The 72,089-nt window shown below is 35.3% G+C and overlaps 1 long non-coding RNA gene and 1 pseudogene across 2 annotated transcripts in view; both read left to right on the plus strand.

Annotated features, from left to right (window-relative positions):
- Nucleotides 1–378, plus strand: part of LOC145166982 (7-ethoxycoumarin O-deethylase-like) — a 6,316-nt pseudogene extending 5,938 nt beyond the window's left edge. Inside the window, exon 2 of the transcript XR_013740834.1 lies at nt 1–378. This exon is cut by the window's left edge and continues 372 nt beyond it. The product of XR_013740834.1 is annotated as a 7-ethoxycoumarin O-deethylase-like (transcript).
- Nucleotides 379–6,022: 5,644 nt separating this feature from the next.
- Nucleotides 6,023–10,906, plus strand: LOC145166983 (uncharacterized). Its single transcript, XR_013740835.1, has 5 exons — nt 6,023–6,885; nt 7,119–9,980; nt 10,068–10,391; nt 10,465–10,526; nt 10,759–10,906. It is a non-coding gene; the product is annotated as an uncharacterized LOC145166983 (long non-coding RNA).
- Nucleotides 10,907–72,089: the final 61,183 nt, after the last annotated feature.

Consider the following 72,089-nt stretch of genomic DNA (forward strand, 5'->3'; position numbering starts at 1 on the left):
CTTGATGTTCGGGGTCATGATTTTGAACTAGTTTCCTTTGGTGCTGGAGAATTTGTCCTGGTTTGCCACTTGCAAATCGTGTGCTTCTTGTGATGTTGGGATCATTACTCAATAATTTTAATTGGAAGCTTGATGGTGGACTTGGACATAACGAATTGAATATGAATGAGAAATATGGGATCACCCTGCAAAAGGCAAACCCTCTTTGTGTATTTCCGATTCCCATAAATTAATTTCTATGTATTTATATCGTTTACTTTTATTTTTATGTTTTTATGAGCCATCATAGTCATTCTCATATCAAGTAAATAAGGCTTGTAATGTAATTACATTTTAATTTCTCCTAGATTTATAAGAAACTAAAAATTAAAGTTATAATGACCACAAATAGATGTTTTATGTGTTATGCATGTATAGCTAAGTAGTATAAATTTGATGACAAATGACACATGCCATTGTCTAGTTCTTTTATATAGTAAAGATTGGATAGAAAATCAAGAAAATGAACACTTATTTTGATGAAATTTAAAGATAAAATAACATCATATAATGAAATATGTGAGGTGGTGGGTTGAATTATTTTTTTCACATTTAATTTTACTTGATAAGTGTGACATCAACAACATAAAATTAAAAGTTTTGACATTTTTTCTATTGAATTGTTATTTATCCCACTATTAATATGGTAATTTTGAACATGTGTTAGGCCTCTGGGTCTACAAGCCCTACAACATAATCTAAGGTGGTGGCGCCATAGCAGTGTGGTGAATACAACAACGACCAATGTGCGGTGGTGCGATGGACCTCCCTATGCAACAACTATTTTCCCCCGCATTTTTTCCTCGTTTTTCCTCTCCAAAGGCTAGTTGACTTTTTCGTATTTTTTTCTTTTTTAATTTAGCACTACAAATACTACACTTTTTACTCCTTATTTCACATAACTTTCTATCATTTTCTACTATTATTCTAACCTCCATTTACCAAAAGTAATCCAAACAATCCTTCAAAAAATCTCACTCTAAGATCCGGTCGAAACAAATCGTGTGGAAGTAATTCAACAACATCGATTCAAAATGTTTTCGCTCTCAATCCGTCGGTTTACCGACCAAAACTTGATGCCCTTATTTTTCTCCCCCACCCCAACCTCAACAAATTCATAATCGACATATACGACAATATTACACTATGACACTCGTTAGCCCAATCATATTTCATAAATTTTCCCACTCCCAGAATATATTCGGAAGCCAATCCTTGACCAAGCCGGAAATCGGGTTTGTTTGGGAAATGCAACCTGAATCCCAATCTCGTACCGTTCGACCCCAAAGGAAGTGGAAATGGAAAACAACGATTAAAAAAATGGAGCCCCTCAACAATGGACACCAGAAGAAGAGAAAGTATTACCAGAATCATGGTTCGACATTTTCGAGAATCTCATGAATAAAAATGTGCAACCGAATGATCATTTTTTACTACGCATTACCGAGCTGTTTCTCAACAAAATAAGTCATGTCGAGTGCCATACAATGCACTAATGTACGACCTGGTTTCTTGAAATGAACAAGACGGTTACAAAGTTTAATGGGACGTACAACAACTTGATGAGTCAACGAAAAAGTGGGGAAAGAGATATAAACATTTTAGAAACGGTGCTTAAAATATTTAAAATCGACAATAAAGGAGGTCATTCAAATTTTTCGACACGGTGCTCCCTGTCACTACCCAATGGCGGAGATTAAGTCATTATCTTGGGAAGGTTTTGAGATTTTTGAGGCGTTGATTGAAGAGAGACCGGGGAACATATCAAAGCAGGATGATGAATCGAACATACATCAAGAGCTTGCTTTTGGTACATATTTATTTAACTTTATTGTATTTCAGACTTGGGGGCTGTTTGTTTTTTTTGTGAAGATCTGCGCAATCACTTTTGTCTGCGCCACGCAGACAACGCGCAGACATATGCCCTCGCAGAGTGTTTGTTTTTTGGAAGTGCGCAGATCAAAAAACGTCTGCACGAGGTCTTCCTGGCGCAGACATGGACCACTGTCTTCAAAGGTCTTCAGACCCCATTTTAACCTAAACCAAAAAAAAAACATGGGCCACCGTGCAATTTTTTTTCTTTCTTTTTTTTGCTGAAAATGCATTTTTAATGTTTATGATATGAAATTAAGTTTGAAAAATCAATTTATTTCAACAGCTGTAGACGTTAAAAACAAACAATCTTATTATTGCAGACTGCAGACATTTGGTCCACCTCTTTTGCCGCAGAGGGTTGCAGATGTGGTCCGCAGACTGCAGACATTTTGGCTTCAAAAAAACAAACAGCAACTTGGTTTCAACTTTCAACTATATGCTTAAGTACATTAAGTTTAATTGGTTTTTAACACATGTCTAAAACTATTATTGGGTTTTCCCCTAAAACATGATACTTTCTAATCATTTTCATATCCACTACAAAGTTTTTTCTTTCTTTTTATAATTATATTCACTAGAAATTGCCATTTTCCCGTTTCTGCGGGGACGCATGTATCTACTTATGTCCACTTTGAAGGTGGTCCCATCTATAAATTTTCTGTTAGGCAATGACTATTTTTATGTAAAAAAAATACACATGGACCTTTTATGTAAACTAGTAAGAATCCAAGGGCGTTGTTGCGGGTTTGTATGCATTTGCTAAATCAGACACATTTTACCGAGTTTAAACTTTAGGGGTGGCAAAAGTAGTAGGTGTAGTAGCAACAGGTAACAAAAGGAAATTGTTGTATTATTTGATTAGATTTCTTGTAACTTCTGTTTAAGCAACACATATAAAGTTTCAAAACACGAAAGACAAAAAGAAATGTAGGTTAATGAAACTATACTGAAGGGGATTTCAAGTTTAATGAGTTTTATCATATAAGTAATTAAATATATACCCTCCAATAATTTATACCTGTGCTGGTCTGAGCAGTAATAATATATATTTAAAAAAAATTATAAAGCTATAACCTTGAAACATTGTAAATTTACATATAATAGTACCATTCTTTCACATCTTTACAATTAATGGCAACGTACTTATTCTTTTTTGAAGTATGTTTCTATTATGGGTTATGAATTGCAAGTAGGTTGGTAAAATTTGTGAAGAAATATAAGTACCATACTATTGTTGGTTAGATATAGCTATTATAGATTAAAAAAATATAATTTTCTTATATTGTTAAAAAATGATAAAGTAGGTTGTTATTTTCCGGAATTAACCCAAAAGAATATTAAAAAAAATACCTAAATGGTATGGTCGAATTGTAGAATGGAAAGCTTTAGTTGCTGTTCAAATGCTTCAAATCCTTTTCTTGTTGTGTAACTTCTTCTATGTATGTTCAATTCGGTTGCAAAGTAATTTTCAACCTGTATTAATGCCTCTCCACTTTAAACTTCATTTTACTTATTACAATAAAGAAATGGCATAAATGTAATTTTACCAACAAAAAATATCAACTCCACAAGACATAGAATAAGGACATATGCATTCACAGTGAAATATTAGTCATACATTGCAGAAAAAATGGTTAACATGGTTAATATTTGTCATAAGTGACAAAGAGGTGAAAAAACTAACCATTCAAAAATTAAGGTGTATGTTATAAAAAAATCTTAAAAAATGATGCTTTTCGAAAAAAAAAAAAAAGATAGTATGAATGTTTTTCATTTTTTGAAAAAATTAGAAATATGAGTGGCAAAAGAGAAAATATAATAATAGTTTTGCGGATAATATTTAGTGCTGCTCTTTTAAAAAAATTATATTATTTTTAGATACCTAAATCTAGCAAAAAATGTGTAAAATTAATTATTTGTTGCAATGAATTCTCGTTGTCTTTTTAAAGTTAAAAGGAATTAATTAATCAAGGTAACTACATTTATTTGGCAAGCAAAACAAGGACGTATTCCAACTTCGGTGGCCCTAGTGAAAAGAGGTGTTAATATAACCTCAACAACATGTTGTCAATGTGGGGAGTTGGAAGAAACACGGGATCACGTGTTGGTCCAATGCTCACACGCAAAAACGGTAATGGAGTGGATTTTTAAATGGTGCAAAATTCAACCTGCAAACTTGTCCTTAGTCCAAGATGTACTCGATTATGCATCGAATTGGGGCAATTGCCCGAAAAAAAAGAGGCTGCTGGGAATCTGCTATGGTTCTATATGGAGCATTTGGAAATCAAGGAATGATAGACTGTTCAACAACAAAAGGTTCCATCCTACTAAAGTGGCAGATATCATCAAGTCTACAATGTTTACATGGGTGAAATACAGGGGGAAAACAGAGGCGATAAGATGGTTAGATTGGTGTTCAAATCCTTTCATTGGGTTGTAACTTTATTATTTTCAAGGCTCATGTTTTTTTCTCTTTTGTCGTACTCCGTCCTAACATCTTGCTGGGGTTTTTCTTATTATTAATATATCCTTCATTTGCCGGTTCAAAAAAAAATTAAACTATAAAAGGAATTAGTATAAAAATCAAGTACAAGAAATATACAAAAACTTGAAAACTATACTAGATTTTAAAAATGTCTAAACTGCCATTTGACTTTTAGTTATCAATAGGCTTAAGAATTACCACATTACACATTTTGATCAATACTAAAAAATTAAAATAAAAGATGTCATATCCAAGTTAAAAACAATTTTCAAAAGTTATTGAACTAAATTCTAAAATATTTGAAAAAAATATTTTAAAAAATTTTGAATTGTAAGTTTTAAATGTTTTTTTTTTGGTTTATTGCAATGTAGTATTTTGTAAGATCATAATATTTATAAATTATTATTTAAAATTTGTTTGAGATATCTAATTGATAAGCTTATTTTATGTCATTTTACATTTGACATATAAATTATTAGCTAGTTTTTGTCCAAAAAAAAATTACATAAACTGTTGGTTAATTCAAAATTTACTGTAAAGGTATTTTCAGAAAAGTTGCCTTTTATTAAGTTTGTTTCCTAGTTTTTGTATTTGATACAAAGTCTTTTAGTCTTAGAATAAATAAGGGAGCGTATGTTCTATTTAATGTTACCTTTGACAGCAAGCATTTTTTTTTCCTTTGTTTTCTTTGGGCGTTTGCTTGGCCAAAACCAATTTCTCCAGTTTACATAAATTTAATTCAATTAAAACTTATAGAAACCATAATTTGAGATTAAATATCAAATAAAATCACTCTTTCCCAGCAACTTCACGTTAAGACTTAAAGTATTGAAGCATGAATAGAAACAAAAGCTGAACCAATTAATGGCACATGGATCTTTACGAAACTATCAGCATTTAGACAAACATTCAAGTCCTCAGGAAAAACAACAATTAAAATTTTTAACTATACATTACATTTCATGATCAACCTCCTCAAGTAATGGACATGATGATCCAAGATAGCTAAAACGTTTTTCAGTCAGCAAAGAGCAAGACTCCAACTTTAGGCATAAAAGTTTCCTACATGAATATGGTATTAGCAGAATATATCTCCATATATATTTTCATTTATTGTATTTATTGTAAATTGATAGTGATTAGTTGTTTCCTAGTATAGCTCTATTCAAATCCCTGTAATCTCTCTTGTACCCTCTGTATATATATAGAGGACTCCTCATATCAATAAGATCATCAAAGATTCAGAGAATTACATGGTATCAGAGCCAAGTGCTCATCACCATCTCAAAACCACGACTGTATAGTCACTGCCCCTCACATCCCTTCTTCCCTGAAAATCACCAGCCTTCTCCATGGGAGACAAATCTGACCCTAACCCCACCAAATCCGTTCATCCAGTTTACACTGTTACAAACATTCAAAACAAGGTCAGAATTGTTGATGGGAAGACAATTACCTACTCATCTTGGGTTAAGCTCTTCAAACTCCATGCTCGTGGATATAAGGTTCTTTCCCACATTGATGGAACTGCGCCCCCGGCCAAAACAGGTCAAAACTACGAGACGTGGTCTGAAACCAATGCCATTGTTTTACAATGGATCTACGGGACGCTTTCTGATGATCTTCTGACCTGCATTCTTGAACCAGATTCGAATGAGGCCTGAACCAGAATTCAGAACATTTTTCTTAATAACAAAGGTTCTAGGGCTGCTGCTCTTGAACACGAATTCACACAACTTGACACTTCGAGCCATGCCTTCCCTGGAAGATTACTGTAAATGCCTCAAAGAACTCTCTGACCAACGCAATGATGTTGATTATCCAGAAACAGCATGTTCTTCAGCTTGTTCGAGGCCTTCCCACAGAATACGACCCGGTTGGTGCGTATATAAACCAAACATTACCCCCTGGGACACAACCTGTTCTATGTTCCAGCTTGAACATCAACGTCATCACGCTCGCGATTCCCTCTCTCCCGCTGATGTCGTTGTTGCCGCCACCCATGAGACTCCAAATCCGGCTCTTAATTTTCCAAATCGGCGTGACAATCCTACCCTAAATCGCCAACAATCTCAGCGGAGCTCTTCTACACGTGGACCTGGAACTCCTAGTTTCAACAATCGACCCGCTCCACCTTCTAATCGACGTGGACCTCAAAATAATCCACCTCGATCTCCATGACCTAATTTTCCAGCAATGTCGTTTTAGGCCTCTGCTTCTTGGTGGACTTCACCACCTCCATGTCCTTACCCAACTATGCCAGAATGGGCTTCACCTTGGACTAGCCCGCATAATCTCCAACCTAATAACATGTCCAGCAACACGCAACAAGCTAATAATGCACAACAGGCTCATCTCTCCGATGTCAATCCCCTCGAACCAACAAAACTCGGTGAAACTTTCAACGCCATGACATTGGAGACTAACGACTACCAGTGGTACATGGATGGATACAGGTGTCATCACTCATCTCACAGCCGATGCAGGTAAAATCTCTACCCCTTCTGCAACATCTATTAAGTATGTGTTTGTTGGAAATAGAAATCGGGTGCCAGTTTTAGGATCAGGTCGTTCGACCTTACCATACCCCTCCAAACCTATCCATCTTAAAAACATACTTTACACACTTGAAATTGTTAAAAACATCATCTCCGTATGAAAATTTACTCGTGATAATATTGTATCCGTTGAATTTGACCCTTACGGTTTATCTGTGAAGGATTACAAGTGTGGGAAACTCCTGACGAGACACAATAGCACTAGGGATCTTTACCCAATCAACGTTCATGCTCTCACTCCAAGTTTATCTTTCTTTGTTTCCACTAATTCATCGTTTTGGCATAATAGACTCGGACATCCGGGTCACCATGTAATGGGTTTTCTTAGTTCTAATAAATTATCTCTTACAATAAACTTTATCGTTCTTTTGTATCTTCTTAATGACAACTCGCTAAACACAAACGTCTCCCATTCACAGACTCTACATCTACCACTCTTACACCCTTTGACCTTGTCCATGCTGAGTTATGGACCTCTCCCTTGCCAAGCAAAAGTGGTTACAAATACTATCTTCTCATTATCGATGACCACACTCATGCTTCCCTCCCACCTACATTTTGGATTGATGCACTCCATTAAGCTACTTACCTTCATAATATCTTACCCACCAAACTACTTAACTTCCACGCTCCAACTTCCGCACTCTACCTCAAACACCCTACATATGACCACCTACGGGTCTTCAGTTGTGCGTGCTACCCCAACCTTTCCGCCACTCGACCACACAAACTCTCCCCACGATCCACCGTATGTGTCTTCCTCGGATACCCAGCCAACTATCGTGGTTACCGATGCCTTGACTTATCAACTGGTAAAATCATTCTTTCTCGTCATGTCACGTTTAACGAAACAACATTCCTTTATGCCACTATCACATCAAACTCGCCACCAAATTATTCCTTCTTAGACACCGACCCCTCACCCCTCTTATTTCAAAATCCTCAACCCTCTCTTCCACCTCAACATTCCCCCACATCCAAACCAACTCCCGAGACTCTGCCAAACACTCCCCCATCTGAAACACCCCCCTTGGATCCCACATCTCACATGAATCCATCACCACTGTTAACAAATACTCCATCCCTCATCACATATTCCAGAAGATCAACACCTCACCCACCAAACTCCATCCCCCACCACCAACCCACCCCATGACCACTCGCTCCCGAGCAGGCATCACTAAACCAAAAAACCCATTTAATCTTCACACCACCTCCAACAACCCAAGCATTTCACCCCTACCCAAATCCTATAAAATGGCAATTTTTAATCCTAACTGGCACTCAGCTAAGACCAATGAATACAAGGCCTTAATAGAAAATCACACATGGGATCTAGTGCCTTGACCACACGATACTCACGTTATATGATGTATGTGGTTGTTTCTGCTAAGAAAGTGGAGGAAGGGAAAAAGACTGAAAAGAGAAATCAAAAAGCGGGTTCTTCAGAAGCGTGGACTCATTTTAATAGAGATCCTGATGATCCTAATTACTCTGTTCGTAAGCATTGTACTAGATGATTGCATTGTCTTAGTAAGAATGGAACTAGTTATATGCGAAATGATGTTGTACATTGCACTAAGAACCCCCATAACATTGATAAAAAAAATCAAAAACTATTGATGGTTTAAAACCAATCTTCTATACAAGAAAGTGGATAAACTGTTTCTACATTTGTCCTTTGGAAATTTGACCAAACCAGGTGTAGATATTTGTGTGCTAGAATGATCATTATTGATGAATTACCTTTCAAGACTGTCGGGCATGAAGGGTTCCGTGACCTTGTGAACATGTTTCAACCATAATTTCAAATCCCTTCAAGAACCACTATTACTAATGATTGTTTGGAGATATATAAGTCAGAAACGGAAAAGTTGAAGAAGTATTTTGCTAAGAACAGAAAACGAGTTTGTTTAACATCCGATCTGTGGACTTCTAGGAAAAATATTAGTTACATGTGTTTGACAACTCGTTTTATCGATAAATATTGGACCATTCATAAAATGATAATCAACTTTTGTAACATTCTGGTGAGATAATTGGAAAATATGTGCAGAAGAACTTACTTGATTGGGGAATTGACAAGGTTTTCACGGTTACTATTGATAATGCTAGTTCAAATCACCTTTTGTATTTGATACTTAAATGCATGGAAGCATAGTGTGTTAGATAGTCAACATTTGCATATGAGATTTTGTGCCCACATCTTAAGTCTTGTTGTGAAAGAAGGTTTAAAAGATGTTGATACAAGTATTACCTGAATTCGATCAGCTGTGAAATATGTGAGGTCTTCTCCGGCTAGGCTTTAACGCTTTAAGGGAGGAGAAAATGAAAATCGAGAGTAAAAGCCTTGTTTTTCTTGATTTTGAAACAAGTTGGAATTCAACATACTTGATGCTAGAAAGTGCCATCAAGTTTCAAGATGCTTTTGATTTATTGGAGCAAGATAGTAAGTACAGGTCCGAGCTTTTATCATTGAAGGGGTTGCCCAAAGAAGAGGATTGGGAGCATGTTAGGTGTATGTGACCTTTCTTTAGAGGTTTTTATACATCTACTTTGTGTGTTTCTGGTTCTTTGTATGTAACTAGAAACAATTACTTTCATCAAGTCTTTGGCATTGGAGCCAGATAAAAAAACAATGATAACAAGTGATGAGTGTTTTAAAAGGATGCCTGCTAATATAAAGGAGAAATACGATAAGTATTAGAGTAATTCATCAAACATAAATGTGTTTTTATTTATTGATCAAACTCTTGATCCACGATACAAGTTAGGTTATGTTTCCTTCATTATTAGCCAAAGTTATGATGAAGAAAAAGCCAAAAATTGGTCTGATCAAGTAAAGAAAGTATTGCGAGATTGGTATGCTTATTACTCACATGAAGTTGGAGTTATTAATGAAAATCCGACAAGTAGTTCCGAAAATGTTGAAGAAGAGACTGTTATTGATGTTGATGATGATCCGACAACTTTCTGGAACAACGAATACAAATGATTATTGGAAGAGAAATCAAGTGGTACAGGTAATTTACAAGTTGTATATCTTTTAGTTTTGTCATTTATACTTACATAATTGATTTTTTTATTATAATATTTTGTGATAATTATAGTTGCAAAATGTGAGTTGGATTGGTATTTGGGTGAGCAATGCGAATCTTTGGACAACAAGTTCGATTTACTTAGTTGGTGGAAGAAAAATCAAGCAAGGTTTCCGATCATCGCGGCAATAACTAGGGATGTTTTGGCAATTCTCGCCTCAACTGTAGCCTCAGAATCTTCATTTAGTATCGGGGGACGCGTTCTTGATGCATTTCGTAGCTCATTGACCCCCAAAACAGTGGAAGCTTTGATATGTTGTCAAAATTGGGTTAGGTCCAAAAACGTTCCTAAGGATATCGAGGAAAGTTTTGAAGCTCTAGAAAATTATGAAGAAAGTATGACTTTGATTTTATAAGTTTTATAGTTTCATGTTTTATTAAATCTAATGTATAATTTTTGTTGTTTCAGAAGTAAAGGACTTTCCTTAAGCTATATCTGCCCTTAGTGTGCATGATTAAAGTTTTAAGATGGTAATATTTTTTTTTAACTATTTTTTTGTGCTTTAAAGTGTTGTTTATATGCAGTTTTTTTTACAAATTTTATTGTTGCTTTCAGTAGATTTTTGTGCTTTTGGGTGTGGTTTTTGAGCCGCTTTATGCAGTTTTTGGTGCTATTTTGCGCAGTTTTTTGTGATGTTTTTATATTGTTTTATTTGTGTTTTTTTTTTTGCTATTTGTACTAAATGATGTTTTTTTTGTGCAGGTTTGGTGCTGATTTTGAGATGATTTGTTGTTGTTTTTTGTTTTGTTGAAGGGATTATGGATGTTTTTTGTGTTATCAAACTAGTGTTAAACACTTTTAAAATATCTCTTGTTGAATTGTTTTGTTTTGGATGACTTTGTTTTGAATGACTATTTTACGATTGACTTGAATTTAGCTTGTATTTTTTTGGATTAATTTTGTTTTTTTATATTTAGTTATTTACTGGGTAACCATGAACCGAACCGTGGTTACCAGCCTTCACATGGTTCTGTTCGGTTCGGGTTTTTGTAGATCCGGTTCGGTTTCCGTTAGTGCATGTAAGGTACCCACCTTGTGATCACGGTTCACAATTTTATTACTGTCCGAGCCAAACCACCCCGTGAACACCTCTTTCGTCTTTGCTTGCGTATCCTTCTGGTAACCCCTTTCTCACGATCAATTGCGCCTTTCATTGTGCTTCGTTCCTCCCTTCTTCAAAATCGATCACCCCTTACAAGAATCGCAGGGTAACTAGAAACTGATAACAGGTTTCCCTCTTCTTTTCTATGCTCAAGGCGATTAACGATGGTGGAAAATGGGTGATGTTTGGTTTATGCGGTGAATGTAGCTAAGGGTTGGCGGTGGTATAAGGTTGGGTTGTTGTTATGGTGGGGTAATTTGAGGCTGTTGACGATTAGTTTAAGTGGAAATGGTGGAGTTATAGAGGCTGATAAGGGTGGTTTATGGTGGTGTTCAAGGTTGGAAGAATGGTGGCTGGCGGAGCTAGGTTAAAGCTGTCAATTGTTATCTATTTATTTATTTATTTATATTATTTTTTTAACAAGTGGCTGATGGTGCCACGGTGGTGGAGTCGATAAGGAGGGTTTTTTTTGGTGGAGGTATAAGGTGAGAAGATGATCGTAATGAGGTGGTTTCAGGTGTGTTTTTGGGGTGAAGATCGAGGCTGAAGATGGTAATGGGTGTGGGATAGATGTTGGAAAGTGGTGGTAATGGTGAATGTCGAGGGTATAAGGTCTAGGATCTGGTTGTTTGTGGTAGAGATAACGATAGTAAGAGGGTGGAAAAATAGTGGTGGAATGAGGGGTGTCGATGATGACTTCCAAAGGGAGTGGTGAAGAAAGGTTGTGGGGTTCTCCGTGAAGAAAACATGAAATAAGGCTTTTATGCAGCAAAATATCCCTTAATCTTCCTTGTTATTTGCAAATTTTTATCTTATTTTGATTTTGATGTATTGTCTTATGATTGCAAGGGTAGTCAACAAAAGATATAAGGCCATCCGATATCAATACTCGTGAAAACAATTACACATCATCATATGCCCTTTCACAACAAACCCACTATACCTTTAGGGATGTTGTTCACTAGTGAAGAACTATTGAAGAACCAATTAAGAAGATAGAGAGAGACAAAAGGAAGAGAGAGAGATATACATTTGGCTTTGGTGAATGTCCGTGATAGCCACCACTCCACAAGATAACCATTAGGTCTTGGGACGGTGTCTACTAGTGAATATCTCCTCCACATAGGATCTACACAAGATTTCTACGCGTGAAAATGCCTCCATACCAGATGGCCTAAGAAAGTTCTTCCAATTTTGATCACCGATTGTCTTTAATTTGTGAAAAAGACACTGTGTTTTCTTTTGTCTATTTCATTGCATCTTTGACTTTTGAATTTGTCTTACCAAGACATGGAATTAGGTAAATTATGGGCTTGAACTAGGCTCACCCAAATTGGACTCATTTTTGGTCATTTTAACTCTTCCATTTTATGTGCTCCACTAAACCTTTTTTCTTTTTGCAAATGAAAGTAGTTGCTAATTCTTTTTTATTTTAATTTTTTGAACAAACAAACTCGAAGATTTTCACAAAGAAGATGCATGACAAAACTTAGTAGCGAACCATAGCTGCCAATTCCTTAAATACATATTGGAGCTTCATAAACTGAAGACCATCACATCGTTAATTTCTTAAAAACCTTGGAATTTATAAAAAAAACAACAAACTCCCATCACCCTGTCGAATAAGAGACGAGGGACCCATCGAAGCAGGTCGCACTTGCTTTAACAAGTGAGATAAAAATCCGTCACTTCATTATAAAAATAATTTGGACTTCATGAAAAGAAGTTCAACTCCTACCAAAACCTGTGGAATAGGCAGTAGGGAACATATGAAGCAGAAGTTGTACTTTCAATAACTAAATTAAAAACCGTCAATTCAATTGCAAGCACAACATTTTATATTTTTATTTTCATAAAAAGAAAGCCAACTTCCACCAACTCATTGAATAAGCGAAGGGGAACCCGTGGTACTCGGGTTGCACTTGTGATGAGAAGTGGTGATGCAAGCCATCAATTCACATCAAGAAGCTTGTAAAAAGCTATATTTTGATTTTTTGAGATGAAAACCAACTCCCACCAATACCCATCAAATAGGTAATGGGGACCTATGAAACTTAGGGGAACTTGAAAAAAACAAGTTAATGAACCGTCAATTTGTTTAAGAGCTTTGAGATTCATAAAAGGAAGCCCAATTCCCACCAATCTATTGAATAGGCGATGAGGGACCCACCAAAGCAGGTCAATCTCAACTGAATGGGACAAAGAAACATCAATCAGGAGAATTGAAATGCATCATGAAATTTAACGTAAATTCACCTTTTTAAGCTCAAAAACCATGTAAAAAATTTTAAGTTGGGGGTAAAATTTGCTTTTTAAATCATTTAGTGATTATAAAACATGCACTAGACACATCCCCTTATTCGATGTGTGTTGATCTTATTTGTTTACCGTTATCATCTAGAACTATAGCATCCTCAGAACATGGAATCCTTTTGTGTGAGTCAGCCTATCCAAAATTTGTTGTCAGGATTATCAACGTCATATGTAAACCCGCTACTAAACAATTCAGGGCTATACCACATCCTACAATTGGATGTCATACCTTTAAATATGTTAGTGTGGTTGTTGATGGAAATCCATTACATTATAGGATATTTCTATTATCTTACCGAAAGAAAGAGTAAGTGACCATGTGAATATAACTTTTATTTATTAAAAGGTGTACATGAAGGATTTTTTTTGTTTTTATGTGTAGGGCACTTAAGAAATCTTGTGTTTATTATCAAGTATTTAATTTTGAAGTTTTTGACTTAAAAGATTTGGCAAGGCGTTTACTTGATCCAATATTGTTGTCGGTAATGACATCGATGATGAACTATGAACTAGTTATTAGCAGAGGTAATGTGTATATGTCATTGGAAAACGGTGATATATTGAAGACTAATGCATATTCGACTAAGTGGGAAACAATTTCATCGCCGATTCCAACATGTCATAATATAGTTTCACTAGTACAAAACTAGGCTACTCATTATAGACATTTAGGTCGGGATTTTTTCATGCAATGTGTGAGGAAAGTTCATGTCATTGAAGATAAGTTATTCTATTGTTCAATTGTGGTGAGTATAACCCATGAAAACCCGTTATTATAGGTCAAACCCGTCATTATATGGTAGGGTGTTTTTGGACATGTATTTATCTTATTTTGATAACCGTCATTAATAATACACTTATAGTGATGTGTTTTTTTCTTATACAATGATAAATTTTTTACTTATAGTCACCGTTTATAAATATTATCGTGGCCATTGTTGACTTTTGGAGACACAAATGTAATTAAGCTATCAGCATACGATATCTTTACTAATGTGTTTATTGCTTTCTCGTTACTATTGTTTACATACACCGACAAATAAAAATTTAAATCATCATAAAAAATGATCTATACTCACGTCTTATTTCTTTTATATGATTATTAATAACTGTTAGTGACATTATATCATGAATATTGTGTACATTTACTCAGTCATTCAACAATTAAAGGATGACCATAAAATACTTATAGTGACTTGTTTTTTCATATAAAGTGATAAATTTTTACTTATAGTCACCATTTCAAAATATTATCGCAATCATTGTTTACTTTTGGACACACAAATGTAACTAAGCTATCAACATAAGTTATCTTTACTAAGATGTTTAATGCTTTCTCATTAATATTGTTTATATACACCGACATATAAAAATTTAAGTCATCACCAAAAATAATCTATACTCACGTGTAATTACTTTTATTATGATTAATTTGAACTTTTAGTAACATGTCTAATATTATATCGTGCATATTGTGTGCATTTAGTCACTCACAAGCAATTAAAAGGTGACCATAAAATACTTATAATGATGCGTTATCTCATATAAAGTGTTAAATGTTTACTTATATTCAACGTTTATAAATATTATCGCGGCTATTGTTGACTTTTGGAGACACAATGTAATGAAGCTATAAACATAAGTTATCTTTACTAACATGTTTAATGGTTTCTCATTACTATTGTTTACATACATCGAAAATAAAAATTTAAGCTGTCACCAAAAACGATCTATACCCATTTGTTATTACTTTTATTTTGATTATTGACAACTTCTTGTGACATGTTTAATATTATATCGTGAATATTGTATGCATTTAGTCACTGATAAGCAATTAAACGGTGACCATAAAATACTTATAGTGATGTGTTTTTTCATATGGATTGATAAATGTTTAATTATAGCCACCGTTTATAAATATTATCGCGGCCATTGTTGACTTTTGGAGGCACAAATGTAATTTAGTTGTCAACATAAGTTATCTTTACTAACATGTTTAATGCTTTCTTATTACTATTGTTTACATACACCGACAAATAAAAATTTAAGGTGTCACAAAAAATAATCTATACTCAGGTGTTATTACTTTTTTTTATGATTAATGATAACTTTTAGTGGCATGTTTAATATTATATCATCCATATTATGAATATTTACTCACTTACAAACAATTAAACAGTGACCATAAAATACTTATAGTGATGTGTTTTTTTCGTTTGGGTAAATAAATGTAATTAAGTCGTCACCATAAGTTATCTTACATGCTTAATGGAAATATACACTATACTATAATGTAATCAAACACTATTTTTTACTAATAATAATTTCAAAGTTATTACATCAAAAGCAAAATGCATATATATATATATATATATATATATATATATATATATATATATATATATATATATAACAATATTTTCACAAACCCAATAAACTAAATTCTACTTTTTTAGTTCTACACCTTAGGTCTTTCGCTGTACAAAATACTTTCGATTGTTTTTTATTGAGCTTTTGTATTTTATTATTAGCTTCAAGTATATGTACTTTCGGATCTTATAACAACAACAAAAATATAAAATAGGTGTTAAACATGCATTGAAGCAAACATGCACAATGTATTTTATTAATTTATAAAATCATTTGAAAATATATTAGGTTTAATTAATGAATACAAATATTAATGACTTATACAACAAAAGTACCTTAGGATCCAAGGTTACAAGATTTTTTTGCCAAGCCACAAAAGAATGTAGCGCATCATTTACTGTTAATGGTACTTTGTCTCCATTTAATATGCATGCAGTATGCTTTATTGCTTCATCCACATAAACTCCATAGTAATCAATCGTCAGTGGACATTTATTTTCTACAGAGATATAGATGCACATATTAATAAATTTATAAGTATAATGTTTAACTAACACATGTATATCTATGTAAACTTGTCGAATATATGTACTTTGGTCAATTGTTGGAGTGTGTTGGGTTGAGGTGATGCTATCACATTTTCATGTGGCTAATCACACATGGATGCAACATTTTCTGCATCATTATTCAAACTTTCTTGAAAATAGTGTTCTGTGTTTAGTATATGAAAAACAGTTGAAAATGTTGGAAAATACAGTGTACAAAACTTATTATTATAATTAAGTTACATTATTTTCGAGCTCTTTGGGCGGTGTTTGTGATGTTGATTTACCCATAATTTTTTTTATCCTTTTCTGGGATGACTATATGTGACGAAAGCACTAATTAACAGTTCATTGTTAAAAAACTATCATCAAAAATTCACTTAATTACTTACTTTTCTATAGGAGACTCTTTTGAAGCTGGAGTAGTATTTTTTAGACACTTCATACGATTTCCCACAAAAGGAGTCGTACTCATTAGATAGTAAACTTTCGACCTTAGATCATCATTTGTTCTTTTTTGTTCCTCTAGAATTTGCTGAAGGAAAACTATTTTTTCTTTTGATGAGGATCTGCCTCGAGGCATATGCCAATATCTGGCTGGAGTGACTCCCGTGCTAACCCATCTAACAAATCCACCATGTTTTTTTTTGTTTATTTATTTATTTATTTTTTTGTCAAAGACCAATGAGAGGGCATATGTGGCTGGTTCAAGAATGGGTTTTCCTTCTTCTATTATAGTTTCATGATTAATCTAGAAAAAAAATGTATGTCAAATAAATATAATATTAGGTGTGTTCTTTATCAATTAGCATTAATAAACACCAAAATCACATAGAAGATTCTAGTTTTACACCACATACCTACTCTTTTGCAACAAGCTTTACTTCTTCTCAATCATATTTTTCCTCTTTATTTTCCCGTCATTTCCTCCATGTTAAAGACTGCAAGGGAAGTTCATCTGCACCAACTACTTTATCTTTCACATGTTAAAGGAATGATCAACTGATAAAGAAGAAATGAAAGAAGTTACAAGTATATATACTATATTAACTAAACAAGAAATTAATAAATACATGGTCAACAATTGAAATATCGATCAATGGATTAACTAATTTTTGTTTTTATTTAGCATACCCCCACGTCCCATGATATGTGGGTATTAGGACTTTGGTCGAGCGACTTTAGCCATATCAGGCTTAGCCTTCAAAACAGAGTAAATAAAATGATATCAAAGGATTTCTAAATTATTTAAAAATATAATGAAAATGCTTATCATGAATAGAATTAACATTTGGACCAATTTAATTTATAACATTGAATTCTTCTCATTGTATACTTTTAACGAATGCCTCCCAATCACTTTGTGTGTTAGACAAATAAAATTGAGGTGATATTACTTTTAGCTTCATTGTTCTACCCAAGTACGACTTTATGAAACAATCATTAACATATCTATGAATCATCACCGAAAAGTACGAAGATGGGATGAAACGTTTTTCCTTGCACGTTCATCGATAACAAAAAACCGCTGCATGGATAGTAAGTTGAATGTTAATAAAATAAAGTGTGATTGGGATTGGTTGTTCAAGGATAAAAATGTCTTTTACAAGGTGTTCTCCATAAATTTGGTTTTGTGCTATATAGTAAGCATGTCTTTTTTGGTCATTTTACATATATAAGATAATCTACATGTACACTTTGTAAAAAAAAGGACAAAAATTTAATTAATTAATTGCTCAGTTTTGTATTATATAGTAAGCATGTTCTTTTTGGTCTTTTTTTTTTTTTGCATATATAAGCTAATCTACACACTTTGTAAGGATAAGAATTCAACTTTTACATTAAAAAATGGAATGTCCATAAATCTGGTTTTATATAAAATTTTGGTTCACATAAGTTATTAATCCAAAATAATTTTAAAAAAAATGTTTTTTGTCATTGGATAGTATATGCATACTTTTATATACGGTTTAATTTATATGTATGCCATTATTTAATTTATATTTGGCCTCTATATTTGTAGTGTGGAGTACTTATTCAACACACTAAAATGATGTTTTTTAATGGTTAGTTGGGACAAATTAACATTGTAAAATAGGACCAAAATGATGTTTATTAGAGGACCATTGGAGTTGGTTTAACATATTATCAAATATTAGTGTTGTAAAAATCGGTCTACGCGGCCGATTAAAATCGACGCCTAGATGCTAGGCGGCCGATTAATCGGCGCCTAGACACTAAGCATCCTCAAACTGCCTATAAATACGTGTTAGAGGGTTAGGCTAGGCAGACTTGGTCAATATATGTCAAAACCGGCCCAACTCGGTCCAAATCAAACTAAATTAGTCCAACTCGGACCAAATCGGTCCAGCTGACTCTAAAGGACCCCCACTAGCTCAAAGGAGCCAGGTTTCCTAAAATATAGTTGCGTTTGTTTTCGTAAGGAGGATTCCCTTTTATAGAGTGTGTTTACCTTGATAGATGCTCCTAGCTACGATGTGGGATTCTCAAACTTTTACTCTTCCATATATCTTCTTTGTGTCTCGTTCTTCCCCACTTTTCTTCATCGTTTGTTTCCTTCTCAATCTCAATTTGGCTTTCTCCGATCCTTCAAATGTACCTATCGGAATCTACCCTCTAGGTTATCTATTTGTGCGTATTCTGTCTATTTAAATGTGTCACTGATTTTTATGTTAATTTTGACTCTATGTTTGACAGATGAGAAGTACTTTTCTTTGGAGGTCATCAATTGCAAAGTTGTATCTAATTTTTTGTGGAAGAGTAGAGGAATGGGAATTGGACGACGCCCTTGTTGACTACCATCTGAGTTCTTGAATCCTGACTTATCCCTTTGTGTATTTGGGATTTGGCTTGGGAAATTTTTCCTTCACTTTTGACCATTTTCCACATATGAGTGATGACAATTGACAAAACACAAATCACATTCAATGTTGAACTTTTTTAGTATTCAACCATGTATGGATGCTATTTCGTTTCTCTCTGTATCTCATTTTGTTGAAACCAAATTGTTTCGATTGAGATCATTCTACAACCATAAGAACTCACAAGGTAGAGCTTCATCTCGAAAAGTAAACCATTTTCTCTATGATATTTCTTACTTGAGTTATTATTATGTTTTCTATATTTCTCTCACGTTAAAATCCAATTGATGTATAATATATTTCTATGATAATTTTACATTTTCTGTAATACCAGAAGTTCATTGTATTATGATGTTCACAAATCAATGTAACTTGACAAATTAGAAGTTTTTTTTACCTTTATATTACCATATACGGAAAAAAATAGGAGAATAAAGTTAGATGACATGGTCGGAGTTATGATTTGTTTATAGAATGGAGATAGTTTTTTGGTTTCAAATAGATTATATAAAATCAAGTCTCAGAGGTTAATTTTTAGACATATTACCCATACATTATAATCATTTACTAATGTGTTTCTTAAAAAGAACTACACTATTTCTCCTTGTATCATTACAACTGATGTTTTACATTAGTACACTAGTATCAGGAGGTTGGAATTGGTTATATATTTAAGTCGGGTGTGTGTATGTGGGATTTAATTATATATTTAAGTCGAGTGTGTGTATATTTATGTCGGGGGTGTGTATGTGGGATTGCTAATAATCATTAGCATTTTAGTGAATTAAAGGGTGATCGGGAATTGGTTATATATTTAAGTCGGGCATGTGTATGTGGGATTGCTAATAATCCTTAGCATTTCTTTTAAAAGTGTTTTATATATATGGCTTATGTGGTGACAAAAGCCTTTTTTTTAAATATTTAATTGGATAAGGTTCTTTTATATATATATATATATATATATATATATATATATATATATATATATATATATATATATATATATATAATTTAAGCTAATAAGTTTATAATAATAAATTTTATTTGTATTACCTTTATATATATATATATATAATCACACTTTGTAAAAAATAAAGAGCTAAGCAACTTATACATTTTTGCTAGCACATAATTATTAATCCAAAATAATTTTTTAGACCACTCAATATATAATGAGTGGTGATCAATATAATATATTGGCTTTTGTTGGATCAGATGTCTAATCGCATAACTATATTGGTATTTACTTGAATTGTTTGTAGCACAGTCTTTTTGGGTTGCCCTCAGACCTAGCAATTGGACATGATGACTTTCAGGGAGAGATGTTAATTTATTATTTGATTAATAAATTGAAATAAGAAGTTTATTAATATATTATGAAAATAATATATTAATTAAAAAAGTTATTATTTAATTAATAATTAATCAGAGATTAATTTGAATTAATTCTGAGATTAATAGAATTAATTAAGAGTGCAGAGTCTAAAGTGCAATTGCTCAACAATTGAACAAAAGGCTCGAGAACCTTCCAATCCTATGGGTGGACGGTTTCTAGAGGATATTCTATGGTTTCTAGAATATCCCATGTGGATAAATAATGAGTTGGATAATTACCAATTTGAAATATTATTATTATATTCCAATTTGGGTTATCTAAGGTTTCCTTATACCACTATATAAAGGACCTACAACCCTTGGAATTCCGGCCACTCATCAATGACAAGGGATATCCGAATTCATACCTCCCTTTTCCTCCTTCAAGTCATCTTCTTGTTATCTTGGGTGTGATTCCATTAGAGGCACGACATTTGTGGTGCTAGCTTCCAAGAGATTTACAAGTGAAGGATCATTGTTATTTACTACAATAAAAATAAGTTATGTAATTATAAATCTTCTTTTGGTATTTTTGAAAATATCCTATACCATTGAGGGTTTCTTATTTGATGTTCATAGTGATGGGTTTTATACAAACAATCCTATGTGTGCATGCAACCCTAGTTTGGATCTATGTTTTCTCTATTAGACATACACTATTGAACATAAATTGTAAACCTAATATGCATCTAATAAATTGAAAATCAAGATATGAAAGATTAGATTACATACCTTTGTTTCTATGTAGTAATAACAACTAAAATTTGAAGATCCTTGCTTTTGAGAACAAGTACCACAAGCATAGTACCTCTAATGTCTCACAAACACACTAGGGGCAAGAGGATGGATATGAGAGAGAGGAGAGAGGAATGATTTGCTCTAAAAATCGGCTCTTCTAGGATTTCCCAAGGGGTGGCCGAATTCAAGAGCCAAGGGGCTCTATTTATACTTGAGGCTAACAAGGGTTTCAGGGTGGAAACGCTAATTCCTTAGCTTAGGGCCTAAGCAAGTCCATGGACCCTTTTCCTTAGGGCTTGGAAGAAAATATCTAGATCCTTCTAGGGATTTTCGGCCCTCCCTAATAAGGGTGATCCAATGGCCCAAAACCTCAACTATCAAATATTTACAAAACAGCCCCTGGACTTTCAGTTCGTTCCTTTAATCCCAAAATTAATTCCAAATTAATTTTTGATTCAACATTTATTAATAATATGATTTATAATTAATATATTATTCTTATAATATATATTAATAAATCATATTTATGCACCAATTTATTATTCTTAATAATAAAATCAGCCTCTTTCTCCAATAGTCATCATGTCGAGTTGCTAGTGTAAAGGCAACCCAAAAGGACCATGCTACTATCAAATCAAGTACATACCAATTATAGTTATGGGCTTAGACACCTAATCCAACAGTCTCCCACTTGCATAAGTTTAATAACTATAACTGCAAGTATGACTTCAGAATCTGATTAGCAATTGTAGCTCCCAAAAGCAGTTGTCGAACTCTGACCTAGTCAATGACGTGTCCTTTAGATAATAGATCATATAATCCTCCATTCTGCAAGATATCGTGTGGAAAAAGGCATGGAACATAATCAATCTCATTTTCCAATAATTTTTTTCCCGATTTCTGATTTGTTTGACAACGAACTTAATTGAACACATCAATTTAGTCCAGACCGGGCCCGACACATAAGTCAACACAAAATCATCGAGGGGCCCAAGATATCGCTTTTCCCATTAGGGCAAAAGGAACAGATAAACTTTGAATTATATGCTTGTACTATTTACTAATCAACTCGGCGAGTCATTTCATGCACTCGACGAGTTCATGGCCCTGGTTGCAGAATTTCGAGTTTTCTTGGTCTAGATTGGATTGGAATCACTACTACAAACTGTTTTACATCATAATTTTTTTTATGATATGGTAGTGATTATGATCATCCAATCACAAGATAATTGTCATAGTTTTAAGATAATTGTTGATTTATATGATAAACAAAGTTGCTTGTAAATTGTTGACTAGATATTATCGTGTTTATGAGTTTAGTTAGATCAATTTTTAATTATATGAATATTTTAGCTGTTAGAAATTGATCTAAATGATTTTTAATGACCTCCATAACTTGTCCTCAAGTTATGGAAAATGAAAGGTCTCATCTTTAAAATTGCATTAAACTCATAAGTTATGAATACTAAGAGTTTTGACAAGTTTCAAAACTTGCCCTCAAGTTTTGGAATTTGTAAAGTCTCACTAATGTAACTTTAATTCCAAACCCTAGAGTTTTAAAAGTTAAAATTCAACCCTTATACTTTATAATATTATAAGTTTAATAATATATATATGTATAAGACAAGTCAGTCTTATCGTTAGTAGGCCTCATTCACGAAGCCGGTCTATAAGGGGGGTATAAGGTTAGTGCCTATAAAATGGTGGTTTAATGGGTGTCCACTCTCACCCACCGCTTCCTTGACTGGTGATGGGTCGTTAGCCGAACGGGTAAGATAGGACATTAATTCTCGTTAAAAGTATAATGATAAATATAAAGTAACTAAACTTTTATTAAATTCCCAATCTTAGTTACTTTAGGAAAATGTGAAAAGGGTGCTAATCCATGAAATTACACTTTGCACATTGCTAAGTCATTAGTGGAGCGTGTGTGGTTAACTGGCACACTAATCTGGGACTGACAATGTGTGGCAAAGGGTAGCTTGATGTTAATCATAGATCAATGGAGCGTGTGTGGTTAACCGGCAAATTGACTAGGTGATTTGTCAAATTGAGTGTACCAAACTAATTTTCATGGTTATTCACACCTTGTTTGTGATCCTCGACATCCCAGTCACAAACTTGAAGGGCACAATCGAGATTTAAACATTCCATTGAAAAGTTCAATGAATCTCAAAGGATATAGGAATTTCAATCCAATTAAAACTTAATAATCTATTTTGTTTTTCATGGTGGAAATTGGTAAATCGTCATTTACCTACCTTCAAATATTTTACAATTGGATTACGGCACCCCTTTTCGCAATTGTAGAATATTATGTTGGGTCCTAGCCTTAATATTTCCTTTGGGTGTAATATTAAAGAATATCATCTAATCTAAACTTTGTTCTTCTTCTTTTTTCAGATGTCTATCCCAAACAATGCTTCAAACCCAATCCCTTCAGGCTCTTTCTCCCTCATGAACCTATGTGGGAGGGTCATTTTCGATGGCTCGAAATTCAATGACTGGATTCGAATCATCCGAATGGCTATTCGCTATGAGGACAAAGAATATGTCCTAGATAAAGAGCTTAAGGAGATTGATGTCACCACTTCTACTCCCGAACAGATCGCTGAACATACTACTCATGAGAGGGATTCGACAAAGGTGTCGTGTTTAATGATAGCTACCATGACTGCTGAGCTGCAGAAGTCCTATGAGGACTACTATCCTTTTGAAATGTATCAAGACTTGATGGGAAGATACCATCAAAGTGCTCGGCAGGAGAGGTATGAGATCATTGCCTCCATGATCACAACCAAAATGAAGGATGGTAAACCCATCACGGCCCACTTGCAAAAGATGCAGAGATTTGTGGACCGCTTGATTAAATTGAACAAGGAGGAGGTCACTCTTAGCAAGCTTCAAGACCTTCTAAGAACTACAGAACGCAACTTGAAAGGAAAGTCGGTTGTGTCTACTCCTACTCCTACTACTTCTGCCCCTGTTCTGGCAATTGGACATGGGAAGGAAAGAAGAGGAAGGCTCCCTACAAGAGCCGCAAAGGAATGTCTCTTGATGGATCCTCTTCAAGTGGGACCAAAGTTGGTTCTGTTAATCCCTCTTCCAATCCAAAGGATGCAGAGTGCTTCCACTGCCATGAAAAAGGGCACTGGAAACGAAGCTGCCCCAAGTACTTGCAGGACATAAAGGATGGCAAGATCAAGCCCTCGTTAGCAGGAATTTACACTATCCAATCTAATAACTCATCACATGCTAATTCTTGGGTCCTTGATACAGGTTGTGGTATTGACATTTGTTCTGATTTGCAGGGACTAAAAAGAAGTAGGGATGTGGAGCACGGGAAGATAAACTTAATCATGGGAAATAGGAAAGTGTCGCATGTGACCAAGATTGGAGTTTATTCTTTATTGCTTAGTAATGGTTTAAATTTAGATTAGAATAATTCTTGTTACTCGGCTGATATGGCGAGAAATATTATTTCCTTTGACAGTTTGTATAATCAAGGTTTTACCTTTTCTTTTAATAATGAAGTTGGTAGTATTAATGCTTATTATAATGGTGTATTTTATTTTGAAGCATTACCTTGTAATGGTATATATGAAACTGTGATGGTTGTAGATAACCTAGGAAATAATGTGTTGAATATTGATTCGTCCAATGTTTTGGACATGGCATGCTTGTGGCATTGTCATCTTGGACATGTCAACAAGAAGCGCATAGCCCAACTCCAAAAGGCTGGAGTCTTGGAGTCATTCGACTTGAAGTCGGATGACACTTGCGAGTCTTGTTTACTTGGAAAGATGACCAAATCACCCTTCACTGGTACTTGTGAAAGGGGTGAATGTTTGTTGGATCTCTTACACACCGATGTGTGTGGGCCTTTCAGAACCGCCACAAGGGATGCTAACCGCTTCTATATGACTTTTACTGATGATTACAGTAGATATGGGTATATTTACTTAATCAAGCATAAGTCGGAAACTTTGGAAACGTTGAAGGAGTTTAAGCAAGAAGTGGAGAATCAATTGGGTAGGAAGATAAAGATGTTGCGATCCGATCGATCAGGAGAGTATCTTAGTATCAGGTTCCTAGACTATCTTAAGGAATGTGGAATTGTTTCGCAACTGATGCCACCTAGGACACCACAGCTTAATGGTGTGGCCGAAAGGCGAAATCGAACCTTGCCAGACATGGTTCGTTCCATGATGAGTCGAGCTTCATTACCTATATCATTATGGGGGTATGCCTTAGAGACTGCCGCCCATATCTTTAATCTAGTCCCTACCAAAAAGGTTTCCAAAACACCTCACAAGATGTGGACAGGGAAGGTTCCCTCGTTAGACCACATCAAAGTTTGGGGCTGCAAGGCATTCGTGAGACACGAGACTCATGACAAGCTCAAACCTCGTAGTGAGCAATGTATTTTCATCGGCTACCCACAGAAATCCTTTGGATATCTCTTCTATAGACTGAGTGACAATGTTGTCTTCGTTGCAAGGGGAGGAGTCTTTCGAGAGAGAGAGAGAGAACTCATAGGCCAAGGGGACAGTGGGAGGCAAATTGATCTTGAAGAGCTTTAAGAGTTAAGTGATGAAGGAACCTCAAACATTGTAACTCAACCTGGGGAGGAAACTCATGTTGAACCTATTGACAAGTCATTACCTCTTCGACGTTCCTCTCGAGTTAGGATGGCACCTGAGTTTTATGGCTTTCATATTACTATTGAAGGTGATACGTTTATCAGTGATAGTACATTGGTAAATTTGGATTAACCATCTAACTACAAGGAAGACATGGAAGGCCCCGAGTATGCTAAATGGAAGTAGGCAATGGAAAGCGAGATTCAATCCATGTATGGCAATCAAGTTTGGAACTTGGTTGACAATGTACAGGGTCGTAAGACAGTCGGGTGCAAATGGATCTTCAAGAAGAAGACCGACATGGATGGGAAAGTACACACATATAAGGCACGACTAGTTGTGAAGGGCTTTACTCAAACTGAGGGAGTTGACTATGATGAGACCTTCTCACCAGTAGCAAAGATTAAATCTATAAGGGTTATGTTGGCCATAGTTGCATTTCATGACTATGAAATATGGCAAATGGATGTCAAAACCGCTTTCCTTATTGGAAAGTTGGCTGAAGATGTTTACATGTGTCAGCTAGAGGGTTTTGTCAATGCAAAATACCCTAATAGAGTGTGTAAGCTTGAGAAGTCCATTTATGGATTAAAACAAGCATCTCGTAGATGGAATCTTTGTTTTGATGAGAAAGTCAACGAGTTTGGATTTTTCGAGAAGCGAGGATGAGTCCTGTATATATGTCAAAGCTAGTGGGAGTATAGTAAGCTTTCTGGTATTATATGTAGATGACATACTACTCATAGGAAACAACATCCCAACCTTGCAGGAAGATAAGTCCTGGCTTGGGAAGTTTTTTGCTATGAAGGACCTTGGAGAAGCTGCTTACATCCTAGGGATAAGGATATTGAGAAACAGGAGTAAAAGACTAATAGGACTTAGTCAAAGTACAGACTTGGACAAGGTGTTGAAGCGTTTCAACATGGAGAACTCCAAGAAAGGTGACTTACCTATCCACTCCAATACCAAATTGAGTAAGACTTAGAGTCCGAGTACATAGGATGAGATAGCAGAGATGAATCACATACCATATGCTTCCGCAGTTGGTTCGATCATGTATGCTATGACTTGTACTCGTCCTGATGTGGCCTTTGCTTTGAGCATGGTCAACAGATATAAAGGGAATCCTGGTAAAGATCATTGGACTGTGGTTAAGAACATTCTTAAGAACTTATGGAGGACTAAGGACTGGGTCCTTACCCTCGGTGGGAGTGATGACTTGAGAGTGACAGGGTATAGTTACGCCAGCTTTCAAACCGACAGAGATAATTTCTGCTCTCAGTCGGGATGGGTGTTTACCTTGAATGGAGGAGCAGTAACATGGAAAAGTTCCAAGCAGGAGACTGTAGCTGATTCAACGTGCGAATCAGAGTACATAGCAGCAAGAGAAGCATCGAAGGAGGCGATATGGTAGAAAAACTTCATCGGAGACCTTGGAGTCATACCATCCATAAAGGAGCATGTGGAGATTTTCTGCAATAATGAAGGGGCGGTTGCCTTAACCAAGGAACCGAGAGATCATAGTAGATCCAGGCATCTCGACAGAAAGTACCACTTCATAAGACATCAAGTAGAAGAAGGCCACCTCGTGGTGAAGAGGATATCGTCAGAGGACAACCCGTCACATCCCCTTACAAAGGGGACTGAACAGGGTTAAGCACTTGCAACATGCAAGGGGCATTGGGCTAACGGACGATATTAGTTTTAGTGATTAGATAAATAGAAACTTGTAATAGCTAAATTGTAATTGACATTTGATGATTAAATAAAAGGAGTTTTATTTATAAGTAAAGTTACTGTCTTGTGTCAATTATTTACTATTGTTTCACTTTGCATGTTTTGACTTCCAGAATAATAAAATTATTCAAACTATCCATAGTCGATCACACATTGGAAGTAAGTATGAAAGAAGACTGTCATGAGTTGGCTTGTAGATTGGCTAAGGCGTTAAACATAGCAAAAGTGTTCTATACCATTCATGAGTGCTCCTGAAATAAGATTTGAGTATTGGATTCAACCCGCGCTCACTTGAATCACTTCATGGAATTTATCATGAGTGATTGTGAGACGATAATATCATATAATCTTCAAACCAAGATATATGAGTTGTTGACTATGAGTTGGTTGTGCATTGATGGCATGAAAACGCATAGTAACTTGATGTTATAAAACATGTCATTGTGCATGATTTGATGAGTAGTTAGTACAAGAATATAATGTCGAAGTTTATCTGTTCCTTTTATCCTAAGAAGATTAAAAGCGATATCTTGGGCCCCTCGATGATTCTGTTTTGACTATGTGTCGGGCCCGGTCAGAACTAAATTGATGTGTTCAGTTATGCTCTATATCAGACGAATCGGAAATCGGGAAACAAAATTGCAGGACAATAAGTATGACTATGTTCCATGTATTTTTCCGCATAGATATCTTGAGAACAGAGGAATGTATGATCCCTTATCTAAAGGACGAGTCACTGACTAGGTTAGAGTTCGAAAATGGCTTTTGAAAGCTTACGATTGCTAATGGAATCCTGAAGTTGCATTGGCAGTTATAGTTATTAGACTTATCCAAGTGGGAGACTGTTGGATTTGGTGTCTAAGCCCTAACTGTAACTGGGATGTACTTGACCCGATGGTAGCATGGTCCTTTTGGGTTGCCTTCACCAGTGCAATTTGATAGGATGTACTTTTGAGAATAATGTTATTTTTGATTTATTAATATATTATGAGTATAATATATTAATTGAGAAATCATATTATTTAATTAGTATTGATCAAGAATTAATTTGGAATTAATTTTGTGATCAAAAGAGACTAATTAAATATATGGGGATTGATTATGTAAATGAATGATTCTTAAAGTGTGGGCTAATGATCCATGATTTTTTAGATGGGCTAAACAAATGAGATAATCCATGGATAGTCCATGGAGGTTAACCCATGGAGCATAAGAATGCGAAAGGTCATGGAGCATTAGGGTTTGCATGAATGTAACCCTAGCTTAGTAACACTATAAAAGCATACCCCTATTCCCAAAATCGGCTACCCATTCATTCTAAGAGAGTGAAGTTGTTTTTGTGCTAAGTAACTTATTCTCTCAAGCCTCCTCTTGCATTTGGTGTTTGTGAACCATTTGAGGCATCACACTTGAGGTGCTCAAGTTTTTGAAGGCCAGGAACTACAAGTCCTACTAAGAGGTAAGTTATCTAACTAGTTGTATTATTTAATTGTATGCTAGTTAGGGAGAATACTTTGGAAAATTGAAAAATGCATGTATTGTTGGGTTTTGAGCATTCTAACACTCCTATGGTGTACATGCAACCCTAGAAACCATGGATCTATGTTTTCTCTAAAATACATGCAAATTTGATTTCCAAGGTTTACAACCTAACTAGCATGTTATGGGGTACTTGTAATATAAAACTTTAAGTAGAATAACATACCTTTCTTTTGTGGTTGATTGCTTGGAGTTTTAGAGCCTAGCACCAATAGTGTGGATGACTCAAGTGGTGTCAGAAATCACCCAAAACAACTTGGAAATACTTGAGAGAATATGATGCTTGCTAAAATCGGCCTACCCTTGTTTCTCACACACACTAGTGTCAATTCTAGAACCAAGGCCCTCTTTATATAGTATGGAGGATTAGGGTTACACCCTAATACCCATGACTCTTCATTTACCTAGGATCCATGGGCAAAGCTCCATGGACTATCCATGGACTTCCATATACTCTTAGCCCATCCTAAATAAATCTTAGCCCAATCCATATATATGTAAGAGCCCATATTTAATTAGCCTCTTTTGATCATTGAATTAATTCCAAAATCAATTCTTGATCAACACTAATTAAATAATATGATTCCATATTAATATATTATAACTTATAGTATATTAATAAATCATAAACATCTTATTCTCAAAAGTATATCCAAAATTTTTTTTAGGTGAAATGCAACCCAAATGGACCATGCCGGGTCGGGTCAAGTTCATACGAAATATAGTTACGGACTTAGACACCTTATCCAATAGTCTCACACTTGGATAAGTCTGATAGCTATAGTTGCAAGTATAACTTCAGGAACCAACCAGCAATCGTAGCTCTTTAAAACTCTGTTGAACTATGAAGCGACATTTTTGATAAGTGATCATATAATCCTCTGTTCTCAAGATATCAGCCGGACAAATACAAGGAACAATGACGTACTTATTTTCCAACAGTTGTTTCTCGATCTCTGATTTGTTTGACATAGAACTAAGTTGAACACATCAATTAGGTTCTGACCGAGCCTGGCACATAAGTCAAAACCAAATCATCAAGGGGCCCAGATAACGCTTCTATTGCTAGAAGGAACAGATAAACTTACTTCCAACGTATGACCGACTGTAGAGATTTTGAATAAAATAATTATTCTGGAAGTCAAAACATGCAAAGTTGAAACAATACTAAATGATTAACATAAGATAGTAACACTTCACTTATAAATAAACAACAACTTTTATTTAGTCATCAAATGTCAATTACATTTTACATGTTTCAGAAATAGCTATCTAATTATTAAAACTAATATCGTCTCTCAGCCCGATGCTTCTAGCATGCTGCAAATGCCTAACCATAGTCAGTCCCTTCATGAGGGGATCTGCTGGGTTCTCTTCTGACGATACCCTCTTTGCCACGAGGAGTCCTTCTTCTATCTTGTGTCTTATGAAGTGATATTTTCTATTAATGTGTCTGGATCTACCATGATCTCTTGGCTCCTTGGCTAAGGCAACCGCACTATTGTTGTAACAGAAAATTTCCATAGGCTCCTGTATAGCTGGTACAACTCCAAGGTCTCCAATGAAGTTCTTCATCCATATCGCCTCCTTTGCCGCTTCACTTGCTGCTATGTACTCTGATTCACAAGTAGAATCAGCTACTGTCTCCTGCTTGGAACTTTTCCAAGTAAATGATCCTCCATTCGGGGTAAAGACCCAGCCTGACTGAGAACGGAAATTATCCCTATGAGACTGAAAACTAGCATGCTATACCCTACTACTCTCAAGTCATCACTCCCACCGAGGGTAAGAACCCAGTCCTTATTCCTCCGTAGGTACTTGAGAATATTCTTTACCACAGTCCAGTGAGCTTTGCCAGGGTTTCCATGATATCTGTTGACCATGCTCAAAGCAAAGGCCACAGCAGGACGAGTACAAGTCATATCATACATGATCGAGCCAACAACGGAAGCATATGGTAATCGACTCATCTCAGCTATCTCAGCCTCTGTACTCGGACTCTGAGTTTTACTCAGTCTGGCATTATGTTGGATCGGTAACTCCCCTTTCTTGGAATTCTCCATGTTGAACCTCTTCTACACTTTATCCAAGTAGGCACTCTGACTAAGTCCAATTAGTCTTTTACTCCTGTCTCTCAGTATCCTTATCCCTAGGATATAGGCAGCTTCTCCAAGGTCCTTCATAGCGAAACACTAACCAAGCCAGGACTTAACCTCCTGCAAAGTTGGGATGTCATTTCCTATGAGTAGTATGTCATCCACATACAGTACCAAAAACTAACTATACTCCCACTAGCCCTAACATATACACAGGACTCATCCTCGCTCCTCGAAAAGCCAAACTCTTTGACTTTCTCATCGAAGCAATGATTCCATTTGCAAGGTGCTTGTTTCAATCCATAGATGGATTTATCAAGCTTACACACCTTATTAGGGTACTCTGTACTGACAAAACCCTCTGGCTGACTCATGTAAACATCCTCAGCCAACTTTCCATTAAGGAAAGTGGTTTTGACATCCATTTGCCATATTTCATAATCATGAAATGCAGCAATGGCTAGCATAACCCTAATAGACTTAATCTTTGCTATTGGTGAAAAGGTCTCATCATAATCAACTCCCGGAGTTTGAGAAAAGCCCTTTGCAACCAGTCGTGCCTTATATGTGTGTACATTACCATCCATGTCGGTCTTCTTCTTGAAAATCCATTTGCACCCGAATGTCTTACGACCTGGTACATTGTCAACCAAGTTCCAAACTTGATTGTCATACATGGACTGTATCTCACTGTCCATAGCCTCTTTCCATTTAGAAGCCTCAGGGCTTGCCATGGCTTCCGTGTAGCTGTTAGGTTCATCCAGACTTACCAGTGTACTATCACTGATAAGCGTATCACCTTCCGCAGTAATATGGAAACCATAGTAATGCTCAGGTGCATTCCTAACTCTCGTGGAACGCCTCAGAGGTATGGGCTCGTCAGTAGGATCAACAGGAGTTTCCTCCTCAGGTTGATTACTAGGGTTTGAGGTTCCTTCACCACTTGATTCTTGAATTTATTCAAGGTCAATTTGCCTCATACTGTTTCCTTGGCTTATGAACTCTCTCTCACGAAAGACTCCTCTTCTAGCTACAAAGACTACATTCTCACTGGGTCTGTAGAAGAGGTAACCAAATGATTTCTGTGGGTAGCTGATGAAAATACAGCTCTCACTTCGAGGCTTGAGCTTGTCGTAAGACTCGCGCCTCACGAAAGCCTCGCAATCCCAAATCTTTACGTGGTCTAAATTAGGAACTTTCCTAGTCCACATCTCATGAGGTGTTTTGGCAACCTTTTTGGTATGGACTAGAATAAGGATATGGGCGGCAGTTTCTAAGGCATACCCCCAGAATGAGATTGGTAACGAAGCTCGACTCATCATGGAACGAACCATGTCCAACAAGGTTCGATTGCGCCTCTCAGCCACACCATTCAGTTGTGGTGTCCTAGGAGGTGCCAATTGTGAGACAATCCCACATTCCTTAAGATAGTCAAGGAACTCAATACTAAGATACTCTGCTTCACGATCGGATAAGAGCATCTTGATGTTCCTGCCCAGTTGATTCTCCACTTCTTGCTTGAACTCTTTGAACTTTTCAAAGGTTTCTAACTTATGCTTGATTAAGTAGATATATCCATATCTACTATAATCATCAGTAAAAGTCACATAGTAGCGATTGGCATCCCTAGTGGTGGTTTTGAAGGGTCCACACACATCTGTGTGTATGAGGTCCAACAAACCTTCACCCCTCTCACAAGAACCAGTGAAGGGTGACTTTGTCATTTTTCCAACTAAACAAGACTCGCAACTATCATCTGATTTTAGGTCAAATGATTCCAAAACTCCAGCCTTTTGGAGTTGGCCTATGCGCTTCTTGTTGACATGTCCAAGACGACAATGCCACAAGGATGCTTTATCCAAAGTAATAGAAGAATCAATATGAAATACATTATTTCCTAAGTTGTCTACAATCGACATAGTTTCATATACACCATCACAAGGTAATGCTTTAAAATAAAACACATCATTATAAAAAGCATCAATAACATCAATTTTATTATCAAATGAAAATGTGAATCCTTGCTTGTACAAACTATGAAGGGAAATAATATTTCTCGCCATTTCTGACGAGTAACAACATTTATTCAAATCTAAAGTTAACCCATTATTAAGCAATAAAGAATAAACTCCAATCTTGGTCACATGTGATGCTTTCCTGTTGCCCATGATTAAGTTTATCTTCCCGTGCTCCACTTCTTCACTACTTCTTAGGCCCTGCAAATCAGTACAAATGTGAATACCATAACCTGTATCCAGCACCCAAGAGTTAGTATGCAATGAGTTATTAGACAATATGGTATAAATACCTGCATGGGTAGGTTTAACTTTCCCATCCTTTACATCCTGCAAGAACTTAGCGCAGCTTCGCTTCCAGTGCACCTTTTCGTGGCAGTAGAAGCATTGTGCTTCCTTTGGGTTTGAAGAAGGAGGAATGGGACCTTTCTTCTTCCCACTTGAAGAGGAGCCATCAAGAGACTTACCCTTCGAAGGGGTCTTCCTCTTCTTCCCTTTTCCCTGCCCAATTGCCAGAACAGAGGTTGTTGTAGGAGTAGGAGTAGAAGTAACAATCGATTTACCTTTAAGGCCACTTTCAGCGGTCCTTAAAAGTCCTTGAAGTTTGCTAAGTGTGACTTCCTCCTTGTTCATATGATAAGTCATACGAAACTGATCATAACTTGGAGGTAAGGAATGAAGAATGATATCAATCGCCATGTCCTCAGGGAAGTCCACATTAAGCTTCAAGAACCGGTCCATGAAACTTTGCATTTTCTGCAAGTGACCGGTGATGGGTTCACCATCCTTCATCCTGGCTGTTATCATGGAGGAGATGATTTCTTACCTCTCTTGACGCGTGCTCTGATGGTACCTTTCCATCAGATCCAAGTGTCTCTCATAGGATTTTTGGAGTTCGGGAGTCATAGTAGCCAACATAATGCAGGACACTTTAGTAGCATCCCTCTCATGTACAACATACTCCGCAATCTCCCTAGGAGTGGCAGTTGACTCATTGATAACCTTAAGCTCCTTGTCAAGAACATATTCCTTGTCCTCATAGCGGGTAACCATTCTGATGTTCCTAGTCCATTCATTGAAATTAGAACCATCAAAAGTGACTTTCCCACACAAGTTCATGAGGGAAAAAGAGTGTGTCGGGTTTGAGCCAGCAGCAGTGTTGGAAGACATCTGAAAGAAAAGAAAGACAAGTTTTAATTAGGTAAAGAGTCCTTAATAAGTAACCAAAATGAAATATTAAGGCTAGGATCCTACAAACTATTTCATAACTTGGAAGAGGGATGCCGTAATCCAAGCTATAAAATATTTGAAGGTAGGTAAATGACAATTTACCAATTTCCACCATTATAAACAGAATAAATTATTAAGTTTTAATTGGATTTGAAACTCCTAGATCTTTTGAGATACATTGAACTTTCAATGGCATGTTTAAATCTCGATTGTGCCCTCTCAAGTTTGTGACTGGGGTGTCGAGGATCACAAACAAGGTGTGAATAACCATGCAAATTGACTTGGTACCCTTAATTTTATCACCCAATCGATGTGCCGATTAACCACACGCGCTCCATCGATCTATGATAAAACTTAAGTCACCCTTTGCCACTCTTACTAGTCCTTGTTAGTGTGCCGGTTAACCACACACGCTCCACTAACGACTTGGTAAGGTACAAAGTGTATTTTCATGGGTTAGCACCTATTTCACATTTTCCTAAAGTAACTAAGATTGGGAATTAATAAAGGTTTAGTTAGTTTATAATTTCATTATACTTTTAATGAGGATTAAGGTCCTATCCTACCAGTTCGGCTAACGACCCTCGACCAGTCAAGGAAGCGGTGGGTGAGAGTAGACACCCATTAAACCGCCATTTTATAGGCATTAACCTTATACCCCCCTTATAGACCGGCTTCGTGAATGAGGCCTACTAACGGTAAGACCGACTTATTCTTATACATATATATAATAATTAAACTTTTAATATTATAGAAGTATAAGGATTGAATTTTAAACTTTTAAAATTCTAAGGTTCAATTTTGAATTTAAAGTATTAATGTGTGAGACTTTACAAATTCCAAACTTGAGGGCAAGTTTTGAAACTATTCAAGACTTTTCAACTTCATAACTTATGAGTTAATGGTTTATTAAAATGAGAGACTTTTCATTTTATGTAACCTATGTGTTTTTAATATGGACTTTAAAAGGGTGACTTTTGGTAATCCATAACTTGAGGAAAAATCATGGATTCCATTAAACACATAATTGATCAAGAATTAATCATTAAACAATTCAACAAATAATTCCTATGACCTAACAATAATTCATAAGAACATGATCACTCATATCAAAATTTCAAGAATCATATTAACACATATAAAACATGGAATTTTGATATTAGCCATTGTAAATGGATTAGCATAAGCATTACACCATCGAAAACAAGTTTTAAAACACCAAAACAGTTTAGGGTAATGTTTCTAGTCCATTTCTAGCAGTAAAACTCGAAAATCTGCATTCAGGGTCTCCTACTTGTCGAGTGCAAGAACCTACTCGACGAGTAGGATGAATGATCACATGGAGTCGTCTAGTCCCCCATGGACTCGGCGAGTTCATGCAGCAGATAGCAAATTTTTGAGCTTTTTCAACAAGTTTGCATCAAGTATCAAGAAAACAAGCCTAGTCTCTGATACCACTGTTGGGTTTTGAGCATTCTAACACTCCTATGGTGTACATGAAACCCTAGAAACCTTGGATCTATGTTTTCTCTAAAATACATGCAAATTTGATTTCCAAGGTTTACAACCTAACTAGCATGTTATGGGGTACTTTTAATATAAAACTTTAAGTAGAATAACATACCTTTCTTTTATGGTTGATTGCTTGGAGTTTTAGAGCCTAGCACCAATAATGTGGATGCCTCAAGTGGTGTCACAAATCACCCAAAACAACTTGGAAATACTTGAGAGAATATGATGCTTGCTAAAATCGGCCCATCCTTGTTTCTCACACACACTAGTACCAATTCTAGAACCAAGGCCCTCTTTATATAGTATGGAGGATTAGGGTTACACCCTAATACCCATGACTCTTCATTTACCTAGAATCCATGGGTTAAAAGCTCCATGGACTATCCATGGACTTCCATATACTCTTATCCCATCCTAAATAAATCTTAGCCCAATCCATATATATGTAAGAGCCCATATTTAATTAGCCTCTTTTGATCATTGAATTAATTCCAAAATCAATTCTTGATCACCACTAATTAAATAATATGATTTCATATTAATATATTATAACATATAATATATTAATGAATCATAAACATCTTATTCTCAAAAGTATATCTATACAAATTGTTAGGTGAAGTGCAACCCAAATGGACCATGCCGGGTCGGGTCAAGTTCATACCAAATATAGTTACGGACTTAGACACATTATCCAACATCTATAATTAGAGAAAACATAGATCCAAAGCATTTAGGGTTGCATGTGCACCATAGGAATGTTATAATTCTTAAAACCCAACAGTATATACAATATTTCATCTAATAAATCATCATCTTCTCGTTCTTGGGTCCTTGATATTGGATGTGGATTTCACATTTGTTCTGATTTGTAGGAGCTAAGAGAAAGTTAGGATGGGGATCATGGAAGAATGAACTTGATCATGGGGAATAAGCAGTCTTCTCCTCGTACTAGGATTGGAGTTTATAGTGTACTGCTTAGCAGTGGTGTTTGTTTAGATTTAGTAAATTGGTGCTACTCGGCAGAGATGACACGTAGCATTATTTCCTTTCATACTTTACTCAGACAAGGTTTTAGATATTCATTTCATGATTTGAATGGTACTATTTCTACATATAAAGATGGTGTTTTTATATTTGAAGCTTTGCCTTGTGATGAAGTGTATGAAACTGTGACGTCTGTTGATAATTTAGGCAATAATGTTTTTCATATTGATTCGTCTAATGTTATAAAGAAGCGTGATTATGGAATTGTCGTCTTGGACACACTAACAAGAAACACATCGTCCAACTCCAAAAGGATGGAGTGTTGGAATCATTTGACCTAAGGTCAGATGATACATGCGAATCTTGTCTTTTGGGAAAGATGACAAAATCACCTTTCACTGGATCATGTGAAAGAGGTGAAGGTTTGTTGGATCTCATACATACAGATGTGTGTGGACCCTTCAGAATCGATTCTATGTGAATTTTACAAATGATTATAGCAGATATGGTTATATCTACTTAATCAAGCTTAAGTCAGAAACCTTTGAAAAGTTCAAAGAGTTTAAACATAAAGTCGAGAATCAATTGGCCAAGTAGATAAAAATGCTTAGATCCGATAGGGCGGAGAGTATCTTAGTATCGAGTTCAAAGACTATCTAAAGGAATGTGGAATAGTCTCAAAATTGACTCCTCCTAGGACACCACATTTGAATGGCATGGATGAGAGACATGATCGGACCTTGTTAGACATGGTTCGTTCCATGATGAGTCGTGCTTCACTTCTTATTCACTTCTGGGGGTATGCCTTAGAGACAGACACCCGTATCCTCAATCTTGTCCCTACAATTAAGGTTTCCAAAACACCACACGAGATGTGGACGGGGAAGGTTCCCTCGTTAGCACATATCAAAGTCTGGGGTTGTGAAGCTTTCGTAAGATGAGACACTCATGATAAGCTAGCAGCTAGAAGTCAGAAGTGTATTTTCATTGGTTACCCTAAGCAATCATTTGGATATTTGTTCTACAGTCCTAGGGAGAATGTGATATTTGTAGCACGAAGAGGAGTCTTTCTATAGAGAGAGCTCATATTCAAAGAGGATAGTAGGAGTACCATTGATCTTGAAGAAATTCAAGAGTCAACCAATGAAGGAACCTTAGATGATATTAGCACTCAACCAGAAGAAGAGGCTCCTATTGAACCTATAGACAAGTCATTGCCTCTTAGGCATTCCGGTAGAGTTAGCATGCCACTTGAGTTCTATGGCTTCCATAATACTATAGATGGTGACACATTTGTCAGTGATAGGTCACTAATAAATTTAGATGAGCCGACTAGCTACAAGTAAGCAATGGCATGCCCTGATGTTGCTAAATGAAAAGAGGCACGAGACAGCGAGATCAAGTCCATGTATGACAACCAAGTTTGGAATTTGGTTGATAATGTGCCAGTTCGAAAGACAGTTGGGTGCAAAATGGATCTTGAAGAAGAATACCGGCATGGATGGAAAGTTGCACACTTTCAAGGCTCGACTGGTTGCAAAGGGATTCACTCAAACCCCAGGGGTTGATTGTGATGAGATCTTCTCACAAGTAGCCAAGATAAAATCTATTAGGATATTGCTCGCCATAGCTGCCTTTCATGACTATGAAATTTGGAAGATGGATGTCAAAACGGCTTTCCTTAACGGAAAGTTGGCTGAAGATGTTTACATGCGTCATCCAGAGGGTTTTGTTGAATTTTGTCTAGTCTTAACTTTAACTATGGGTTGATGAATGAGAATTACGAGATACACTCTTTTTGGAGTTCTCAAGGAACCTTGAATTTTGTCTAGTTTTAACTTCCTTTTTGTATGCATTTCGAGCTTCCACTTTAGGATCTACAATATCATTCCTATTTAACATTGGTTTTTTCTTGGGGTGAGAAGAAGATTTTGAAGTTTGTCCTGCAGATGGATTGCCAAACTTGGGGTCAATGGGAACCAAATTTGTTTTTGAGATTACTAAAGAGTCTGATTCTCAAGAATTAGAGGAGACAAAACTTGAGATTTCAACTTTATCATCTAAGGATGCCCATACAAACTCAGAGGTAACAGTTTTAGTTGTCACCTAAATAATTTCTTCAACAACACAGTTGTTAGGAGGATAATGTTTCGGAATATGATCTATGAAATTGGAAACACTGTGATGGAATCCCGTGGTCCGATTCAGGTCCAGGTTTATCAGAAGCGAAAGAAGCGTGGAATCGGGACACTTGACAACAATTGGTTGAAACTCAAGAATTAGGGACGCAAAGTGGTATGTGGTCTCAAGAAGGGGTGACAAAGGAGAAACCGGGGTATCCGAATGTTTGATATTCGGAACCTCTCCCATGAATGTAAAACTTTGTAATTCCTTCAAGGGACGAGAAATTTGTTTCGGAAATTCGCTTCCGAGACCAGGAGCTTTTGACCATGGATGACAAAAATTATGAGTCATCCGTTGATTCGATTCAAGTATGTCAATAGAATTATGCAAAGCATCTATCTTAGCATTGAGACGTTTGTTATCAGAAATCAATACATTTCTTTCAAAATAGGTGATTTCACATTTGTCTTTCAAAATGATACATTCATCTTTAGACATTACAAGCTCATGCTCTAAAGACTCGATTTTCAACTTTTTATCCTCAAAACGTAACCTAAGACGATTTAATTCACACTCCTTCTTCTCACTGAATTCTATGGTAGACTCAAAGGCTTTATAAATGGTGCTCATATCTGTTTGGATCTGGGTCATATAAGGTTCACAAAGAGACAGATCAAAATTATTAGCAGTAATCATAGATTTTATGTGACTTTTACAAATGATTATAGCACATATGGTTATATCTACTTAATCAAGCATAAGTCAGAAACCTTTGAAAAGTTCAAAGAGTTTAAACATGAAGTCGAGAATCAATTGGGCAAGAAGATAAAAATGCTTAGATCTGATAGAGGCGGAGAGTATCTTAGTATCGAGTTCAATGACTATCTAAAGGAATGTGGAATAGTCTCAAAATTTACTCCTCCTAGGACACCACATTTGAATGGCATGGATAAGAAACATGGTCGGACCTTGTTAGACATGGTTCGTTCCATGATGAGTCGTGCTTCACTTCTTATTCACTTCTGGGGGTATTCCTTAGAGACAAACACCCATATCCTTAATCTTGTCCCTACAAAGAAGGTTTCCAAAACACCACACGAGATGTGGACGGGGAAGGTTCCCTCGTTAGCACATATCAAAGTCTGGGGTTGTGAAGCTTTCGTAAGATGAGACACTCATGATAAGCTAGCAGCTAGAAGTTAGAAGTGTATTTTCATTGGTTAGCCTAAGCAGTCATTTGGATATTTTTTTTACAATCCTAGTGAGAATGTGATATTTGTAGCACGAAGAGCAGTCTTTCGATAGAGAGAGCTCATATTCAAAGAGAATAGTATGAGTACCATTGATCTTGAAGAAACCCCAAGGGTTGACTGTGATGAGATCTTCTCACCAGTAGCCAAGATAAAATCTATTAGGATAATGCTCGCCATAGCTGCCTTTCATGACTATGAAATTTGGAAGATGGATGTCAAAACGGTTTTCCTTAATGGGAAGTTGGCTGAAGATGTTTACATGCATCATCCAGAGGGTTTTGTTGAATTTTGTCTAGTCTTAACTTTAACTATGGGTTGATGAATGAGAATTCTGAGATACACTCTTTTTGGAGTTCTCAAGGAACCTTGAATTTTTTCTAGTCTTAACTTCCTTTTTGTGTGCATTTCGAGCTTCCACTTTAGGATCTACCATATCCTTCCTATTTAACATTGGTTTTTTCTTGGGGGTGAGAAGAAGATTTTGAAGTTTGTCCTGCAGATGGATTGCCAAACTTGGGGTCAATGGGAACCAAATTTGTTTTTCAGATTACTAAAGAGTCTGATTCGCAAGAATCAGAGGAGACACAGCTTGAGATTTCAACTTTATCATCTAAGGATGCCCATACAAACTCAGAGGCAACAGTTTCAGTTGTCACCGGAATAATTTCTTCAACAACACAGTTGTTAGGAGGATAATGTTTCGGAATGTGATCTATGAAATTTGAAACACTGTGATGGAATTTCGTGGTCCGATTCAGGTCCAGGTTTATCAGAGGCGGAAGAGGAGTGGAGCTTTTGACCATGGATGACGAAAATTATGAGTCATCCGTTGATTCGATTCAAGTATGTCAATAGAATTATGCAAAGCATCTATCTTAGCATTGAGACGTTTGTTATCAGAAATCAAGACATTTCTTTCAAAATAGGTGATTTCACATTTGTCTTTCAAAATGATACATTCATCTTTAGACATTACAAGCTCATGCTCTAAAGACTCGATTTTCAATTTTTTATCCTCAAAACGTAACCTAAGACGATTTAATTCACACTCCTTCTTCTCACTGGATTCTATGGCAGACTCAAAGGCTTTATAAATGGTGCTCATATATGTTTGGATCTGGGTCAGATAAGGGTCACAAAGAGACAGATCAAAATTATTACCAGTAATCATAGATTTTACCTGCTGAACGATGCTTCGACCAGGTGGATCGTTGGTGGCCATGTAGCAGTAGTGTGGTTCAGCAATATGATCCTCATCTTCAGACCTGGAGGACCAATAGCCTTAATCACATTTGGCAGATTGTCTTGCCATCAAGCACATGTTTCTTCCAGTCACAATGTCATAATCATCTCCGGATGACCAATATCCTTCGACATCCCTTGATACAGTAGTTACGAAGGCTTTTTCACTCTCAGCCATCTCTTGAGCTCTTCGGGCATAGTATGTACAGTCCTTGATCTTTCGTTTTTGTGGAGCTTCAGCCAGGCAATCTTTTGTAGAGTGGTTTGCATGTCCACACTTGTGACACACAATTTTCGGCTTGTCGGATTTTGGATTCTGCGATGGTTCCGGAGTAGATTTTGGCTTAGTAATGTTTGGTTTGTATGCGGGAGGATTTTCCGGAGTTGGTTGTGGTTCCGGAGCTGAGTATAGTTGAGGATTGTTTTGGTGAGGAGCATGAAACCGATTTTGGTATGGTTTGTAAGAGGGATTGAAAGGACGTTTGTATTTCATGGAGAGTAGAGCAAACTCTTGATGAAAACGGAGTTCAGAGTCCATGGCTTCAGAATCATCTATCGGATAGTTTAGTGTGGGTAACACAGGGAATGAGGACTGAACAGATGAAACAACAGGTTTGAAGAGGTCTGAAGTGGATGTATTCGGAATGGTTGGTTCAAAGGAACTGACAAGAGAAAGAGGACCTCCGGAGAGTTCCCTTATAGTTTGAGCAACATTTGATTCATGTCCTTGAAGTTCATCAAAAAGTTGATAAAGCTTTAACTTTTTCAAGGAACCATTACTTTGGAGACAAGATTTCACATTCCCCATCCTTTACCGAGACTATTTATGAACTTGAGATTGTACTCCAAGGGAGTTTGGAAAATCCCATGAGCAGTCATGTTGTTGACTACGATTCAATGACAGTTAGAGGCTGAGGCCACTGATTCACCAGGAGTGGTAGTAAAGGTGTCAAAATCATTGACAACTGAGGTGAGACGATTGTCTTTCATGGTTTCCGAACCTTCAATCAGGTCTTGGAGAGTGTTCCAAATCCCTTTTGGTGATTTACACAACTTAATGTGCTCAAAGAGTGAAGGAGGATCACCAAACACCATTTCTGAGAAAGCAAATTGATTAGCATGTAGCTTCTCAATATCATCTGCAGTTAGAGGAGCTGGACGAGTCTCATCTTGACCCATAAGTTGAGCAGCATCATATCTCACAACCGTTCTTACAGGAACATGAGCACCTTCTTTGACGGATCTCCAAATCTCTTCACCTTTCTCTTTAGCTAGTAAAACTTTTCCATTCGAACTTTCCAGTGATCATATTCTTCCACAACTAGTAGTGGGGCACATGTAGGGCCACCCACACTATTTGCGATATGAATTGAAATCATTTGTTGAGGATTAGAAGCAGCCATTGAAGTTAAGATATCTTCAAGCAAAAGTGGTATATAGAAGAACTTTTATCCTTAACACAAAATGGTTGAAATACCAAGGTAATTTCAAACCAACTATAATCTGATCTTATGGATTCAAAGGAAAACCACTCAAGCTCTGATACCAATTGAGAGAACATATTGATCTGATGCACAGGGACAAGGTTTGAAAACTCAAACCTTGAGATAACACTTTAAGATCAATGTTTGCTTACTAATGAATATTCCAGTCAAGTCTGGATAGACCAGTCAAGTCTGAGTTAATGTATTCAACAAATGTTCAAGTCATAAATGAAGAATGAGAATAAAGATCAAAGTAAAGTTAATAAATGAAGAACAAAGGGAATGTTGAAGAGAGAGTGAAGTAAATGCGATAATGCTAAAAAGTTTGAACAAATCCGTCTAGTGACTTAACATTGAATGCTCCTATAAATAGGAGTACATGAAACATGGTACTAACCAATTACAAACATAGGACTGGATAAAAGAGTTACATCTGACACTCTGAATATCTATGTTGACAAATAAAGCTAAGTCCTATGACTAGTTAAATCAGACAAGAGACAAATACATTTAATGCATAAAGATAAAAGATGGATTCCGGAACAACAAGCATTCCGGACACAAGGTTCATTGCAGAATGCCTTCACTTTCTTCACATCACCAACTTAACATCAGGTCCGGATACAAACAAATTCCTGAGCAGACTACATTTCGGAACTACAGCTGAATTCAGAATTGAAAAGAGGATTTAGGATTGCTAGAGGTTCACTTTCAGGTTCCAACAAAGTCAAAGAGTTTGGTTTATCTAGGAGTGAAGATGTGTCATGTGTGTATATCAAGGCTAGTGGGAGTATATTGACTTTTCTGGTGTTGTATGTAGATGACATACTAGTCGTGGGAAACGAAATTCCAACCTTGCAAGAAGTTAATGTTGGATTAGTGTCTAAGCCCATAACTATAATTGGTATATACTTGACCCGACCCGGCATGGTCCATTTGGGTTGCATGGCATCGGGACATTCTGATAGACCTTTTGTGAGAAGAGGATATTTGTGACATATTAATATATTATAAGTTCTAATATATTAATATGAAATCATATTATTTAATTAGTATTGATCAAGAATTAATTTGGAATTAATTTAATGATCAAAAGAGACTAATTAAATATATGGGGATTGATTGTGTAAATAATTCATTCTTATATATGTGGGCTTATGATACATGATTCCTTATGTTGGGTTTAACCCATGTGGTGACCCATGGATACTCCATGGAGGTTAAAACCCATGGAGCATAAGGAATGGGTAAAGTCATGGGTGACATGGTGTAACCCTAATGTGCACACTATATAAAGACCCCATTGGTTGGTGAAATTGGCACTAGTGCATACACAAGAGGGCATGCCGACTTCTAAGAGTCAAGTATTTCTTCTCATGGTTATTCCAAATGTTCATGATGTTGTGTGAACCATTTGAGGTGTCACACTTGGGGCACTAGGCTCTTAAGCTTCATGGAATCAAGCTACAACAAAGAGGTATGTATTCTATCTAGGTTGGTTATCCTATTACATATGATTGTATGCTAGTTAGGGTAATACCTTGGAAAATTGATATTTGCATGTATAATAGAGAAAACATAGATCCAAGGTATTTAGGGTTTCATGTACACCATAGGAGTGTTAGAATGCTAAAAACCCAACAGTGGTATCAGAGCCTAGGCTTGTTTTCAATTATACTTGCTTATATTTGCTGAAAATCGAAGTTTTTGCTATTCTAGGCTGGGGAATCGCCGAGTCCACTGATGGACTCGATGAGTCCATGTGTAAAATCATCCAACTCGTCGAGTTGGTTCATGCACTCGACGAGTTAGACCCCCTGACATCATATCTTCGAGTTTTAAGGCTGGAATTGGTCTAGAATCATTACCTTAAACTGTTTTGGACTTATAAAACCTATTTTTGATGTGGTAATGATTATGGTAAACCAATTTCAAAGTTATTATCAAAGTTTCAAGTTTTATATATGTTTATATGATTCTTGAAAATTGTTGATATGGATTGTTCATGCTTATGAGTTTTGGTAGATCATAGGAATTATGTGAAAATTATTTGTTAGTGTAATTCTTGATCTTAATGAAATTGTATGGACTCCATAAGTTGTCCTCAAGTTATGGATTACCAAAAGTTTTTTTGTGTTACCTTGTTTATGAGTTAATTTAGATTAATGGAAAAATTTATGTGTTAGTTGTTTTCAATCCAAATTGATCTAAAAGTAGTTCATAAAATGTGTTTTTGTAACTTGTCCTCAAGTTATATGAGAAGTCACATTTATGAATCTTAAAACTCATAAAAGTGCCATAGGTTACACAAATGAAGAGTCATCTTTGTCATAAATAGTTTTATGAACTTCATAACTTGTCCTCAAGTTATGGATGTTCAAGAGTCTCTTCATTAAAGTTTTTTTTAACTTTAATTAAACTCATAAGTTAAGTAAATCCAAGAGTTTTGAAAAGTTTCAATACTTGCCCTCAAGTTTTGGAATTTGTAAAGTTTTGCTTTTGAATGCTTTAGTTCCAAATCAAACCCTAGAATTTTAAAAGTTTAAAATTCAACCCTTATACTATTATTATAATTTTAATTATATAGATATGTATAAGATAAAGTCAATCTTACCGTTAGTACGCCTCATTCACGAAGCCGGTCTATAAGCGGGGTATAAGGTTACTGCCTATAAATTGGCATTTAATGGGTGTCCACTCTCATCCACCGCTTCCTTGACTGGTGGAGGGTCGTTAGCCGAACGGGTAGGATAAGGACTATAATTCTCCCTTCATTAAAAGTATAATGATAAATACTAAGTAACTAAACACTTATAAATTCCCAATCTTAGTTACTTAGGAAAATGTGAAAATGTGCTAACCCATGAAATTGCACTTTGCACCTTTGTTAAGTCGTTAGTGGAGCGTGTGTGGTTAACCGGCACACTAACATGGGACCGACAATGTGTGACAAAGGGTAACTTAATGTTTATCATAGATTGCTGGAGCGCGTGTGGTTAACCGGCACATCAATTAAGTGATAAAGTTAACGGTACCAAGTAAATTTGCATGGTTATTCACACCTTGTTTGTGATCGTCGGCATCCCAGTCACAAACTTGAGAGGGCACAATCGAGATTCAAACATGCCATTGAAAGTTCAATGTATCTCAAAAGATCTAGGAGTTTCAAATCCAATTAAAACTTAATTATATTTCGTTTTCATGGTGGAAATTGGTAAATCGTCATTTACCTACCTTCAAATATTTTATAACTTGGATTACGGCATCCATCTTCCAGTTATAAATAGTTTGTTGGGTCCTAGCCTTAATATTTCATATTGGGTGTTATATTAAGGACTTAAATAAACTAAACTTGAATTTCTCCCTCATAAATGTCTATTTCAGACAAATATGGTCTTCCCAAATCTTTAGGAACAAGCCTTCCTAATGAAGATGATATCCCACATGGCAATCAAGGTGAAAGATTAATCCCTTTGTTGTGCATTAATGGGACTGGAAATCATGCTTCACTTCCTCCACCTCCTCCAATAATTCTCCCTATCCCACAAGTTTCAAGACTTGAAAAATTCTAATTCACTCAATCCCTATTGGCAAGCATAGACTATATGTGCTTACATATTGGAGGTTAAGTCACATATTGGCAAGCCGGGAGAGTCGGGCGTCGAAGTCTCGAGGTAGGTGGCTGTTGACTTGGTTCTTCAGTCACTCCCTGATGACAGATCACGACATGACCCTTAGTGATCTTACCTATTTGCTTGATGCTGCTAAATCAACAATGATTTGGAGCATTGGTAAAGCAAATTAGATTGGAAGATCTACTTCCCAAACCTATTTGGACATTGATAATGGTGACATTGGAAGTCCAGAAAAGATTTCTCTTCCCAATAGAAAGGGATTGGCCATGGTCAAGTCATTTGACTAATGGTAAAGAGAAAGGCTAAGTCTGAGACAATCAAGTGTACTATTTCCAAAAAAAGGTCCATATGTTTCTTTTGCCAAAGGAAGGGATATTGGTTGCGAAGCTGCCAAATTTACCTGAAAAGTTCATAAGGATGGTAAAAGTCAAAAAGTTTGACTTTGCTTCAGGTAAAGTTCAATATCTAACTCTATAAAGTCTCTTTTGGAGATTCTTAATACACGATGTAATGTAAATTACATTTTGATGTTTTGGAAGAACCAAAGGAAACCTAAAGAAAGAGTATGCTGATCTGATCGCGAAGATGGAACTCGATCGCATGGTTCGATGATCAGAATTTTTGAGCTGTTACTTAAGAGTTGTGATAGATTGCTTATGAATAGATAACAACATAGTTTTCATATGTATTTGCATTGTAAGGATAAGTTTTTTCGCAAGTTTTAAAATAAAAGGAAAACTTTTGATTTTATTTATTTATATATCCTTACAATGGCATTTGTGAAAAATTGTTGTTTATATGATTACATTGATAGCAATATTGGAAAATAGATTTGATTCTTTCGTTTGTGGTAGTGTCATAATTTACCAAATAAGGAAAGATTCTCATCACCCAAGTTTCAGTTAGATAGAAACTTGGAATCATCAAGTTGTATTGTATGATGAGTGAGAATTTTCATTTTTAGGAAATTAAGACTAATTCCTTGTTCACATGTATGTGAAAGACTGAAGGATTGGGTACACTAGGTTGTGCGCTGGTCAGGTCCACCACAAAGGTTGATAAGATTATTCGTCATGATTTACTAAAGTTTAGTAAATATGGTTATACTTACAAGTTTAAGTGTAATTCTGAAACATTGGAAAAGTTTCAATGTATGGCAGGACGGATAAGAAGAATCAAATTAGGCAGAAAGATAAAAGAGTCTCCAATCTGAAGAGATGGGAGAGTACTTGAGTATCTTGTTTTATGATTATCTTAGTGATTATAAAACCATATCACAATTGATCCTCTAAAGACACCTTAGTGTATTTGTTTGGCTAAGGAGAGGAATCGTGAATTATTGAAATGGTTAAATCAAAAGATAAATCATACTTCGTTCCAAGATTGAGCCTTGAGTGACATAATCTTAACAAGGTATAAAACACTTGTCAAATGTAGAGTAAAATGTTTTCTACTCTTGTACATTTGAGATTGGTAAGTTATGATGTTTTGGATAAGACAAAGACCAACTAAGACCAATTGTATGAAGTGTTTAACTTGATAAGAATCTGCACTAACTCTTGAATATTTGTTTTGTCAAGGAATGGTTCTTGACATAGAATCTTATATGTCAAGAGGTCAGTGGGAGTCTTAAAAGATCTTGAGAAAGTTTTAAGAACTAATCAAGAGTATTGTTATTCACTAGCCCACGACTTGAGGTTTGTAACCTATCGTGTTGACATATTCTTATTTTTGTGCCTATTCCAGTTAAAGTTGACTATGCTTGTGAGTTCTATGAGTTCTCAATTGTTTGTATAACAATGTGGAAGCAATGGTAGGCCCTGGAGTTGCCAAGTGGCAAGAAATTAAGATTGAACAAGTTTAGTCCATATGAGTTTGGGTTTGTCACTAACCCTGTCTTGTGATTATGTTTTTGACAAATTCACATGGATTGGAATACATACACCATAAAAAAAATCTAAGTGTCATAAGGATTCTCTCCTATTCATGAAAATGATGGTGATCAAACGCTTTCACTAAGTAGATTTCAAGTAGATAGAAATTATGATATTTGCATTCTCATGTCGTTAGTGGAGCGTGTGTGGTTAACCGGCACACTAACTAGTGAGAATGACAAAAGGTCTAGACAAACATGTGAGCTATCTATGGAAAGGTGTATGATTTTGATAAAGTCTTATCAAAGAAATCTTGTATTAGAAATCTGAACTTTGGCAAGAAAGTCAATAAAGTATTGATTTCTAGAAGTTTAGTTGATTTATGAGTACATGTCAAAGCTAGTAGGAGCATAAGTGTTGTGCTAGTAAGATAATAATAATTGTGCTAGTGGGAGCATGATAATTATGATAAGTGTTGCAAGTTAGCAATGTTAATTATAGAAAACAAAAAGTTTCAATTCGCCTTGAAAAGTTGTTTTGCTATAATTAAGGGAGAGGATTTTATACTTCATTCCAATTCTACAAGCTTAGATTGAGATTTGGATCAACTTTAGTCAAGGATATATATGAATGTTATGATGGATTGGTTCAACATAAGGAAATTATATATATGTGGCATTCTCAAAATTCGATTATGATTACGGCATCCCTCCTCATAGTTCGAATTGTGAGAACATGGCAAATAAATTTTTTATAGCATGAATCGTGTCCCGTATGCTTCGGGTATAGGATCGATCACATCCATTCTAAATTTTCCAAATGCGTAAGGTATTAAGAGGGAAATAGGAATAGATCCGGATATGACTAAAATGATTAAGCAATTATCGAGGACAATCTGAGGTTTACCAAAGATTGGTTGCTCATGGACAGTTGGAAGTATAGAGATAGGACCATATTGACATGCTCTGAAAAGAGGCAACTCTTGTTCATAAGTGATAGTCAAAATGGGAATATGGAAATGTTTCCATAGGTGAGGTTATTCTTTGAATCTATGTAAGATTATAAAACTTAATGCAAAGAAGGGTGTTCAAAGGAATGTACTTTGAATGTGAGACTTCGTTTCCATGGAATTGCACTCCATTAGAATACTTTGTAATGTTTGTCGTCAAGTCTTTGTGACTTGGGCATAGTGATTATAAGGGGATCATTGCATATAAGTTTATAATCTAACAGATTACGGTAAATGACAAGAATTTGGTATTCTTACATTTACAAAGTAAGGATTGGGATTGTGAAATGAGCATCATTGAAATATTGTCAATCGATCTGTTTCACAAAGTAAGGATCATAGACAAACATAGTGTGCATACTTGGAGTATGGCATAACTAGTGTTTGGACAAACATAGTGTGCATGCTTGGAGCATGGCATGACTATTGTTTTAATTCAAGTATTAAGTTGATGAATCGAAACATTGAATAATGAGTAATCAATATGGTGCTTAGATAAAAGGTGTCTTATTTACTCTCAAAGTGTTGGGGCCATATAGGATTAGTATTATTCTTGTATTTCACTTTGCATGTTTTGACTTCCAGAATAACTAGCTCATTCTTCCCGAATGACTAAGTTATTCAAACCATCCACAGTCGATAATACATTGGAAGTAGGTATTAAATCAAGACTGTCATGAAGCTGGTTTGTAGATGTTCAAGGTAGTGGACATAGCAAGAGTTGCTGCAACATTCATGAGTGCTCATAAGTTCTGAGTATTGGATTAAACCCACGCTCATTTGAATCACTTCATGGATTTTATCACGAGTGAATCATGAGACGACAATATCTTATATTCTTCAAACCTAGAGATAAGAGTTGTTGACTATGAGTTGGTTATACATTGATTGCACGAAAACACATTGGTAACTCGATGTTATAAAATGTGCCTTTGTGTATGATTCAACAAGTAGTTAGTACAAGCATATGAGTCAAAGTTTATCCATTCTTTTTAACCTTGTAGGGAGAAAAGCGATATCTGTGGGCCCCTCGATGATTTAGTGATGACACCCTAACTGCTTGGGCAAGCCTGGACTGTTTTGATTTGTTCAATTAGTCGGTCGTCATAAATAAAAAATCGGGAAACAATAAATGGACAGAGAGAATGATTATAATCCATGTCTCAGTCCATATGATATCTAGAATGGAGGAATATATGATCACTTATCTAATGGACGCGTCAATGATATGTTCAGAGTTCGACATCAGCTTTTAAGAGCTACGATTGCTGGTCGGGTGGGAGTCATACTTGCAATAATAGTTATTAGATATCCAAGTGGGAGACTGTTGGATTAGTGTCTAAGCCCATAACTATAATTGGTATATACTTGACCCGACCCGGCATGGTCCATTTGGGTTGCATGGCATCGGGACATTTGGATAGACCTTTTGTGAGAAGAGGATATTTGTGACATATTAATATATTATAAGTTCTAATATATTAATATGAAATCATATTATTTAATTAGTATTGATCAAGAATTAATTTGGAATTAATTTAGTGATCAAAAGAGACTAATTAAATATATGGGGATTGATTGTGTAAATCATTCATTCTTATATATGTGGGCTTATGATCCATGATTCCTTATGTTGGGTTTAACCCATGTGGTGACCCATGGATACTCCATGGAGGTTAAAATCCATGGAGCATAAGGAATAGGTAAAGTCATGGGTTACATGGTGTAACCCTAATGTGCACACTATATAAAGACCCCATTGGTTGGTGAAATTGGCACTAGTGCATACACAAGAGGGCAAGCCGATTTCTAAGAGTCAAGTATTTCTTCTCATGATTATTCCAAATGTTCATGATGTTGTGTGAACCATTTCAGGTGTCACAGTTGGGGCACTAGGCTCTTAAACTTCATGGAATCAAGCTACAACAAAGAGGTATGTATTCTATATAGTTTGGTTATCCTATTACATATGATTATATGCTAGTTACGGTAATACCTTGGAAAATTGATATTTGCATGTATAATAGAGAAAACATAGATCCAAGGTATTTAGGGTTGCATGTACACCATAGGAGTGTTAGAATGCTCAAAACCCAATAGTTAAGTCTTAGCTTGGAAAGTGTTTTCGCTTGAAAGACCTTGGAGAAGCAGCCTATATTCTCTGGATAAGAATCTTGATAGATAGAAAGAAGAGACTAATTGGACTTAGTCAAATTACATACTTGGATAAAGTACTAATGAGGTTTAGTATGTAAATTTCCAAGAAAGGAGAGCTACCAATCTAGAGCAATACGAAATTGAGTAAGACTCAAAGCCCTGGTACAGATAAAGAGATAGCTGATATGAGTCGGGTAACTTATACTTTGGTTGTACAGTCGATCATGGACGCTATGATATGTACTTCCCCAAATGTTTCCTTTACCTTGAGCATGGTCAGTCGCTATTAGCGAAATCCCGGTAAAGCTCATTGGACAAACAGTTAAAAACATTCCCAAGTATTTGCAAAGGACGAAGGACATGCTTTTAGTCCTTGGTGGCAATGATATGTTGAGAATGAGTGGGTTTAGTGATGACAGCTTTCAGACAGACAGAGACAAGTCTTTTCTCAATCGGGTTGGGTGTTCACTCTAAATGGTGGAGCAGTAACTTGGAAGAGTTCCATACAGGATACGGTGGCTGATTCGACCTGCGAATCTGAGTACATAGTTGCAAGTGAAGCATCAAAGGAAGCAACTTAGTTGAAGAACCTCATCAGAGATCTTGGAGTTGTCCCAACCATTCAGGAGCTAATGGAATTTTTCTACGATACTGAAGGAGTGGTTGCCTTGACTAAGGAACTAAGAGATCATGGAAATTCTAGACATATCGACAGAAAGTACCATTACATCATACATAGGGTAGAAGAAGGTCACCTCATTGTGAAGATGGTATCATCAAAAGAGAATCCTATATATCCTTTGATGAAGGTTCTGAGTAGGGTCAAGCACAGTCTGCATGGTAGGAGCATTGGTCTAAGAGATGATATTAGTTTTAGTAGTTAGATAGTAAGTTTGAAACTAGTAACAAAATAAATGTAATTCATTTTTGGTGATTAAATAATGGTGAATTATTTATGAGTTTGTTTACTGCCTTTTGTCAATTGTTTATTCTTGTATTTCGTTTTGCATGTTTTACTTCCCGAATAATATGATTATTCAAATTCCACAGTCGGTCGTACTTTTGGAAGTAAGTAGTGAATTAATACTGTCATGATTTGGATTATATATTGTATAAGGGAGTTTGACATCGCAATAGATTTGTTGCAATGTTCATGAGTACTTAGAAATTGAGATTTAAGTATTGGATAAACGCACGCTCATAGAATTACTTCATGGATTTTATCACTAGTAATTATGAGACGATAATATCTTATGATCTTGAAACGGAGATATATGAGTTGTACTTTACAAGTCGGTTGTACATTGGTAATGCGTAAACGCATTAGTAACTTGATGTTATAAAACGTATTGTCATGCATGATTTGACGAGTAAAGGATGCAAGAATATGAGTCAAAGTTTATTCGTTCCTTTTGCCCGAACAATAAAAGTAGTATCTTTGGGCCCTTTAGTGATTTGGTGTTGATTTATAGTGTTGTACCCAACCAGGACTAAATTGATGTGTTCAATTAGAAGTCCTATATCATCACAAATCAGAAATCAGGAAACAAAGTCTTGGACAATGAGATTGATTCTATTCCATATCTCATGTCCAAATAATATCTTGCAGAACAGAGAATTATATGATTACTTATCTTAGGATGCGTAACTGACTGAGTCAGAGTTAGGCAGCGGCCTTTGGAAGTTACAATTTGTCGATTGATTCAGAAGTTATACTAGGAGTTATAGTTACTGACTTACCCAAGTGGGACACTATTAGATTAAGTTTCTAAGCCCATAACTATAATTGGTCTATAGTTGAATTGATGGTAGCACAATCCTTTTGGGTTGCCCTCAAACCTAGCAATTATATAGGATGACTATAAAGGAGAGAGGTTAATTTATTATTTGATTAATAAATTGAAATAAGAAGTTTATTAATATATTATGAAAATAATATATTAATTATAAAATTTATTATTAAATTAATAATTAATCAGAGATTAATTAGAATTAATTTTGGGATTAATAGAATTATTTAAGAGTGTAAGGTCTAAAGTGCAATTGTTCAACAGTTGAACAAAAGGCCCCAGAACCTTCCAACCCTAGGGGTGCATGGTTTCTAGAGGGATATTCTAGGGTTTCTAGAATATCTCATGTGGATAAATAAGGAGTTGGATAATTACCAATTTGAAATATTATTATTATATTCTAATTAGGGTTATCTAGTGTTTCCTTGTACCACTATATAAAGGACCCCTATCCCTTGGAATTTCGGCCACTCATCATTGACAAGGGATAACCGAAATTCATACCACCCTTTCTTCCTTCAAGTCATTTTCTTGCTATATTGGCTGTGATTCCATTAGAGGCATGCCATTTGTGGTGCTAGCTTCCAAGAGATCTACAAGTGAAGGATCATTGTTATTTACTACAATAACAATAAGGTATGTAATTCTAAATCTTCTTTTGGTATTTTCATAAATAGCCTATACCATCTAGGGTTTCTTATTTGATGTTCATAGTTATATGTTCAATAGTGAAAACATAGGTCCTTAGGTTGCATGTGAACTTAAGGGTTTTAAGTTTATCTGTTTTGCATAAAACTTATCAGTTTTAACATCTAACTCCTTTATCTTTTATAATATGTCATACTACCCCTTTAACTATATTAAAATTTTGAATAAATTTTATTTTCTATTTAAAAGTTTATATATTATAAATCATAATAAAGTTTAATACAAACCATAGCAAATACATTAATATTTATAAGAAATTTTAATAACTATGAGAGGTTTTTATAAAACATTTTAGATAGTTCGGGATAAATTAGTTAAACTTATAAAAGAAGCTATATAAAAGGTTGACTATTGGATACGCTATTTAATTTGAGGTTAAAGTTAAAAAAAATAGTGTGATATTTGTTTTAAGTTATGTATAGCTCAACGATTGGATATGCTCTAAGACCGTTATTTGGAGTTCGTCGAAGATGTTAACAAATATAAAATATTATACAATTATTGAAAAAGACATCAGAATTGAATTAATATATTACATTCATGCATGCAACTGTCTACCTTTGTTTCTACCCATAAATTGTCCTTCACCTTAACTGAGACACTCTTCCACTCTGTGTACTTCAGTCCGACATGTTTCCTAACAAGGTCACCCAAAAATCTTAAAAACAGGGATGCATCATCACCAGAAAATTTACCCACTACTAGAAAATAACCCTTTAATGACATGCGAAACATGAGACGCATGAATTTATGATACGCAAAAGTGTGTGTCCTAAAAATAATGTAAGCTCTCTCAAAATTTGAATAATTTAGGAAATGCATTTTTGTATGCCCTAAAATAAGTGTCAAAAAAAGAAAAAAAGAAAACACAGAGGTCGCCTGATAAATATTAGTGTCGTGCAGAGGTGTCACTTGATAATATTTTAATAAAGGCGTGTCCATTATTTTTTTTAACAAACTAGGGCTTTTTTCATGGATAAGTTAATATCACCCCTTCCACAACGCTTTGCAATCGAAGACTTGACTATTCTTTCCTCACCTCGTCGGCAAGCTCCGTCTCACCTAATCTCATTGGGGGACCTCGGGCTCACATCTCATCGCCGTCCACTATAACTCCTCAGCACCGATGATTGCGTCTCGACTCCACTTCCACTCTACCTTACTCCACCTACTACGACTGCTCATGAGCTTCTCCTCTACCTTCGTTTCCATCACTTCCATCAGTTCTCTCATATCTCCCCTCATTCATCTCACCCCCTCACCAACCTCCACCGCCTCCAACCCTCACCGCCTCTTCTTGCCTCACAACTTTAAGAACAAATTGCAGATGAAACCCTAATAGAATTCTGCGACAACGGAAGAAGATGATGATGGTGGAGAAAAAATATTCTTGCTAGTTCTCTTTCTCATGCTTTGCATTCTTTTTCTTCAGGTATTTTAATATATTCTTTAAAACTGTGTCGGCTGGCATTTATTTAGGGTGTAAGTTCTTTAAAACCGTATCTTTTCAAAGTTGTATCCATGTTAATGATGCGAATGGTTAATTGATATCACCATATATGGTTAACAAAATTAAGAAGTCTTCAAATCACAAAGGACGGATAAGAAAACTGACAGTGCATCATAGACGCCATTACAATCGGCGGACCAAAAAAAACTTATTTGAATAATAACAATCACACATAACAAATCAAAGGTTTCAAACAAAAAACATCAACTTTTTTCCATACATCAACTTTATTTTCTTACCTTAAAAGAGCATTAATCAATTGTTGGGGTAACCATACTTTACACTTCTAATTATGTTAAAGTCACGTGGTACCTCTACATTTAAACTTGAATTAGTCAAGTTTCAAAATATGTAAAACAATTACAAACTAAGAGTTATCTTTAGTTTACTCACGATTTAATATTTATTATTTATTTTGATATTTGACACAGATAAATTCAAAGCTTTTGAATTTGAGAGCTTATCCATAAATCACAAGCAAAATGTTCATGTATTTAGAAAGAGATTTATGGTAAAAGGATATGCTGATCATGTATGCGTAAAAGGAGATATATGGTTTGAGAGAACTTTTTTCTCTCTTTATTATCCTACATTAAAATTGATTGAGGGGTATAATATTTCAAATTTTAATTATTAAGTGGATATATCAAAAACCTCGGAAAAATCAGCTCCCATCATGTATTTAACAATTTCATTATGTTTTGGTTACTTTCCATGTATTGTACTTTTAGTTTTGTGTCATTAAGGAACTGTATTTTGAGAAAGTAAATTTCTATCTTTTTCATAAGCTTGTTGTTAGGTTGGTTTGATTAATGTTTAGTACTTTACTTTAGGTGAACTTGTAATGCCATGTTCCGAATCGTTTCCTAGTTCGGGGTAGTGATCAAAGATCGGGCTTTAACATGCTTAAGACCTTTGAAGAATTGAGCTCTGGACTCATTTGGAGGTAGGTGATTTAATTTAGATTATCTGGGTGTTCGATTTTTGTTTTGGAGACAAGGGGTATTTTTGGGTAAAGTGTTAGCTCGGGCTGATTTTTGTATGTTCAATTAGAGAAAACGTATATCTAATTTAGGGTTGCCTGCATACATAGGATTGTATGTTATGCTTAAATCCCATTAATATCATGGTTTGAGACACTGCTCCTTAATTTTCTTATGTTCCCAGCCGGGGGGGAGGGGGCGTGGTATCAGTATGCAACTCTTTGTGGGTCAAGGATATTGATCCTTGGGAATATCAACCGGCTAGCTACCTTGTATCAAGATCCGAGACATTACTCCCTAATTTTCTTATGTTTCGGTCGGCTACCTAGCTAGTATCATCATCAAAGACACTTCTCCCTAATATTCTCATGTTCCCAACTGGGAAGGGGGGGGGGAGGGGTTGGTATTAGTGTGCGGATGTTTCAGGGTCATGGATGTGGGTCCTTGGGGGTATAGGCTAACTAGCTAACTTGTACCAAGCTTGTATCATGGTCTGTGACATTGTTCTATAATTTTCTTTTGTTCCTATCCGGGAGGGGGGTGGTATCAGTGTGTGGCTATTCGTGGGTCATGGATATGGATCCTTGGGCATATCGGTCGGCTAGCTACCTTGTATCATATTCTGATACACTGCTCCCTAACTTTATTATGCTCCCAGCCTGGTGGGGGGGGGGGTGGTATTAGTGTGCGGCTATTTGTGGGTCATAGATGTGGATCCTTGGGGGTATCGGCCAGCAAGCTAGCTAGTATTGTGGTTCGAGAAACTACTCCCTAATTTTCTTATGTCCCTAGCCCGGGTGAGGCAAGGGGGGAGGGGTGCCCTGGTATCTATATGCGGCTATTTGTGGGTCATGGTTGTGGATCGTTGGGGGTATCGTCCGACTAGCTAGCTAGGATCATGGTCAAAGACACTGATCCTTAATTTTCTTACGTTCTTAACCAAAGGGGGGGGGGGGTATTAGTGTGCGGGTGTTTTAGGGTCATGGATGTGGATCCTTGCGGGTATCGGCTAACTAGCTACCTAGTATCATGGTCCGAGGCACTGCTCCCTAATTTTTTTACGTTCCCAGCCATGGGGATGTTATAAGTGTGCGGTTATTTGTTGGTAGTGGATGGGGATCCTTGGTGGTATCAACCAGCTAGCTATCTAGCATCATTGTCAAAGATATTGCTCCCTAATTTTCTTATGTTCTCAGCCGGGGGGGGGGATGGTATCAGTGGGCGGTTGTTTTTTGGTCATGGATGTGGATCCTTAGGGGTATCAGCATGTTAGCTAGCTATTATCATGGTCCGAGACACTCTTACGTAATTTTCTTATGTTCCCGGACGGGGGGGGGGGGGGTATTATTGTGCGTCTGTTTGTGGGTCATGGATGTGGATCCCTGGGGGTGTCGGTTGGTTAGCTAACTAGTATCATGGTTCTAGGCACTGCTCCATAATTTTCTTATGTTTCCAGCCGGGAGGGGGGGGGGTGGTATCAGCGTATGGCTGTTTGTGGGTCATGGATGTGGATCATTGGGGGTATCGTCCGGTTAGCATTAAATGAATGATTGAAAACTTAAAAGACATAAATACCCTCAAATATGATGAAAAATAATATAAACAAGGTTAATTTCGTATTTTCAATATGTAGGTGATATTTCCTCTTACCTTTTTCAACAATCCACTAAAAAATATAAATGTTTTTTGACCTTTATACCCCATTATGATTTCTTATCTTTAATTGAAAGGAGGGATACAAAAGTCAATTCACATATTTCTAGTTGTTGTATTTTAGATAACAAGTATAGTGGAAACATGATGAACCTATTCAAGCCCCACGCCACCTTTCATAGGACTTTCACTACTACTCAGCATGGGGAAATGGTTGATAGTTGTAAATCTGAAATTCATATTGTACATAGTCGCATAAAACTCCATTCCATTTCGGTTACACCATTTTTATCATGTTAAATACAAAGTTTAAATCAATATATAAGTTAAATATCATGACAACTCCAAAATAAAATAAAAATCTAAAATAAACTTTATAAAATGTCAAAGTTATTAGAAGTTTTACATGATTACTGAGAGTCAACGTATAAGAAATTTTAAATTACTACTTTAAAAAAAACTATGGAACTTAAACCATATTACATGAGTGTCATCTTTTAAAATAATGTAGAACTAACGTACTTTTAAACATAAAATAATATTTTAATATGAAGTACTTATGGTGATTAATTTAATATCCTATAGAAACGATATCAACTCACAGGACTTTGTTAATTAGGTTATAACACTCAACGATAATTTGGTAATAAGAGTCATCACCACATACAAAAAAAATATTGTTTTAGTTAATTAAATGTAGAAATAGATAGAGAGAGAAAACAATATGATTTAGTGTGGTTTACGTTTGACATCGACACCTAAGAGCATTAATCCACCTTCCAAGAGAATTATGGTCTGAGATTCTGGCACGTGTAGGATCAACTTCTGTAGTTGATCTTACTAACTCCCAACTTGCGTAAGTTTTATCTACTTTCAATGGTGTAATCGAGATTATTCCCATGACTCGTTAACGGAAACTTCCATTTGCAATCGTGATTGTTTTATTATGTAGTCGACATGTCGTTTTTTTTTTACTTTGTAGTTGTAGGGTTTTCCGAGACGCGGCATTCGATAATGTTGTGTATCAATGTTTTTTCACTGAAGATTTTGCAAACAATTTCATGGACAGATTATGTAAATATTCAATACTTTAACCCATCCGTGTAGAGATGTTTGATGATTCAAAATCTTGAAGTCATATTTTTGTATGGAAGGGTATGATCAAACATGCACATTAATATATATATATATATATATATATATATATATATATATATATATATATATATATATATATATATATATAGGGTGAGGCTGACCAAAATACCAAAAAATATAATTGTATGTTTAAATAGTACTAAAAAAATATAAATTTTGATATATTTATTAAAAAATTTCGATAAAAAAAGGCCATAACTTTTCAAAAAGCAAAGAAATTAAGTGGGCTTTTTTGAAAAAAAAAAAATCATTTTTTGTATATTAATATAGATCGCTATGGAAAGAGGACGAAAAATAATGAACAATGATATATTCGATTTATTTTCGATAAAAAACGTGGCCTAAAAAAATTAAACGAAAAAAAGAAAGTGAGTTTTGTTATAATCCGGTACATGTGCGTCCATTGTAAAAGTCTACAACCATTCTTTTTGGCCGTTGATCGATTTAAATTCTGACGCTTTAGATTTGTTCGTTAGTTACATGATTAATAAAGGTTCTCTATTGAACTTTTTCATATATATATATATATATATATATATATATATATATATATATATATATATAAAGTTAGGTTCAAGTATTCTAACTAATTATTGTGTGGATATAAGAATCAATGTGAGCCAATCATTTCACAACCTAAATAAGGTAAATTTTTAATGTTATCTATTAATCAATTTTAGTAATTAAATAAATATTTAATTAATCCCTTTAATTTAGGCAAGATAGTTTATGAATTAAAAACCTTAACCGGCCATACAAAACACATATCTCGTTCTTCTGTAAGAATATGTATGAATCTATATTTGCATTTCAATGTTTGAATATATAAGGATCATGTTATATTTCAACCGAAGGTTCAAGAATGTTGTTTTTCTACAAGAAGCTACTTCAATCAAAATATGTAATCTATCAGAATATATTCTGACATTTTCATAGAATATCATTCTAAAAGAATTGCATTCTAAAAAATAAAATCGAGTAAAATTAAAAATTATGTTAGAATTAAAAATGAATTAATTAAAAAAAATCAGATTTCAAAATTAAAAGAATCAATATCCCTTAAAATCCAAAATTTGGATTAATTAAACAAGTGTTTCCTAATTTAAACATGTGTCTCCTAATTTAAAAATAGATAAATCATTACTCAAAATAACTAAAACCATTGGTGTACATTCATCCATACATCCACACAACAATTAATTAAAATACAATAACCTAAGCCTATATATATATATATATATATATATATATATATATATATATATATATATATATATATATATATATATATATATCTTAGGTCCGGATCCAGCAGGAACCAAAAAAATTGGTAGGAACTGCGAGGATTATTCTACATCAATCATTTCGTCATGGGCACAAACGTCAAACTCATTTACTTGGTCGTGACGCGTTCGCACGCGATGCACGTCCATGAAACGTAATACGGCATCGAGGGGATAATCATGTGCGACGAATGTACATGCAACGTCATTTAAATGAGTTTTTTTTTCGTTTATTTTGGTTTATTTTTTATTTTTATTTTTGCATTAAAAAAATTCAATTTATTTTAAACAGATATATGCCCGGTTTTAATGTTTTTATTTTTTGAAATTTTTTTGTTTTGTTTTTTAATTTTTGTTTTGTTTTTTTAATATATTTAGTACATACTTGAAGATAGTGAGATTTTTTTCTTTATTTTTGCATAATAAATTTTTGAATCAAATTATTTTAAATCATAGTATTTGGAATCATAAGGATATTATGCGTCATATATTTTTGGATCATACTAATTTGGATCATAATATATTGAATTAAAAAAAGTTTTTGTTCAATACAACATTTGAATCATTATATTTTTTGAATCATTTATTTTTGAAGCATAAAAAATATAATAATTAAGGATTATTACATATTTGAATCAAAATATTTTTAGATCATAACAAGTTAAGGGTCATAAACATATTAAATCATAATATTTTTGTATCATAAATATTTTGAATCATCTCCATTTGGATTATATTATGTTCAACATTTTCTTAAAAACTTTTAATCTTTAAAAATCAAGTTTTGTATCTAAAACATCTTATTTTTTAAAAATGCTTTTTACAAATTCATTAGAATAGCGAGTAGAAGTATTCCTTAAAGTTTTATAATTTTTGGAGAAAATTTTTCTTGGTTTTTTTAAAAATATAAAAAATTATTATTATTTTTTTTTTCAAATTTTCATTATTTTGCTCATTTGGTAGAGAATTAAATTTTAAGAAATTTCGTTTTTTCAGAATTTTTTTTCAAAGAAAAAAAAGTTATAGACAAATTATTAAATGGGTGAAAACTAATAAACTAATGAGCTCTACCCACTTAGAGAGTGACATGTGTCATAAGCTGTGGGGGCGCGTCGATTGTGCGACTGGAATTCGGATATGGCGCGTCCATTTTGCTGCAAATTACAAGATTACCCATCACTATTTCTCTACCAATCACTCCAATTTTTTAAAATGTACATAATAGCCCCTAAAGTTTCTAATTTAGTCATCTTCTTCACTTTAAATATTAACCATCCAAATTAATTAATAAACGGTCAAGATTTGTCATCACGATTACTACCAAATATTGAGTTCTTACATGATCCTACTTATATATATATATATATATATATATATATATATATATATATATATATATATATATATATATATATAGTATTCTGATAACTTGATTTATATTTCTCTAAATCTCAATGTATTACTCTCTTAACAAAGATAATATTTCACTTTGGGAGTATTGTGTTTTGGATTCGATTGCTTGTAGTTTGCATCCCATAAGGGAAATTTGGTGGCCAATTTTGTTGTAGGGATGATTTTCATTGCAAAACATTCTCATCCCAAGAACAAGGTTTAGAACTTTTGAATGCAACTCATTGCCTGACTTTTTTCTTGTAGAAGAAAAGTTTTTATTTGGTTTGATAAACACTTCGTCAATTTTAGATTCCAAGGTTATTTCATATTTGTTTTTGATTGCCCAACAATAGGCCATAATTTAGGTCATTTAAGGAGTATGGATTACAATCATAATGATCTTGAAATTGAAAATTGCCCAACATGTAGGTGTAAAGATAGTTTATGTTGTTATGTGGAGTTGTAAATGTTCAAAGTTGAAACTTTTTACCAATTAAATCATATATATGACTAATTCTTTGTTATAGATATTTACAATTATAATGAACTCCATAGAGTTCCATATTGCCACATCATCTTTCTACATTCTATGTATACTATGAATTTTTTCCTACAATATCGAACTCTTTAAAGTTAAATAGAACCTCAAATAGATTAAATGATAAGTAGACTTGCCTCCTCTTTTAACTCTCTCGTTGAACTCACCATTGGTATAACCACTAAAATTATTACAACAAGTAAAGTCCATACATAAAAGCCACGTCTAACAAAATGTTATGAATTTAAAAAAATAAACAAATTAAGAAAACGTACAAAAATCAATAAATAAGAATTGGTTTTTTAAGCAGTCAAATTGGGAATTAAATGTGTAATATGGTTTTGTATTTGTACACCTTTAGTCCCACATAGAATTAAGACATTGTTATTTGTCTTAATAGCAAAATTGCAATGTACTTTCTTACAGCCATTTGTCTTAACCAACATATCAAAAAAATTCAGCCATTTGTCATTCCTCTTAATATCAAAATAGAAATGAACTCACTTACAAAAAAAAAAATTAGCGAAAAGATATTTACTTATATAGACCAAAATTTGTGTTTTAAGATATTGTATTGAAGAACTTTATAAATCATAATTGTTGTGTATGAAGTAAAATTGTTGTGTACAAATCACTTTCCATCATAATTTTTTATTAGTTTATACTAATAGTTATCGAATTGTTTAAATATCATTTAAGAGGTAATAACCGCCATCATCATTACCCCTAATAAATTAAAGTTGTTCTTTCATCTTCCCATAAACAAACAATCATTTTTCAAAAAACCCTGTAAAATATCTTCTTCAAATCTGAAAAATAACCACGGTTGTTGCAAAAGTTTGTGTTTTAAGATCCTTCATCTTCCCCATAAACATCAGGTATGGTTTCTTCTCCCTTTCGTGAAATTACTGTGTACTTATCATGTTTCTTGAAATTACTGTTCCCTTGTTTCCTCTTAAACATTGTGATAAAAACCCTATGATTTTGCAACTTTATAATGAAAATAGGATCAATGTCTCGTATATTTCGATACAATACCGTTGACGATCTTCCTAACAACATCTTAGTTAATATTATGGAAAACATCACAACATCATATGCGAAAGACTTATGTATTGCAAGACGTAGGTAATTTTCACACACCCCTACGTCTACTTGTATATGTCACATTAACCTTACCTAAATCAACTTGATTTTTCTTATAAACTTTAAATTTTAGCTTGATTTGTTGTAAAAGTATGAATGAAGTGGGAAAGGAAGGTGATGTCTATAAATGTGCCTCCCTTGATCCGATTCCTTTAGGTATGGTTTTTGAACCAACACAAAAAGCCTTTATTGATAAGTGTGCATAAAAAGAAAACCCATAGGCCTCATACTAAAAAGGAGTGGTATGTATGAATTTTGATCATCAATTTTTAGATACTTATAATTTTTGTTGATTTTTTATTAATAATAACGTTAATGTTAATAATGTTAATGTTAATTATAGAGTGAATACTTCTATAATGGTAATTTCGAAGTTGGAATTAAGTTGTTAAGTACCGCTATAAGAAAAAGATCATTGGGAAGCAACTTATATTCTTTGGATGATTTACATCTCCAAAGGACATCTATAACGCAAAGAAGGTCTTGTATATACTAAATACATGTTTTGTTCATATAAAATTTCCTTTTTACTGCAATACAATCCATAATGAAAGTAGTATAAGAGTTGAATAGGGCGATGACTAGGATTGGATATGAGTTGAATGGAGTGTGAGTATGACAATGGAGTATAAAAAAGAAGTTTGAATGATTAGGACATGAATAATTAATGGGTTGTCAGTGTTGTTGTATAGATTTTTGGTGGATGTTGTGGCAATCCATTGAAGTGTCTATTGTGTATGCCCTTAGACATATAACCCTCATAACAACAACAAATATTTGTGGACAATTATTATGTTTTCTTAATTTCTACAAGGTATTCATTAGGTAACACACTTTAATTTAGTTTACTATGTATATTAAAGCTTTACTTTTTGGCTATTTATTGTTATATATGTGTATGTTGTGGTGGATATTTAATATATTGGACTAAAATTGTTATTTATTTCTCATGTGTAATTGTAGGTTTAGATGTGTTGGGTAATTGTTTTGATAAGTTGACGGTATATAATCCTGATTTTCTTGATTGTTCAACAAAAGTTAGGGAATTCTTGCAAAATATATTTGTTCAAATCTTTAGAAGCTCGAATCATGACTTTAAAATGTGAAGGCCATACCGTCAAAGAGGTCACTGATGAATTTCCTGAGGATGATCCTATATTGATGTAACATCCCAAAATTCAAGACCAAAAATTCCGTTTTTAAATAAGTTATTATAAAACCAATTTGTATAGTAACCTCCACAAAAACATCTCATGTCAAAACCAAAGTGTAAATAATCAAAACATATTAACATAAAACAATATCAGAGTGTAATCCCAAAGATCTCATGTGCGTAAAACATAGTGTGATGCGTTGTGATCGAGCCGACTCCTTTCCTTTGAAAACGAAGTACCTGAAACCAAAACTGAAAACCGTAAGCAGGAAGCTTAGTGAGTTTCCCCATCATACCACATACCATACAGTAAAATACATAGCCAAGCATATCTGGGTGCCAGCCTCCTCTTCAGTCTATTTCAACCGGATAACTGCCTAGCATATATGGGTGATGGCCTCCCCTTCGGTCTCTTTCAACCGGATAACTGCCTAGCATATCTGGGTGCTAGCCTCCCCTTCGGTCTGTTTCAACCGGATAACGGGGACTATTTTACCCCTACCACTGCCACATAATAACATAACATAACATACATAAATCTACTGTCAGCATATCTGGGTGGCCGACCTACCCCTTCAGTATCTTTCAACCGGTATCCAGGAGCCGACCTCCCATTCGATATCTTTGAACCGGTAACCGGGGACTATTTCACCCCCTACCACTACCACATAATAACGTAACATAACGTACTGCTAGGCATGCATGGGTTCTGACGACCCCATCGATATCTTTCAAGCGGTATCTGGGGACTATTTCACCCCTACTACTACTAACATGTATCACAGAGCGTCCTAGCACACAAACATAACAGATATAGGCATACCAGATGATTATCATAGAGATAATCATCTAACAAACAACTCCGACTAGTAGGCCGACATTGTGGCCTTAGACCCACTTCTACTGGAAGGTAACTCACCTCGCACTGCTGAAGTCCCGTAGATGAAAACCCGGACTACTGGATGACAGCTTCCCGAACTGTCAATATGAAAACAATAGCTAATTAATAATTGGGTTCCAACATACATCCATAAGTCCATGCTTGGGGTAAAAGACTACTTTACCCTCATCTTAGTTTGATTCAAACTCAAGGCCCAATCCAAAGCCCCAAAAGTCAAACTTATAAATCAAAGCCCAACATATGGCCCAATTTTCCAAATTGGGCCCAAACCTTTACATGGTCTTATTCAAAGGCCCAACCATTTAGTCAAGTCCAAACATTTGGCATTTCTAATGGCCCAATATCTCATAATCATAAAGGCCCAAACTATGGCCTATCTATGGCCCAATTTTCCAAATTGGGCCCAACCCCTCATATGGGCCTTACACTAAAGCCCATCCAATTATTCTAGTCCATATGATTGTTCTTGAATGGCCTATTATTGGCCCGATCACCAAAGCCCAATGGAAAGGCCCAACTCAAGGCCCAAGTTAAATTAGGGTTTTACATAAAATGACAATTAGGGTTAAGTGTTTCTTACTTAACCCATTAAGGACTTAATCCATTAAGTCCCTCAATCTATTGGGTAAATCATATGGTGTGATTAGGGGTAATTCACAATTCCATTCCAATGGCCCAAATGTGGGTCCTGATAAGTCCAAGGCCCATATATCCGAAATTAGGGTTTTCTAAACCCTAATTAGCATTTCCAACCCACTCCCAACCAAATAGGCCCAATAGCTAAGTCCTTAGATCTATTAGGGTTTCATTAGGCCCATTAGGGTTTCACAAGGGCCATTACGGTTTCACTAGTCGGGCACCATCCACTACCACCTCGGGTAGTGGTGGTCAACGGCGGCTAACGACAGCGGTTAGGATTCTAGTCCAATCGATTCCAAGCACTCCAAAGGCAATCCAAACACAAACTAAGCACACCGCCACCCAACACGGTGGTCGGTGGCGGCAACCACCACCCTACGTTGTTGGTTTCGAGTTTCTTTTCATTATTCTACTTTCTAATTACATTTTACAAAGCTTTACTCCCAAAATAAACACACACTAAAAAAACACACACACACACAGCCACCTTATGGTGGCCGGCGGTGGCGCGTGGCGGCAGCCACCACCTCACAGTGGTGGTGGTGCCTTTTCTTGGTTTTCCGGCTAGATAAAACACACACAACACATACTAACACCAAACAGCCAGCTGAAACTAACACACACACACATTTCACACACCATCACTTAACAACGTTGGTTGGTGGCGATAACTTGATGGTTGTCGTCGACGAACACGACAACGACGACAGCTTGTCGTAAACGAATCACGGAGAACGGCGGCGGCGGAGAGAAGATGCGACTGTGGTGGTGGCGCTTCGACGAACTGAGGGAGAAAAGAAGATGAAGTGAAACAGCAACGACAGAGGAGGAAAACGGCGATGGAGCAGCAATAGTGAACAGCTTCGCCGGCAGCGGATGCAACAGTGGCGGATGACGGTGGTCATGGCTAGAGCGAATCGCCGACAAAGGGAAATGATGGTGGAACTTGATGGGTTTTGTATACTACAATATCCTATGGTGTACATACAACCCTAAATACCTTGGATCTATGTTTTCACTAATTATACATTCAAATGGTTTCCAAGGCATTAAACCTATAACTAGCATGCATTTGACATAAACCATATAAGATACTAGTTAGGGTAACATACCTTTTATGTAGCTTGAAGTCTTGATGTATTTGGCCTTAAGAGCTTAGCCCTAATAGCGTGGAAGCCTCAAATGAAGTCACAACACATCATGGACAAAGGAAGACAATTGAGAGAGAATCTTCATACACCAAAAACCATCCATATGAACTCCAAGAACATGTGTGTCGTTTTTGGCTATGTACTTACCTATTTATATGTAGGATTCCAAGGGTCATGGGTATAACCGAAATCCATACCCATGGGTTTTATGATCCATGGTTCATGTGGCCCAACTCTTTATGTATCCATACATAAACTTGGTCCAACATGGATCATTAGCCCAACACATATAAATATAACTAATTACCATAATTAGTCCCCATAGATTTAATTAGTCTCTTTTGATCACTAAATTAATTCTAGATTAATTCTTGATCAATACTAAGTAAAACATTGTTAGGCTTTGAGCATTCTAACACTCTTATGGTTTACATGCAACCCTAAATACCTTGGATCTATGTTTTCTCTATTATACATGCAAATATCAATTTTCCAAGGTATTGTTCTAACTAGCATAATATAAAGTACATGTAATATAAAATCTAGTAGAATTACATACCTCTTTGTTGTAGCTTGATTCCATGGAGCTCAAGAGCCTAGTGCCCCAAGTGTGACACCTCAAATGGTTCACACAACATCAAAAAAACTTGGAATAACCATGAAAAGAGATACTTCACTCTAGAAATCGGCTTGCCCTCTTGTGTATGCACTGGTGGCAATTTCACCAACCAATGGGGTCTTTATATAGTGTGCACATTAGGGTTACACCATGTAACCCATGATTTTACCCATTCCTTATGCTACATGGGTTTTAACCTCCATGGAGTATCCACGGGTCACCACATGGGTTAAACCCAACATAAGGAATCATGGATCATAAGCCCACATATATAAGAATGAATGATTTACACAATCAATCCCTATATATTTAATTAGTCTCTTTTGATCACTAAATTAATTCCAAATTAATTCTTGATCAATACTAATTAAATAATATGATTTCATATTAATATATTAGAACTTATAATATATTAATATGTCACAAATATCCTCTTCTCACAAAAGGTCTATCCAAATTGTTCCGATGCCATGCAACCCAAATGGACCATGCCGGGTCGGGTCAAGTATGTACCAATTATAGTTATGGACTTAGACACTAATCCAATAGTCTCCCACTTGGATAAGTCTAATAACTATTATTGCAAGTATGACTTCATAACCCGACTAGCAATTGTAGCTCTTAAAAGCCATTGTCGAACTCTGAACAAATCAATGACGCGTCCATTCGATAAGTGATCATATATTCCTCCATTCTAGATATCATATGGACTGAGACATGGATTATAATCATTCTCTCTGTCCATTTGTTGCTTCCCAATTTCTGATTTATGATGACCGACTAATTAAACAAATCAAATCAATCCAGGCTTGGCCAAGCACTTAGGGTGTTATCACTAAATCATCGAGGGGCCCACATATATCGCTTTTATCCCTCCAAGGGTAAGAGGAATGGATAAACTTTGACCCACAAATATCGATTTTATCCCTTTACGGGTAAAAGGAATGGATAAACTTTGACTCATATGCTTGTACTAACTAGTTGTTAAATCATACACAAAGGCACGTTTTATAACATCGAGTTACCAATGCGTTTTCGTGCAATCAATGTATAACCAACTCATAGTCAACAACTCATATCTCTAGGTTTGAAGAATATAATATATTATCATCTCATGATTCACTCGTGATAAAAATCCATGAAGTGAGTCAAATGAGCATGGGTTTAATCCAATACTCAGAACTTATGAGCACTCATGAATGTTGCAACAACTCTTGCTATGTCCACTACCTTGGACATCTACAAACCAGCTTCATGATAGTCTTGATTCATATCTACTTCCAACATATGACCGACAGTGGATGGTTTGAATAACTTAGTCATTCAGGAAGAATGACCTAGTTATTCTGGAAGTCAAAACAGGCAAAGTGAAACACAAGAATAATACTAATCCTATATGGCCCCAACACTTTGAGAGTAAATAAAACACTTTTTATCTAAGCACCATATTGATTACTCATTATTCATTGTATAATGTTTCCATTCATCAACTTAATACTTGAATTAAAACAATAGTCATGCCATGCTCCAAGCATGCACACTATGTTTTTCCAAACAATAGCTATGCCATACTCCTAGTATGCACACTATGTTTGTCTAATGATCCTTACTTTGTGAAACAAATCGATTGACAATATTTCAATGATGCTCATTTCACAATCCCAATCCTCGACAATTGCTTAATCATTTTAGTCATATCCAATACTAGACCTTTTCTCCTCTTAATGCCCCCAGGCATTTGGAAAATTTAGAAAGGATAAATATTATAGCACATGCAATTGATCCTATACCCGAAGCATATGGGACACGATTCATGCTATAAATTTTTTATTTGCCATGTTGTCACAATTCAAACTATGAAGAGGGATGCCATAATCATAATCAAATTTTGAGAATGCAACATATATAGAATTTCCTTATGTTGAACCATTCCAACATAACATTCATATATATCCTTGACTAAAGTTGACTAAAATCTCAATCTTAGCTTGTAGAATTAGAATGAAGTATAAAATCCTCTCCCTTAATTATAACAAAACAACTGTTCGAAGCAAATTGAAACTTTTGTTTTCTATAATTAACATTGCTAATTTGCAACACTTAACATAATAATCATGCTCCCACTAACATGATAATTATAATCTAACTAACATAACACTTTATGCTCCCACTAGCTTTGACATGTACCCAGAAATCAGCTGGACTTCTAGAAATCAATACTTTATTGACTTTCTTTCCAAAGTTTAGATTTCGGATATGAGATGCTTTGATATGATTTTATCAAAATCATACACCTTTCCTTAGATAGCTCACATGTGTGTCTAAACAATTATGAAGAGGGATGTCGTAATCATAATGTTTAGACCTTTTGCCATTCTTACAAGCCAATGTTAGTGTGCCGGTTAACCATACGCGCTCCACTAATGACTTTGAGAATGCAAATATCACAATTGCTATCTACTTAAAATCAACTTATTGAAAGCGTTTCGTCATCATCATTTTTCATGAATCGGAGAGAAACCTTATGACACTTAGATTTTTATGGTGTATGTGTTCCTATCCATGTGAATTTGTCATAGCCATAATCACAAGACAAGGTTAGTGACAAAACCAAACTCATATGGACTGAACTTGCCCAATCTCATTTTTCTTGCCACCCGACAGCTCAAGGGCCTACCATCGCTTCCAGGTTGTTATGCAAACAATTGAGAACTTACAGAACTCACAAGCATAGTCAACTTAAACTGGAATGGGAACAGAAACAGATATATGTCAACACAATGGGTTACAAACCTCAAGTTGTGGGCTAGTGATTAACAATACTCTTGATTAGTTCTTAAAACTTTATTAAGATCTTTTAAGACTCCCACTAACCTCTTGACATATAAGATTCTCTTGTCAAGAACCATTCCTTGACAAAACAAATATTCAATAGTTAGTGCAAATTCTTATCAAGTTAAGCACTTCATACAATTGGTCTTAGTTGGTCTTTGTTTTATCCAAAACATCACAACTTACCAATTTCAAATGTACAAGAGTAAGAAACATGTTACTCAACATTTGACAAGTGTTATAAACCTTCTTAAGATTATGCCACTCAAGTCACAATCTTAGATTATGACTCTAAGACTTGATTTTTGGAATGAAGTATGATTTATCTTTTGATTTAACCATTTCAACAATTCATGATTCCTCTCCTTAGCCAAACAAATGCACCAAGGTGTCTTTAGAGGATCAATTATGATATGGTTTTAAAATCACTAAGATAATCATAAAACAAGATACTCAAGTACTCTCCCATCTCTTCAGATTGGAGAAAATTTTATCTTTCTGCCTAATTTGATTCTTCTTATCCGTCCTGTCAAACATTGAAACTTTTCCAATGTTTCAGAATTACACTGAAACTTGTAAGTATAACCATATTTACTAAACTTTAGTAAATCATGATGAATAATCTTATCGACCTTTGTGGTGGACCTGACCAGAACACGACCTAGTGTACCCAATCCTTCAGTCCTTCACTTGACTCACACACATGTGAACAAGGA

Source organism: Lactuca virosa, chromosome 3, assembly GCF_052849685.1.
Source record: "Lactuca virosa cultivar CGN04683 chromosome 3, Lactuca_virosa_CGN04683_v6, whole genome shotgun sequence".
Lineage (NCBI taxonomy): Eukaryota > Viridiplantae > Streptophyta > Magnoliopsida > Asterales > Asteraceae > Lactuca > Lactuca virosa.